This window comes from Onychomys torridus, chromosome 1, assembly GCF_903995425.1.
Source record: "Onychomys torridus chromosome 1, mOncTor1.1, whole genome shotgun sequence".
In the NCBI taxonomy this organism is placed as follows: domain Eukaryota; kingdom Metazoa; phylum Chordata; class Mammalia; order Rodentia; family Cricetidae; genus Onychomys; species Onychomys torridus.
In genome coordinates, this window is record NC_050443.1 from 89,070,316 (window position 1) to 89,141,008 (window position 70,693).

Below are 70,693 nucleotides of genomic sequence, written 5' to 3' on the forward strand. Positions count from 1 at the left end.
ACTGTGTGTGTGTGTCTGTGTGTGTGTCTAAATGCCTTTGGAAGCCAGAAAAGGGCATGCAATCCCCTGGGCTGGAGTTAGATAGTTTCGAGCCACCATGTGGATGCTGAGAACCAAACTCAGGTCCTCAGGTTCTCTGCAAGAGCAGCCAATGCTTTCACTATACTTAACTTTTATACCCACAGGCCAGACTGTCACCTATATTGGTGGGATTTTTTTTTTCAGCTTTTCCTTTCCCTTTTCCTTCAGCTTACTCCTTTTTAAGGATTGTAGCATGGGTCTGAGGCCCTAAGTCTGTGTCCTTACAAATGTCAAACACAAGTCCCTGGAATATGAAAACAATACCCTGCTCTCACCTGTCACTCTATGGGAGACTTAGCAAAGGCTTAAAATGTCAAATTATTAGGTAACTTAGCCAAGCATTTCTGAGGATGTTCATTCTTTTTTTAATTCAGCAAATGTAGGCATTCTTAGCAAGAAAGTGTAATGGGTTATTTGTACACTGTGTGAAGGTGTTTTGCTATGATTGGTAAAATAAAAAGCTTAATGGCCAATAGCTAGGCAGGAGGTATAGATGGGATTTCTGGGCAAAGAGGAAGGAGGAGGTGGAATCTAGGCAGAGTGGGGAGGAGACAGAGAGGAATCAGGATGGGTGGTACATGACAAGAGCATAGATGAATAGAAATGGGTGAATTTAAGTTATAAGAGCTAGTTAAAAACAAGCCTAGGATTGAGGATTTAGCTCAGTGGTAGAGTGCTTGCCTAGCAAGCGAATGGCCCTGGGTTCGAACCGTCAGAGAGAGAGAGAGAGAGAGAGAGAGAGAGAGAGAGAGAGAGAGAATGAGAGAGAGAGAGAGAAACAAGCCTTAGCTAAGGCCAAGCTTTGATAATAAGTCTCTGTATCATTCTTTGGGAGCTAGCAGGATAGAGAAAGACTCATTACATGTGGCATCCAATGTAGCAACATGTATTTCCACACAGAACCTGAGAAAGCTTTAAAAAAAAATTTGCAAACACACAAAGAGCTGGATACGGATTCCTTGTCCTGCAGTCTTTCAGGCCAGCTGGTGCCCAGTGGTATAGAGACATGGCTCCCTGCTCGTGCCTGTGGGCTGGAGGCAGCTGTCAGAGCAGCACAGCAGCTGGTGTGGCCATCAAGGTTTGTCTTGTGGTCAGAGATTTCTGCAGGCTTGAAGTACAGATCAAGAAAACCTTTAAACAGATACAGTAAAAAATGGGTATAGACAGTCATAGAAAAAACAAATAGCTTAAAAATAACTAAGTAAAGTCTTTAAAGAGAGAGTAAAGTAATATAAAAAGAATAAGCCACATAAAGATAGAAAATACATGGGGTGTCTGGATCATATAGTGCTTTGCTGACTTTGAATTTTTTAAATACTAATGAACAAAACACCATAGCTGCTAAGAGCACTGGATTATGGAAACTGCTAAATTACACCAAACTTAACTTCAAAATGGAAGTCAGAAAATATGTGGCATTGGGGGAGAGGTTGTGCCTTTGTTTCCACAGGAAACAAAAAGTTATGGTTCTCTTCAAAATTAATGAAGATCAGAATTGATCAGGGGAGACTTCCTGAAAATCTTGGCTACAAACATAAAAAAAGAAACCAAGAAAGACTACAGGACAGGTGACATATATGCTGATCCCTCTACATGGGAACAGCTCTGGAGACTGGATGAGACCTGATAAATCTTGTTGCCGACAGAGTCCTCATGACCTCTTCTTACATGTCATCCTTTCATAGGGCATGGATAGAGGTTTGGTTATACAGTACAAATGGACTTATAAAGTTGACAGATGCCTTTTACCTGCTCAAACACAGAGCAAAAAAAATCATCTTTAACTGACTTGTGCACACTGCACATTCCATACTTGTGTTAACGTAGATATGTATGTTACCTTTAAAAGTTTGTGTGTATTTTCAGAAAGAAAAAAGGACCAAACTGTAGTAGGAATTTTAATAGGTCTTATTAATAAGATCAAACCCGAGGCCGGTTATTGGGGTGAACGCTGGAAGATCAGAGAAGCAGAACAAGCAAGCCAGTTTCCTCACCTTGCCAGTTCCTCAGCTGGTCTTGTTTCCTCAGACTGCAAGCTTCTGTGTCCTCGTCCCAATGGCTCTCAGCTGAACTGTGCTGCTCCAAAGCCTGAATGCTTAACCAGCCAAATGCTTAATTAACTTAGTTCCCGGTCCTCACTCCTTATATACCTTTCTGCTGTCTGCTATCACTCCCTGGGATTAAAGGCTGGATTTCTGGGATTAAAGGCAATGTCGCCATGCCTAGCTGTTTCTAAAGTGGCCTTGAACTCAGAGATCCGCTAGCTCTGCCTCCCAAGTGCTGGGAGGCTTAAAGGCATGCACCACCACCGCCCAACTTCTGCTATGGCTTGTTCTGACCCATTTTCTAGCCACCATTTCTGGCTCTGTTCTAGTGGCTGTCTGTTCTCTGACCCCAGATAAGTTTATTTTGGGGAACACACAATATTTGGGGGGAACACAATACCACACCAAACACCAATAAAGAAGATAAGTAACCCAGATGATCCAGTCTCTCAGAATGCCTCTGTTTCAGTTTCCTCAAAAATCTATATCCAGGGCTGGGCGATGGTGGCAAACACCTTTAATTCTAGCACTCAGGAGGCAGAGGCAGGTGGATCTATGTGAGTTCAAGGCCAGCCTGGGCTACAGAGTGAGTTCCAGAAAAGGTGCCAAAGCTACACAGAGAAACCCTGTCTCGGGGGAAAAAAATCTATATCCAGAACAACTTCAAAGCTGCTAGCTGAGATGGTCCAGCCTCACAAACTACTCTAGTCAGGACTTCAGATAACCCTGCACTTTCCCATCACACAGAGACTGGACAACAAACGAAGCAGCCAGCTCTCCAGGATTTGACCATTATCCCAATTTTCTCAGGGTTCCCTAGAGATGCCAGTGGAAGCAGTCTAGAGAACATGAAGCCCACATTCCCAAGAGGTAGAGTGGGTGGGGTTTGGTTATTTGGTGGGTTATAAATGTTTATCATTGTTTAGGGGGTTTGGTTACAAGTTGTTATTATTGGTAATGGTCAAGAAAAAAGCTGAACAAAGCTTAGAATCAGGGATCTCTTTCTGAAGGGAAAGGGGGCAAATATAATACAGAAATGATGGGATAAAAGGGTGGATTGTTGAGCCTACTTTTGAACAACCACTGGTCTCAGATATTTTACATTGGTATAGATTTTTGTATATTCATACAAATTTAAGGTTATTTTTGTTATGCTGTATATATGTTGCTATTCTTGTTTAAGGTATTGTACCAATGCAGCTTATTTTAAAATGTAATATAAATTTCTAGTCCTTCAAAGTTATTACTACAAACTATTTAGGATAATTAAGAAATACATGAGCTGGGCAGTGGTGGCGCACACCTTTAATCCCAGCACTCTGGAGGCAGAGCCAGGCGGATCTCTGTGAGTTCAAGGACAGCCTGGGCTACCAAGTGAGTTCCAGGAAAGGTGCAAAGCTACACAGAGAAACCCTGTCTCCAAAAACAAAAACAAAAAAAAAAAAAAGAAAGAAAGAAAAGAAAAGAAATACAGGTTACAGGTTAGTAGTTAGTCATCTAACAATCAAATTTGTGGTCATGTTAGGTATGCTTTCAAGGTCAAACAGAGATATATTTTAGATAGACTGATAGTCTTCAAACACTTCAGAGGCCTACAGAATATGGCATTTAAGATATTTTAATAACCTAAGGCTTTTTATGACAGTAAGACACATCTTCTCCTGGCAGTACCAATTTACTTCAAAAAAAGATGATGGGCATCGAAGAACCTCCATATGGAGCTTGCTTTTATTGTGGAAAAGTTAGCCACTGGGCAAGAAACTGCCCTTGCCTCAACTGCTGTCAGAATGCTGTCCAAATTGAATGAGCAGGGCACAAAAGAAAGTGACTGCCAAACATTACCAAGACAAGTTAGAACAGTCCTTCAAAATTTCTGCTTTACAAAAAAGTGTGTCATGAGCTGGGGATTTAGCTCAGTGGTAGAGCACTTGCCTAGCAAGCACAAGGCCCTGGTTTTGATCCTCAGCTCGAAAAGAAAAAGTGTGTTGATATTCCAGGACTATAGGCCAAAGATGGATGCCCCAATGTTGCAGAGGAACCTTGGGTGACTGTCCAGGTAGCCATGTCTTTGTCATTTCTATTGTTTTGGAAGTTGCTTATTCTGTACTTCCTGTTTACTCAGGTAATACTGTGTCCTTCTTGGGTCTTTGATGGGATTGAAAACTAGAAAGTTATAGTAACAGTTTTCAAATGTGTTACTAAATTCAGAAAAGAAATTCACAAAATATTTATAAAATACATATGGTTGAGAGACATAAAAACTTAAGTTGTTTATTTAAGAAAATGTTTTAATGTCTAAAAAGAGTTTTAGACTGCCAATACAAGTTAGGATAAAAAGTAAATTAGGGCAGAACTTTGGACTCAACAAGATAGGATAGATAATGGAATATTTTCTCTAAATTTGCCAAATATAGACTGAACATTGTAAATGTAATACTTGATAATTGTTCTTATTGTATATAGTTTTACTATGTTAGAGTTAAACATTTCCTTTTTATTTAGACAAAAAGGGGGGAAATGTGGGATATTTGTACACTGTATGAAGATATGTTGCTATGATTGGTGTAATAAAAAGCTGCATGGCCAATAGCTAGGCAGGAGGTAGGTGGGGACTTCCGGGTAGAGGGAGGAGGTAAGAGGAGGAATCTAGGCATGAAAGAGAGAGAGTGAGGGGGGTGGGTGAGGAGACACAGAGGAAGCAGGATGGGCAGTACATGACAAAGCATAGATGAATAAAAATGGGCTAAGGGGCTGGAGAGATGGCTCAGAGGTTAAGAGCACCGACTGTTCTTCCAGAGGTCCCAGCACCCACATGGTGGCTCACAACCATCTGTAATAAGATCTGGCACCCTCTTCTGTGTACATAATAAATAAATAAATCTTTAAAAAAATGAGTTAAGTTATAAGAGCTAGTTAAAAATAAGCCTAAACTGTACATGATAAGATAAAATGGTAGATTATTGAATCTACTTTTAAAAAGCAACTACTAGTTTTAAATAATTTACATTAGATTGGATTTTTGTATATTGTGTACAAATTGTGTATATTGATTCAAAGTTGAGATTATTGTTGTTGGAATATACTGTACATACACTTCTAATCTTGTTCAAGGTATTGTACCTATACAATTCATTTAACAATGTAATGCAAATTTCTAGTCCTTGAAAGTTATTATTACCAACTAATTAGGATATAAAGAAATGTAGGTTAGTAGCTAATCACCTATTACAATTAAACTTGTAGTCAGGTTAGGTATGTTTTCAAGGTCAAACAGATATATTTTAGATAGACAGGTCATCTTCAAACTTCAGAGATCTACAGAATACGGCATTTAAAATGCTTTGATAACATAGATTCTTTTTTTTTTTTTTTTTTAAGACAATGAGACATATCTGCTCCTGGCAGTACTAATCTACTTCAGAGAAGATGATGGATATCAAAGAAACTCCATATGGAGTTTATTTTCTTTGTGGCAAAAGTTAGCCACTGGGCAAGAAAATGCCCTTGATTGAACTGCTGACAGTGTGCTATACAAAGAGACAAGCAGGACACAAAACAAAGGACTGCCAAACATTGCCAAACAAAGTAGAAAGGTCCTTTAGAATATCCGCTTTACATATAAATCTGTCAGATCTGCTAGACCTGTAGGCTGAAGATGGATGCCCCAACATTGCAGAGGAAATTGAGTGTGTCCAGGCAGCCAGCTGTTTCTGACATTTCTCACATTTTTGGAAGTTGCTTGTTTGCACTTTCTTTTTACTTAGGTAACATTATTTCCTTCTTGGGTCTCTGAGGGAGTTGAAGACTAGGCAGTTATAGTTATAGTTTTCCTTGTAAACAAATTCAGAAAAGAAATTCACTAAAGAGACGTAAAGTTTGAAAGAATCAAAAGATAGTTTTCAGTTGGTAATACAAGTTAGGATAGAGAGTGAATTAGGTACATCAGTTTGGATTCACTAAAATATGATAAATAATGGAGTATTTTCTCTGATAAACTGTCAAATGTTAATGGACTGGACATTGCTAATGTAATTATTGACAATATATTATATATACTTATTGTACTTACTGTATATAGTTTTTCTTATATTAGTTATAACCTTCTTTTATTATTTTAGACAAAAAAGGGGAAATGTGGTGATATATTGTGTATCAAATAAAGCTTGCCTGAGGATCAGAAGACAGAGCCAGCCACTAGATTAAACACAGAGACCAGGCAGTGGTGATACACACCTTTAATCCTAGCACTCAGAAGGCAGAGATCTGCTGGATCTCTTTGAGTTCAAAGCCACCCTGGACTACATGAGATTGATTCAGTCTATGGGAGAAACAGAGCCAGGCAGTGGTGGCACACACCTTTAATCCCAGTACTTGAGATCTCATGCCTTTGCTAACAGTGTTTGAGAAGCACACACGCCTTTAATCCCAGCACTAGGAAGGAAGTGATATAGCTGGGCAGAGAAAGGCATATAAGGCTTGAAGAGACAAGAACTAAACCCCTTTCAGCTGAGGACTCTGAAGCCCCTTTTCGGCTGAGGACTCAGAGGCTGTCAGTCTGAGGATTTGTGGAGATAGGATCTCTCTCACCTTCCATTCCGCCTAAGGATTCTGTAGTGGTGAGAAAATTCTCTAGTGGCTTGTTCCTTTGTCTCTCTGATCTTTCAGTATTTACCCCAATATTTTAAGACCATTTTAGATTTCATACAACACTAAGCTAAGGCCAAGCTTTCATAATTAATAAATCTCTGTGTCATAATTTGAGAGCTGGGAGCTGGCTGGTGGAACAGAGAAAGACTCCTTACAGGAAAAATTTCTGGTTATTGTAATCTGCTGATACAAAATTCCCATGTTAAAGTCTTAAGTTCCAATATGTAGAATATATTTAGAGACAGAATCATTGACAATGTATTTATATTAAAATAAGGTCATTAAGGTGACTCCTAGTCCGCCTTGAGTGATATCCTAATAAGCAGTTGCAGGAAGAACTTTGACCCACAGAGGGAATGACTGTATGAACACACAGGGAGAAAACATACACACACAGGCCAAGAAAAGACACCTCAGGGGAAAAATAACCAGCCCCAACAACATCTTGGTCTTTAACTCTCAGCCTCTCAGATCTGTGAGAAAATGAATTTCTGTCTCCCAGCCTGAAGTACCTTATTATTTATTACTTAAGCCATATGAACTATTTACAGCTTCTTAAACCTTCTTAACGATGTGTACAAAGTGCTCAAAATATTTCCTTTTGTGTACTGATACTTAAAGGATATCTAATTGAAGAACTAAAATATTCTTTGTTAAGATGAAATATTCCTTACAACTTTTAATATTTAGCTATTGCACCAACATATGAAGTAGCTTGTTTTCCAGGTTGGCTCATTGTGTTTAACACAGCCACCGACCAGCAGAGAGCAGCCCTGAATGTCTGTTCTGAATGTCTACTTCACATCCTCACAGTCACCAAGCATGCTCATGCTTCACCCTGACCCAATGTGAGGCTCAGAATTCTTGGTGCTGCCATTGTTTATTTGTTTGGTTTTGATTTAGTTGAGTTCTCAATATTTAGCCCTGGCTGATCTAGAACTCTCCATGTAGACCAGGCTAGCTGCTGACTCACAGAGATCCACCTCTCTGCTTCCTGGGGGTCAGGACTGAAGACATGTGACACCACATCCAGTGGAGCTCAGCATTTTGTGACTAGACATTGCAAAATCAAGCTAACTGAAATAATCTTTGAAATCACTCTGAAACTGTACCTACAGCTTTAAAACCTCTGATCTAATCAGTGTCAGCCACAGTCAGGGAAGACAAAAGGCGGGCTGCACTATGTCAGGAGTCGTACCTTAGGTCGCTCCTCTCAGGACTGGGGCCTTTGCCTACCATTAGACACTGTCCTATATGGTTTATTTCAGAGCACAAAGTATTTTGCATTTCCTGCTGTGGGACATCAGCACAGACTGATACCATAGCCTTTGCTCTATATGGCTTCACCTCCTCTCCATTCATGTATTATGTTGCAGTCTCATGGCTTTCTTCTGGATTCATGAAGCTCTTCTTTCTAGTACACACCCACCCAAATCATACTAATTTTCCCATTAAGTATCACTTCTTCCAAATCCCAGTCTAAATCAAGTTCCCCTCTTGGCCAACCATTGAGCTCTACATTATCAGTTAGGATATCCTTGGTTACCAGTAAAGAAAGACCAAACAGCTAACAGGGACTTTCATATTCTGGAGGCTTTGGGACATGCAGGATAACAGCTACCATCTATCACCCATTATGGTGTGTATTTTATGTGATTTGTCATGTAATGAACAGAATTTACTGTAGTGTCCAAAACAGTATTCATTAACTGCATATGAGGACACTTGAAATATGGCTAATCCAAGTGGAAGGTTGAATATTAGTTAATTCATTGAAATTATGGAAAAATGAGGTATATGACTTCTTTTCCAACTATAAATGTTAGGAAATATAAATATTGACCCAAATAAAGTTAAACAACTAAGTTAAGTATATATGCTTAAAATACATGCTGGATTTCCAAGAACTAATAGAAAAAATGTAACTTGTAACTCAACTTTAATATTGACCATTAGTTGAAATAATAGTATCCTGGATTTATTGAGTTTAAATAAAATGTATTACTAAAATTAATTTCATCTGGCTTTTATGTTTTAATATAGCAGCTAAATTTTTTTTTAAGTTATGATGGGCATGATGGCACACCCCTTTAATCCTAGCATTGGGAAGTCAGAGCTAGATGGATCTTTGTGAGTTTGAGACCAACCTAATCTACTTAGTGAGCTACAGGCCATTCAAGGCTACATAGCAAGACCTGGCCTTAAAAAAAAAAACAAAAAACAAACAAACAAACAAACAAAAACTTTTAAAATTACATATGTAGACAGAGCTCAGACCCCCCTCAGGGAAGAACATGGGAGTCCTGGGAGAACTCGCCTCCTTCCAAGGTATCTGGCAGTGTGGCTCTGAGTTTTTCCTCTCGGATGGGCTATGAACACACCAGTGAAAGAAGTATGCCAAGGTCTTTTCACACCCTCTCTGGAACGAGGCTGCAGTGACTAAAGGGAAAATGGAACACCTGTATATTTCATGCTTAAAAATTCTTTAAAGAAATCCTTGTTCTCTTGGTATTTGTGATTCTATAAATAATAGGGAAGAAACATCTCAAATTTTAAAAATACAGAGGTGATGTCACATGAGCCACTAATCTCTGTTCCAAGGAGACAATGATAAAGATTATAATCCTTCTTTCTCAGCTGGAGGTGGGAAAACTACTGTGTTCGCCCCTTTTCTAATGAGCTGCACCTCCCCTGGGGCACAAACCTGGCAATGTCGTCCACTGTAGGCAGAGGGTGGAAATCCATGTGACTGATGTGTAAATATTTGGTATTTAACTTGATAAACAATAAAACGAGCCAAAAAAATACATATGTAGTTAGCATTATATTTATATTGGCAAGCGCTGATCTAAACATTTAAATAGTTGCGCAACCATTAAGTCAAAACATAAATTTAATACAGTTTCTCATCAGGGGTTTTAAGGGAGTTGAGAGGAAAATCATGAAGGAATTTTTTTAAACCAAAGTGTAATATGGCTGAAACTGGGTTGGAGCTTGGAAGCAAAGTAGTTAAGAGTCAAGAAAGATGACAAAAAGATGACAAAAGCTGGGCGGTGGCTCGCCTTTAATCCCAGCACTCCGGAGGCTGAGGCTGGCGTATCTCTGTGAGTTCGAGGCCAGCCTGGTCTACAGAGCGGTGAGCTCCAGGACAGGCGCAAAGCTACAGAGAAACCCTGTCTCGAAAAGCCAAATAATAATAATAAAAAATTCGTGCAGTATCACCATAACTTCAGAATTCACTGAGCATGTCTATTTAAACTAGTCACAAAGATATCACCAGTGTGACTTGCACAAACAGGCTGCAGAGAGACGAAACCACTGCGGCACTGATAAATGACTGAGTTGGCCCCAAGAAACTCAGAGGGCCCGGCGAGGGCCCGCCCATAGTATCCGTCATCAGAGGCCCCTCCCACCGGAGGGGCGTGCTTTCGCCTTACACGCTTTTCTCCCCTGGGCGCGGGCCTGTGCTGACCTCCGTTCGGACAATTTAGGGGCAGACGCAGGCCTTCGGGTCACCTGCGGCCGACACACCGACAACCTCGGAAAGATCTGTCTATCCAGAGACGGACGCGCCGGAGCCGCAGGGCGGAGCTCGCGTGGGACACGCCCTCTGGATAGTGCTTCCGGGACAGGGGGCGGGGCCTCCGGAAGTGGCTTGTCGCAGTCGGAGACTCGTTGTTTCAGCGGCCGACCAGGAGAGAGAAGCTGGAGTTGAGGCAGCTCCGTGGAGTGTGAGGTGCGGTAACCTCTACACGGCTAGAAGCCAGGACAGCGAGCTGCCGAGCGGCGGGGTGAGAAGGGCCCGCTTTCCGAGCTCGCCATGTCTCGGGGCTCCATCGAGATTCCCCTCCGGGATACTGACGAGGTGGGTGCCGAGTGTGGAACGGGGGAGGGCAGTGAACTTGGACGATCCCAGCGCCGACTTCGCTCCCCTTGGTTTCTGAGCGGAGAGCCGCGGTCCAGCTCCACGACCGAGGCTCCGCTTGCCTGCTCGCCTTTCTAGCTGCAAGGACTTCGGGAAAGTTCGCCTGCAGCTCTCCTTGTTGACAGCCCTCGGCTCGGCTGTCTTCCTAATTCCGGGGCGCAGGGGTGTGAGCGCCTGGTAAACCTCACAGATTGCAGAGGGCGCTCGATGACCCCCACCCCGCGTCTACCTGCTGCTCAAACTCGCAGTCGTATTTTCTTAAAAAACCTCCCTGGGGATCTCAGAGGTCGCTCTTAGTGCCTTCGAAGAAGAGTCTGTCAAGGCACACTCTTACACAGCTCCCTCGCGGACACAAGGGGCCCTAGATTTAGCCGCTCTGGTGTGCTGGGTGGCAATGACCCTCTCTCCTCCATGGGTGATGAGCGGTTTGTCTGAAAAAGCTCCAGCTTTGCTTCAGTCTTACTGGATATTTCACACTTTAATTTTTGAACGAGGTAGAATTTATTTCTAAAATCCGGTAGTCTTGGGTATATTCCAGAACACTTTTCTTCTTATTTTTGGTGTCCATATTTCAGGCATGTATGTGACGCGAAATGCTGCCCCCATGATTTATGTTTACGTTAGCACTCAACTTTGCCTGGCCTCTGGGGTCGTGTTTCTCAAGATCTCAGACCTATGGCATCAGTACTTTATTGGATTATAAGATATACAAGGTTTCATTTTGTTTTTAAGTAAACAAGTCGTTGGGAATTTTATAGTTTTAGTGATGTGAAGACAACTAACAGGATTTGTCTGCTTCACTATGCTTTGATCAAATCAGACTACAACCTATTTGCCATGTGTTCCCTAAATATGAACATGTATTAGTTCGCCCCATTCAAAGTGAGTACACACCCTTTGTATATACATATTGATGAGCATTCAAAAAACGCAGAAAAGAGAAATTGTGAATTTAAAAAAGGAGATGAAACATTTATTTTGTGTTTTAGGTCATTGAACTTGACTTCGACCAGTTACCGGAGGGAGATGAAGTTATCAGTATTCTGAAGCAGGAACACACACAACTGCACATATGGATTGCTCTGGCGGTCAGTATTCATATAGCAGATTATTTGTTGACTGGAAAAATATGATTTTGGTTTTCAAGTACAGTAATAGCCCACATGATTAAACCAGATCAGTTGTACAACTGTGTATGAAATCATCTGTATGAAAATCAGTTTTGCCAGGCATGGTGGCTCATACCTTTAATCCCAGCACTGGAGAAGCAGAGGCAGGTAGATCTTTGTGAGTTTGAGGCCAGCCTGGGCTACCAAGCGAGATCCAGGAAAGGTGCAAAGCTACACAGAGAAACACTGTCTCGGAAAAAAAAACACAAAAAAACAAAACAGTGAGGGCTATACAGCCTGTCTTGAAAAACCAAAAAAAAAAAAAGGAGAGAGAGACAATTATATTATTGTTTATGGAACAAACAATAAGGGCAGGTTCCTAAGAACAACTCCACTGGTAAATTAATGATTGTTGATAAAGGCAAGATTCATTTAAGGTAAATAGTTCTTTATATCGAGGTTTTAATTAGTTAGTGGTAATTCAATGAAGCTTAGCTTATGTATAGATTGTATAAATATTGCTTTCTATAACTTTTTTTTTTAAAACATCTAGAAGGTGATTAGTCTCCAAGCTAACACATAAAAAAGCCCTTTGGGGTAAAATTTATTTCAGCTTTATGCTTTTTTGTCTTATTTGTTGCTACTTCCATAATATGGATGTTACTGGGAACTCTTAGCAAAATCTGAGAGCGTAAAACTTTGGACTCTCTACTGCCTGGCACCATGTTTCCTTTTTATGAGAAATGGTAAGATAAACTCTATACTCTATCCTGAACTGGTATGCCACAAGTGGCTTTCATATGGATACATAAAAAGTTCCTACTATTACCTTGATGGTCAGAAAAATAGATTTGGAATTGGGCCTATCTTTTGCTCAAGTATCCTGTGGATCAAACCTAGGTCCTTGCAAATGCTAGGCAAACACTCGTCTACTAAGCTATATCCCCAGCCTTGTTTTTACCTTTTATTTTGAGACAGTCTCACTAAGTTGCCCAGGCTGGCCTTGAACTTTTAGTCTTCCTGCTCAGTCTTCCAAGTATGCATTTTAAAAAATATATACTTATTACTGCACGGTATACATATTAATGGATTTCTCTGAGATGTTTCCATATATGCGTATGTTGTATGTTGATCATATCTACTTTCCTAACGACCCGCTTGCCTCCCTCACCCCCCTGCCCTTCTAGTAATCCATCTACTTTGAGGTTATCCTTTCTTTCTCTTCTCAATCCCAGCTTCACACACACAAAAAAAATCTGTATAATGACCTTTTATATGTGTCCACTAGTTCCATTCATTTTCCTGAATATAACATGATTCATTCTGTCTGGCTAGATGAAGCTCTCTTATATGGGTAGTATTTTTACCATTCATCTGTTGATAGGCACCTAGGCTGATTCCATAGGTTGGCTATTGTGAATAGTGCCGCACTAAAAGTGGATGTACAAGGGGCTGGAGAGATGGCTCCGTGGTTAAGAGCACTGGCTGCTCTTCCAGAGGGTCTGGGTTCATTTTCCAACACCCACATGACAGCTCACAATTGGTTCCAGGGGATCTGGTGTGTCCTCATGCAAATGTACATGCAGGCAAAACACCAATGCACATGAAAATAAAAATAAATAATTTTTAAGTGGATATACAAGTAGTGTTTATATATGTTGACTTTATTACCTTTGGGTATGAGACTAGAAGTGGTGTAGGTGGGTCATATGGTCCTAGCCAATGTTTGTTATTGTTGTATTGAATATAGCCATTTTAACTAGGGTGAGGTAGAATCTCTGTATAATTTTTAAATTTTAATTTGTTTTTGTTTTTTTTTTTTTTTGAGTTTTTGTTTTTAAAGATTTATTCTATTTGTGTGTATGAGTGCTTTGGCTGCATGTATGTTTGTATACTACATGTATGTCTGCTGCCTTCAGAGGCCAAAGGGGGTGTTGGACCCCCTAGAACTGGGTGTATGGACAGTTGTTGCCATTCAATTTGCTGGGAACTAAACCCAGGTCCCCTGTAAGAGCAACAAATGCTCTTAACTGCTGAGCCATCTTTCCATCCCCTGGTTTGTTGTTGTTGTTTGGGGTGATATTATTGTTTGAGACAGAATCTCACGTAGCCAGGCTGGCCTCAAACCTGCTATTTGGCTGAGGCTGGCCTTGAACTCCTGATCTTCCTGCCTTCACCTCCTGAGTGCTGGGCTTGTGGGTTTGTGCCACCGTGCCCAGCTCCCAGTGTACTTTTCATATCCACTTGCTGATGGCTAAAGATGCTGAGCATTTTTATGTCCTTAGTAGTTTGTACTTGCCCTTTTGGAAAGTATCTGTCATATTATTAGTTTGTTTGTTACTTGGCTTACTCATTCTTGTGTTTGTTTGCATATTGTTTTCTGAGTTCTTCATGTATTCTAGAGATGAATTCTCTGTTAGGCTAGCTTTTCTCCATTCTGTAAGCTGTCTCCTTCACTCTGTTGACCCCTTTGCTGTGCAGACCTTCAGTTTATCATAGTTCTGTATGTTGGCGTGTGCTTTTGTTTCCTGAGATGTCTACACAAAGATTATCTTCCCAGCTGGGTGCCGTGGCATACTTCTAAAAGCCAGCATTTCAGGATGTGAGGCAGGAGGATTACATTTTTTTTCTCCTTTTTTTAATTTTTATTATTACTATATTTGTGTTTTAATTTTGCACATCAGCCATGGGTTCCCCTGTCCTCCCCCCTCCCGCCCCCACCCCTGCCTTCCCCCCATTCCTCCCCTCCATTCCCATCTCCTCCAGGGACAAGACTCCCCTGGGGATTCATTTAAACCTGGTGGATTTGGTACAGGCAGGTCCTGTCCCCTCCTTCCAGGCTGAGCAAAGTGTCCTTGTGTAAGCCCCAAGGTTCCAAACAGCCAGCTCATGCACTAAGGAAGGAGGATTACATTTTTGAAGCTACTCTAGGCTACATATTGAGACTGTTTCCAAATAAAACAACAAAAAGTGTATTCCATTCACATAGGAAATTCAAAGAAGTAGTATTGCTGACAGACATTGCCCTTTTAGCTAAGAGTCCAGTGTTCCTATTCCTAGAGAGTAAGCCATTAATCTTGTTATTAATTGGTAGAATTTGTATTAATGGCATGTAGCTCCATGAAACAGATGCCTAGGGAAGTTACTCATCTGTCCAAAGTCACTGGTAATTTTTGGTAGAACCAAAGCCAGAGCCCAAGTTGGTTTGTTGGTTTGGAAACAGTATCTCTTGTAGTATGCTAGGATTCTATTTATTCTTCACTGTGGGGTGACTATAGCAGGAATCTTAAAGGTACCTGTTAATAAAATCAAACCTGAGGCCAGTTATTGGGGTGAATGCTGAAAGATCAGAGAAGCAGAACAAGCCACAGCTACCTCACCTCACCAGTTCCTCAGCTGGTCTTATTTCCTCAGACTGCAAGCTTCTGAGTCCTCGTCCCAATGACTCTCAGTTGAACTGTGTTGCTCCAAAGCCTAAAAGCTTAACCAGCCAAATGCTTAACTAACTCTGGTGCCTGGTTTTCACGCCTTATATATCTTTCTACTTTCTGCTATCACTCCCTGGGATTAAAGGCTGGATTTCTGGGATTAAAGGCATGGGTCACCATGCTTAGCTGTTTTTAAAGTGGCCTTGAACACACAGACATTCACCTGCCTCTGCCTCCCAAGTGCTGGGATTAAAGGCGTGCACCACCACTGCCCAACTTCTGCTATGGCTTGCTCTGACCCGTTTTCTAGCCACCATTTCTGGCTCTGTTCTAGTGGCTGTCTGTTCTCTGACCCCAGATATGTTTATTTCGGGGAACATACAATATTTCAGAGGACACAATACCACCACAGGTGACAGTAGTATGTATGGGTATATGCATGTGTTTGCATGTGGGGAGTGTGTACATGCCCTTGTGTATGCATGTGGAGGCCAGAGGTCAACATCGGCTGTCCACTTTTTTTTTTTTTTTTTTGAGACAGTGTTTCACTATGTAGCCCTGGCTGGTCCAGATCTTATAGACCAGGCTGGCCTCAAACTCATAGAGATCCATCTGCCTCTGTCTCCCAGATGCTGGGATTAAATATGTGAACCACCGCACCTAGCTTCACATTGTTTTTTGAGACAAGGTCTCTCACTAAACATAGAACTCCCCACTTCATTTAGAGTGACTGACCAAAAAGCTCCCAGGATCCACTTGTCTCTGTCTCCTCAGTACTGGGATTAAATTATTACTAGGTGAGAAAAAGGAGTATCTTTGGTGATTCCAGTTTTTATGGCGTTATTCAAGTCCAGCTGGCCTGTGATAAACCATTTATGTGTGAACTATACCATTTGATGTTGAGTCTGGGTGTACCTGTGAAGTCAGTGAATGTATCCATCCCTCAGAGTTCTTTCCACTGTTCTTTCCCAGCCCTTCTCTCTCCAGCACGACTGATCTGCTCTAGTTGCATTTTTTAAAAGATTTATTTTGTTTGTTCGTTTATTTGTATGAGTGCTCTATCTGCATGTACGACTCTGTGCCAAAAGAGGGCATCAGATCCAACTGTAGATGGTTGTGAGTCACCATGTGGTTGCTGGGAATTGAACTCAGGACCTCTGGAAGAGCAGCCAGTGCTCTTAACCACTGAGCCATCTCTGCAGCCCTCTAGTTGCATTTTTGTTGTTAAGTATTTTTCAGAGTCTTAAAAAAAGTAGAATCACACAGTATGTATTCTTTTGATTGACAGGCTTCTTTGAGTGTAATTATTTTGAGATTTATTCATGTTGTGGTAGCTGTCAATGGTTCACTCCTTTCATCACAGAGATATACAACAGCTGGTTTATCGATTTACTTGTTAATCAATAGTTGGCTTCCATTTTTTTGCTATTCCAGATAAAGGTTCTATAAACATTTCTGTAGTTTTTGTATGTGGACACATGTTTAGTGATATTAATTCCATCCTTTCCCTTTAGCTGGAGTATTACAAGCAAGGGAAGACAGAAGAGTTTGTCAAATTGCTGGAAGCTGCACGGATAGATGGCAATTTGGACTATCGAGACCATGAGAAAGACCAGATGACTTGCTTGGATACATTGGCAGCCTACTATGTGCAACAAGCTCGGAAAGAAAAGAACAAAGACAATAAGAAGGACCTTATTACACAGGCAACCTTGTTGTATACGATGGCTGATAAAATTATTATGTACGATCAGGTAAGTCAAATTTGTCTGAATTTATAAGAGCACAAAATACTACGTGAAAAGGAAAATATGTGCATAGCAGATTCTTTGTGAAAGAATTTTTACTAAAATAACTGTTGATATAGTCAAAAAGAAGGGTTTGGGGCTGGAGAAATGGCTTAGTGGTTAAGAGTATTGGTCAGACATCCTGAGTTCAATTCCCAGCATCCACATGCTGGCTCACAACCATCTGTTATAGGGTCTGATTCCCTCTTCCAGTGTGCATGAAGACAGGTCACTCATATACACAAAATAAATTTAAAAAAAAAAAAAGAGAAGGGTTTATTAAAATCAGAATTGTATTAGTCCTTATACTTTTAAATTTGGGCAGATTTAGTAAATATGTACATGTTGAGTCCATAATCCCTGCGTTCTCAGGCGAACTTCAAGCAGATTTTAAGAATTGTGACCTTTGTTTTTTTGTTGTTACCAGCACAGATTTACATTTCTGGGGAAGCTTTCCATCTGTGCTTAGAGATTCTCATTGGGAACCACACGGGTCGCTTACAGAAGAATGCTGTGCTTCTACCCTCTGTGCTTGCTTGGCATCATTTGGCATGCTTTTGGTAAACTGTCTCTAGTCTTAGTAAAGTCTGTATATTACAGAACCATTTGTTGGGAAGAGCCTGCTTCTGCCTGCTCGAAGGTGACAAAATGGATCAAGCTGATGCACAGTTTCATTTTGTACTTAACCAGTCTCCAAACAATATTCCAGCCCTTCTTGGTGAGTGCTCTTCAGCAAGAACCTTAGGAATCTCGTTGATCAGCGTTATTGGAAGCTTTTATGTATAAATATATATATTATACAATATATACATGTGTGTGTTATATATATTGTATTATAATATGTAGTGATATAGATGAATATAATAAGCTAATTGTGTATGTGTGTGTATATGTCTATATAGAGAGTCCTGGTTAGTTTTTTATCAATTTGACACAAGGTAGAGTCAAATGGGAAAAGGAACCTCTATCAGGTTGCCTGTAGGTAAGTCTGTATGGCTTTTTCTTGATTGATAATTGATAGAGAAGAGTCTAGGCCACTGGAGCAGTGCCACCCTTTGACAGGTGGTTTTGGGTGGTATAAAGAAAGCAGGCTGAGCAAGTCAGGAGCAAGCCAGTAAGCAGCATTCCTCCATGGCCCCTGCTTTATTTTCTGCCTCCAGGTTTCTGCTTGATGTTCACATCCTAAGTTCCTTCATGATAGACTAAACTGTAAGCTAAAATAAGCCCTTTCCCCGCAAGTTGTTTGGGTCCTAATATTTATCACAGCAAGTGAAAGCAAAGTAGAATAAGTTATTGTTTGCTTCCAAGGAGTCAACAAATAATCTTTTCATAGGTAACTACAAGCTAGCTATTTATATTGTTATTTTACATAAAGACTTTTAGAACTAAATTAATGCACAACCTTTGCAAAACACATTTTTAATATGTTAGTTCACTATTTTCAAGTATTTCTTACTGAGATATAAATTAGTGTAAAGCAGTAGATTCGTGTTCTTTAATCGACAGAAAATGTTGTTTGTTTAAATCACCACAGGGAAAGCTTGCATTTCATTTAACAAGAAGGATTATAGAGGAGCTCTTGCTTACTATAAAAAAGCATTGCGTACTAACCCAGGATGTCCAGGTAAGGGACAATTTTAATTCTAAGCTGTTTGTGATCCAAATTAAAATGTTGAAAATTAATTATAAAAAGATACTTTAGGAATAATGAAATGACACTATCAAAGTTATTTTGTTCTGGGGTTGGAGAAATGGTTCAGTGCATAAAGTACTTGCTGCCTAAGAGTAAGGCCTGGAATTTAGATCTCCTGCTCCCATAGAAAAGCCAGCTGGGTGTGGTAGCCATCTGTAATCCCAGCACTCAGAAGGCAAGATGGGATGCTGGCACAAGCCAGCTAACGACACTCACCAGAATTGGTGAGCTCTGTTTTCATTGAGAGACTCTGCATAGATAAATAGAGAAGAATAGAGGAAGATACCCAATACCAACCTTAGCCGCTCCCTCCCTCCCTACAACACACACACACACACACACACACACACACACACACACACACACACACGATATTTTTTTCTTGGTGTTTTATTTGATTTAAAACCTTGCTGGGCAGTGGTGGTGCACGCCTTTAATCTCAGCACTAAAGAGTCAGAGGCAGTGGATCTCTGCAAGTTCAAGACCAGCTTGGTCTATGAATTGAGTTCCAGGATAGCTAGGACTATTACAAAGAGAAACCCTATCTTGAAAAACCGAAACAAACAAACAGAAAAACCTGGATGGCAGATTGTATCATATTTTTGAACTATGCTACTTTTCTTCCCAAATATTTTTCATTCAGTATATTTTTGTTGTACATCAACTATGTGCCAGGCACTGTTCTATGCAGAAAATGCAGCAATGAACCAAAAGACAAAAAAGTTCCTGTCATGTAATTCATCTTCTAGTGAATTAAATGAGAAAAATAGATACTGTAAAAGGTATTGGTAAAACTTGAGAACTTGAAGCAAAATAGGGCTATGAGAAGCATTGGCAGTTACTTAGGGTGGCCAGGGAAACTCAGGGCTGGAAAGTGCTAGAGTGACCAAGTATCATACAGATAGATGGAAGGGTGTCATTTCCGAAGGAGCACAGCAGGTATGAAGTCCTCAGAAACTGCTGGGCAGGTTTGAGAAGTACTGTGGAGGCCAGTGTGTCCACAGTGGAGATGGATGGGAGAAAGGAGATCAGCTGTGCTGCCCGATGCTTCTCATGTTGAACGTCTGAGACTGTGTTAGAGACTTCATGCTTTTGACGGAGAAGCCTTGGAGGGCTTGGGCAGCAGGAGGGTGTGGTCTGACTTAGGTTTAAGAGCACTGTTGAGCTAGATGCAGACTGGAGTGGGAGGTGGGTGAGTGGACAAGCACAGAGGTAGTGTGAACTGGGGAGAAGGCTCCTGCAAGTGCTAGGTCACAGACTACAAGCTCACAGCTAGGGTGGCAGCAGTGGTGACACACCACTAGTGTTTTGAAAGAGAGCTGATTGAAACAAAAAGAGCAAGAATCAAAGCCCAAAGAAACAGTTTTAAGAGTGGAGTTACATTTTACTACCTTTGTCAAACAGTTCAAGAGAAACGAGTTTTAGACATGAAAGGTTGAAATGCCCATCTGAGGCACAAGAGGGCAGACTTGTGTCCCATGGTCATCAAAGAGGTCACCAGTATATGCATGGTACAAAAGCCTGGAGAGTGCGTGAAGACACAAGGGGAGGAAGTGTGCACAGGAAAGAGGGCCCTGCATCCCTGTGCGCAGTGGTTCTCAGCCTTCATAATTCTGCCACCTTTAATGCAGTTCCTCATGTAGTGACCCAACCATAAAGTTATTTTCCTTGCCACTTCAGAACTGTCACTTTGCTACTGTTGTGAATATCTGTTTTCTGATGGTCTTAGGCAAACCCTTTGAAAGGGTCAGTTAACTCCCAAAGGAATTGAGAACAGCTGCTCTAAAGTGTAAAGATTAGGAATGTGGAAGACTCAGAAAAGCAGACTAAGGAGTGACCGGAGATAAGAAAAACTCAAAGTAATGTCCTTGAAGCCAAATGTGAAACATTTCCCAAGGGGAAGGTGATAGACTGTTGAATTCTATGGTTAGGCCAGTGAACCGGGCAGAGTTGATGGTTGGATTTAGCACAGTGCAAATCACTGGTGACCTTATAAAACAGTTTTAGTGGGATGGTGGGCCTAGTACCTCACTAGAGTGGATGCCAGAGGAAATGGAAGAAAGGAATTAGAGGCAGCACATTGAGGAGTCTGTTGTCAGGAAGAACAGGAGTGGGCTGGCAACCAGAAAGGAAATGGGAGCAAGAAGTACTTCTGTAAGATGGTAGAGTGTTTGAATATGGCTGAGGGTGGTCCAGAGAAGAAGATATTAGAGCAGGAAAAATGACAGGCAGCACTGTCTGCTGTCTTCACACAGGTGAGAATGGGTCCCATGACCAGTAGAGTGTAGCCTTAGGAAGGGACATGTGTGCTCTGACATGACCTTGAAATGGGGTAGATGTATCAGCATAGCTCAGAAGTGAACAACGACAGCTATATGTACTCAGACACAGTCTGAAGGTCTTGATGGGGTTTTTAGTCTCTATCTAAATACTAGGGTTATTCATGCATGCACCAGTGTATATGAGTGCTCACTGCATGTGTGTGCACACACATATACATAATAATTTTTAAATAGAAATGAAGCCAGTGGTGGTGGTTTACTGCAATGGGTGCTACAAGATAAGAAAGTGCCAGTATTATGGTTATTCTGTTGTATAGTAAGAGTGGTACCCATAAGAGGAGAGAAGGATTGGAATGAATGGTCTAACTACTAGTGAAGTCAAGTTTGTGGTAGGCCAACAGGTTTTAAGGAGTCCAGATACTGGGAGTTGAACTCTTATTTAAGGTGTCCTAGGTTGACAGGACAAATGACTTGATTTTACTTATTTTTTAGCGGAAGTTCGTTTAGGAATGGGCCATTGCTTTGTCAAACTTAACAAGCTGGAGAAAGCTCGACTAGCATTCAGCAGAGCCCTGGAACTCAACTCTAAGTGTGTGGGAGCACTGGTTGGTCTGGCTGTTCTGGAACTCAACAATAAAGAGGTATGGGAGGAAGACAGTCTCTAGCTTCTGGTTTGCTGGGCCGGCTGCCCCTTATCTAGGGCTGCTAGAACAAGTTATGCTTTAGAAATCAAGATTTCAGGTTATAGATAAAAAGTGTGGTGCCTGTGCTACAGGCACCATCCCCAAAGCAAACACATTTTTGTAGTATAGCCATATGAAGATGGCCTCACAGCTTAGGTAAAGGTGTCCCCACCACATGAGTTTGCTTTTAAGACCAGCACTTGTGTGAATGTGGCACACACACCTCAAAAACGGCTTTAGAACTTTCTGAGGTTTAGAATTTCAGATAAAAGATTGCAGGCGCATAAATCTGTCTGGAATGCATTTGGCAAAGTAGGAAACCCACACTCAACCAACTTAAACATTAACATTTTTTATAGTTTACTAAACAAGTGTCTAAGGTCTCAAATTTGATACCACAATGTCATCAAACTCAGGGATTTTCAGTAACTTTATGTCAACCCCTCCTTAGTGTGTGACTTTTCCCTGTATCTGTCACTTCGTATACCTAAGATGGTGTGCAGCCCCAGGTGTCTGCTTGTTCCATTAGTCTCACAGGAGGGAAGGGAACAAGAAGCTTCCCTCTAGGACTTTCTCCCGGAAATTCTGGCCTATACATGAAGACAGTTCCTGTCCCACTTGTTTATTTGATTGTCCAAATGGTTGCAGGTGTTTCTCAGTGTCAGCACTGTTGACAGTGAGCTGCATAATTCTTTATGTGAGTAACTGTCCTCTCTCTCGTGGAATGTTTACCAGCCTCTCTGGCCTTTACCACTGAATGACAGTACCATTTCCACAGTAGTGATGACAAAAACAGATATTGTCCCCAGTGAGAATTTCTGCCTTAGGCCAATCTTTAGAGAAGGAGAATAGATTATCTTGACGAGTTTGGTTCAGTCATGATTTGTCACCTGGGATTGGAAAAGGGGAAGGGAGCTTTCCTTCCAGAAATCAAAAAGTCTCACAGATTACGAAACCTATTCTGAGGCCAGGCATGGTGAGTCATACTTTCAATCCTAGCACTCAGGAGACAGAGGTAGGCAGATGTGTGAGTTTCAGGCCAGTTTGATATACATAGAGGGTTCCAGTCTGGCCAGAGATATGTGGTGAGATCCTGTGTCAGAAAGAAAGGAATGAAGGAAGCTGTGTTTTGTTAGCAAGGTAAAATGGTTGCCACACCAAGAAGACAGCTGAGGTATAGACTAATAAGTAGGCAACCTCAAGCAAGAACTGAGTGACAGACATACCCCATACTCACACACAAAATCAAATACTGAGATTCAAATGGGGATTGCATTACAAATGAACATTCAAAAATCGTAAGAGGGACCTGGAGAGATGGCTCAGCAGTTAAGAACACTTGCTGTTCCTGCAGAGGACTTAAGTTCAGTTCCCAGCACCCACATTGTAGCTCACAACTACTATAGTTGCAGTTCCTCTGGCCTCCACAGTCACTGTACACACAAGTTATTCACATACACAGGCGAAATGCTCATATTTATCAATAAAAAATGTCCTAAAAATATGTTTTCCCTTCTTTGTCCTCGGAGTGAGCATAAGTTATTAAGACTGGTACCAAAAATATGTTGTTAACAAAAAAGGAAATTGCAGCAGTTCAGTACTTCCTTATTGGGAACTTTATAACCTTGATGAAGAACAGCAGCCTGTCCTATGGTATTGAACTACAGGCATGGGACCTTATTTCTTGAAACTAAAAAAAAACGGGACGTGCTAGTAAAGGGATGGTTCCACTCCACTCTGTTACATTTTTCTCTTTCAGGCTGATTCCATCAAAAATGGTGTGCAGCTTCTTTCCAGAGCCTACACTATTGATCCTAGCAACCCTATGGTACTGAACCACTTGGCAAACCACTTTTTCTTCAAGAAGGTAAAAAAAAAAATCTGATTTTTCTGAATATAGTTAGTACATGATTTTTGTTTAACTTCTTTACCTAAATTGTTACACAAGTATTTTAAAGTATAGTTTAGTCCCTGGTTCCAAGAAGGCAGGTTAATTTGAAATTTGAAAATGTTATTTTGTTTTTGTTTTATTCCCAAATTAGAGCTTGTATTAGTTGCCCAGGGATGAGTACCTATTGATTCGTTCTCTGACTTAATATGTATTGGCACTTTGTGCTGAGTGCAACCTGTGATCAGATGTAAGAGAAGTAAGACTGCTTTCTGCACTCAGAGAAGCAGGCATGTAAGCACATTTGAATGTGAACGTAAAGGCCTCTGCTCACAGAGAAATAAGGACATGATCAAGTGGGAAGGGGAGGCTTCCCCTCAGTGCAGAAGCTTTTAACTTGTGTTAGACTGGCTGTCTCTAGGCAGTTGGAGAGGAAAGGCAGGGGTTGAAGAGACCCTTTGGAGGCCTTTGGAGAAGCCAGGACATCACATGGATAGACTACAACAGGTGCTGTGTTAGGCCCAGATAGATAGGGGCTTCATAGAATTTGGCTGTAGTAGTATAGGACCAGAGTCAGTGGGGGTTCTCTTTATTTCTAGGGCTTCATAGAATTTGGCTGTAGTAGTATAGGACCAGAGTCAGTGGGGGTTCTCTTTATTTCTACCTGTTGATCTTGCCTATTAATTCCAACAATTTTGTGGAAGCAATGGTATTTTATATTTCTTAGCATACCAAATCCAAGATACTGCTGATAAGATTTTTCATTTTTAAAGTTTTTATTAGCATATATTAATCATACATAATGGGTTTCACTGTGTCATTTTCATATATATATAATGTGCCTTGCTCATATACCTCCATTTCCCTCTCATCCTCCTCCTGCTGATCCCTTCCTCTTTTCAATTAGTCCCTCTGTTTTTTTGTCTTTTATTTGGTGACCCCACGGTCTAATTAGGATTGCTTGTAGCAACTTGGGTGAGGGGTTGTCTATAAGCTTATGAGCAGCTTACCAGAGGCTACACCACTGAAGAAAATGTCTATCTCACTCACCAATGACAAAGTTTTCACACAATAAACAGAAAAGTTTAACCTGCCTTCTTGGAACCAGGGACTAAACTATACTTTAAAATACTTGTGTAACAATTTAGGTAAAACTTGACAAAAATGTATCAACCTTACTAATATGAGCTGTCACCGGTGTATGTGCTCGGTGCTTACTAAATCCCAAGCATTGATAAAGGTGCATTCCCAGTCCTTACTTCTGTAATGGTCACCTCTACCCATGAGGTAAGTAGTCTGGTCCTTCTATGCTCCCTCCCTCCCTCCTTTTCCCTTCCTCCCCCTTCTCTCCTTGAGTGTGTGTGCACACGTGCATATGAGTGCACAGTTTTGTGGAGGCAAGAGGTTAGTGTTAGGTATCTTCCTCAATCACCCTTTACCTTTTTTTTTTTTTTTTTTTTTTTTAATCTTTTGTGTTTATGAGTGTTTTGCCTGCATGTATGTATGTATACCATATGGTGTTTGGTACCTATGGACGTTAGAAGAGGGCATTGGATCCCCTGGAACTGGAGTTACAGAAGGTTGTAAGCCACTATGTCAGGGCTGAAAACCTAACCTGGGTCCTCTGCAAGAGCAGCAGAGTCATTTCTTTAGTCCCTGTCACCTCATTTTTTGAGATGGACCTGCACTCATGCCCCGTGACTGCATAGCTCTTACCAACTGAGCTATCTCTAGCCTGTGCCCATTTTCTTGATGAATAAATTGAGGCTGAGTTAATAGCTTAGCACTTAATAATGCCACATCAATCCTATTTGATGTTTTACTTCTTGAAGTTATGCTATTTAGGGAGAAAATGAAAATATACCTTATAGCTAAATGAAATGTTACCAATTAAAATAAACCACTATTCAAGCAATCTTCTGACATCACTCAATTGATTTTTCTGGTTCTCCAATTCAGGATTATAGTAAAGTGCAACACCTGGCTCTCCATGCATTCCACAACACAGAGGTGGAGGCTATGCAAGCAGAAAGCTGTTACCAGCTGGCTCGATCATTCCACGTTCAGGTAAGACCATCCACCTTTCTAAATAGTTAGTCCTTCTAATTACAGGACTTCAGTTTTCTAAACACTTGTGTATCTGTTACTTGTCTTGTTTTATTCTCATTTATTAGGAAGATTATGACCAAGCCTTTCAGTACTACTACCAAGCCACACAGTTTGCTTCATCCTCCTTTGTACTGCCATTTTTTGGTTTGGGACAAATGTATATTTATCGAGGTGACAAAGAGAATGCGTCTCAGTGCTTCGAGAAAGTTTTGAAAGCTTATCCCAATAATTATGAAACTATGAAAATTCTTGGCTCTCTCTATGCTGCTTCAGAAGATCAGGAGAAACGAGACATAGCAAAGGTATGTTGTCAATCTTTACTACCCGAAGACTCTGAGAAGTGGGAACACGTTACAGAAGATGTGGGTTTGTTTTGTTTTGTTTTGTTTTTTACTGACAGCATTATTTTAATGATCTCATTTATCCCAGGGCCATTTGAAGAAGGTCACAGAACAGTATCCTGATGATGTGGAAGCTTGGATTGAATTGGCCCAGATCTTAGAACAGACTGACATACAGGTATTGACGTCTGTTTTTCATATCCTAAATGATGTGTTTCTCTTTGATCTGTGAGTGAACCTTACTCTATCTGCCGTAAAAATGCAGGGTGCCCTTTCAGCCTATGGAACAGCCACCCGCATCCTGCAGGAGAAGGTGCAGGCTGATGTCCCTCCTGAGATTCTGAATAACGTTGGGGCCCTCCATTTTAGACTTGGAAACCTAGGCGAAGCAAAGGTGGGGAAACAGAAACTTTCCTTTTTGTCTATGCTTGACCAAGCTGCAGGCACTTTGGTCAGCTATCTCCAATAACAATGTGCTTTCTTCCTCACAGAAATACTTCTTGGCATCACTGGACCGTGCAAAGGCAGAAGCTGAGCATGATGAACACTATTACAACGCCATCTCTGTTACCACCTCCTACAACTTAGCTAGGCTCTACGAGGCCATGTGTGAATTCCATGAAGCAGAGAAACTGTACAAAAACATTTTACGAGAGCATCCTAACTATGTCGACTGTAAGAATTCCAGATTTCTTTTGTGTGATAAAGTTCCTAAATTCTCACAATAACAGAAAACTTACTTAGAAAAGAAAGTCCTGCTGGGCGATGGTGGTGCACGCCTTTAATCCCAGCACTTGGGAGGCAGAGGCAGGCGGATCTCTGTGAGTTCGAGCCCAGCCTGGTCTACAGAATGAGTTCCAGGAAAGGCTCAAAGCTACACAGAGAAACCCTGTCTCAAAAAAACAAAAAAGAAAAAAAAGAAAAAGAAAAGAAAGTCTTTGTTAGAACCAGTAATAATTTTTTTTTTTTTTTAAAAAGGGTCTAATATTCCCTTTTCTCCGAGGCAAATTTGTCTCCTTAAAAAAAAGATGCAGCTTGGTTTGGTAGTTCTCACCTGTAATCCTGGCACTCAGGAGGCAGAGGCAGGAGCATCAGGGATTCAAGGCCAGCCTCCCTATCTAGAAGTGCCGCACCCACCCCCCCACTCCACCCCCTACCCCCGTGTGGAATAAAACAAGTGCAGTTTCATGTACTTATACTGGAAAATGTGAGGATCAGCAAAAGCCAATTGAGGCATGTTCAGTGGCAGGTTGTGCCTCTGCCTAGTGAGTCAGCTGCAGCTCCCTGGCGTGTTTCATAATGGGTATAGTTTGTGAGTTACCTTCTTTGACTTTGCACCAACGTTTTTACATTGTGTGATAGTAAGACTTTTTTTTTTTTTTCTTGAAACAAGTATTACTAAAATATTCTGGTTTAAATTTTTACAACAGGCACTGTAAATCATTGACATTTAAAATTAGCCTATATGCTTTGTAGCAGTTCTTCCTTTTCTAAGGTTTTACACGCCATAGTTTCATTTGCCTATACTCAATTCTGCTGTCAAAATACTATATGAAAAATTCCATAAGTAACCCATAAGTTCAAATTGTGGACCATTCTAAGTGTTGTGATGAAATCTTACATTGCTCTGCTCCACCTGGCCCAGAATGTGAATCATCCCACCACTTGATGCTCATACTGTTGGTGACTAAGCAGTCATTTCAGAGAGCAGCTTGAGAGGGCATCAGTATCTGGGTTCATAGTGGTCCCAGCCAGGTGTGGTGCACACATCTTTAATCCCAGAACTCCTGAGGCAAAGGCAGGTGGATCTCTCTGAGTTCAAGGCCAGCCAGAGGTACATAGTAAGGCCTTGTCTCAAAAAAGAAAAAAAAAGAAAGATTGATCTAGTGATGCAGTTTCTCTTTTGCCTAGTTAGAGTGATGTGTCATGTGTCTTCATATATGAGGCTCTTCTCTGACTGAAAGTATTAACAAAACATGTTAATTCATTCAAAAGTAAGACTTCGGGGTTAGGCCCCTTTAGAGAGGAGATAGTGAAAATGAATTAAATGTGCACTTTCAGGCTATCTGCGCCTAGGAGCCATGGCCAGAGATAAAGGAAACTTCTATGAAGCTTCAGATTGGTTTAAGGAAGCCCTTCAGATCAATCAGGTTGGTGGTGTCACCTTTTACCTTTCAAGATCAGTCTGACCATTTAAATGGCTGTGATGTCCCCAATAGCCATGGCATCTGTTTTTAGTGGCTTGTTTTGGTTTTGTTTGTTCCACTTGTTGGAGACTGTAAGGAGTGTAATTGTGTGAGGAGTCACACCAGAATCAGCATCCGTTTTTTGAGTGTATAGAACTATTGCCTTCCTAGCCTTCCCTTCCGTGTCTGTGTCCTGTCCTTTGCCCTGCCTCAGCCCAGAGTCCGTGTCTCAGCATTCCGTAGGTGATTGGAGCTCCTGATTGTGGCTCACATGAAGAGGAGACTGCACACTGCAGCCCGGAGCCCTGAAAGACAGGTTTACAAGTTGTTATCTGCTCCAACTGCTGGCCAGTACACTGTTGTTTACTTCATTCCATTCTGTTGACTTTGTGTGCTGATAAGTTGACTTCTAACTCACTAATGGGTCTCAACTGGCAGTCTGAAAACCACCATTGTAATGTAGCTGTAAACCTCTTCAGTTATTAGCCATTGTAAGATGACTGGTTTCTCAGATCCCAGATTGGAAAATTTGCTTCTTTATATTTACATAGGATCACCCAGATGCCTGGTCTTTGATTGGTAACCTCCATCTGGCAAAACAAGAATGGGGCCCAGGCCAGAAGAAGTTTGAGAGGATATTAAAACAGCCAGCCACCCAGAGTGACACTTACTCTATGCTGGCCCTTGGCAACGTGTGGCTCCAGACTTTACACCAGCCAACCCGAGACCGAGAAAAGGTAATCCCCTGTCTCCTTCAGCAAGATTGGTGTCCCTATCCTTGTTGAGTTTTCCAGTAATTCTTCTTTCCTATAGGAAAAGCGTCATCAAGACCGTGCCCTGGCCATCTACAAACAAGTCCTCAGAAATGATGCCAAGAACCTGTATGCTGCCAATGGCATAGGTAACTAGAAGCCTTGGTGAAAGTAGTGCTTTTGTTTTTCCTGATCGGTGCAGCTGTTTTAATAGTGGACTTTTAGTTGTTTTGACAGAGGTTAGGACATTCTCAGTGTCAGCCTTTGTGTAACTTTAGGAGCAGTATTGGCCCACAAAGGATACTTCCGGGAAGCCCGTGATGTGTTTGCCCAAGTGAGAGAAGCAACAGCAGATATCAGTGATGTGTGGCTGAACTTAGCACACATCTACGTGGAGCAGAAGCAGTACATCAGCGCCGTTCAGATGGTAACGTCTTTGCCTCTCCAGATATCTGCATGTCGTGGGGAGCCAATGCTTCCTTAACCCTTCTGACCTCACCATGGACTTTTGAGATCTCCTCTGATACTGTCTGTTCAGAGGTTTGTAACCATGTAATGACAAGGCCAGGTAGATGTGAGTCCCAGTTCCAGGAATGCATGCCATAGGCAGAAACTATCCTCTTTGACCTCTCTGTAAAGTGGAAGTCTCTTAACCTCAGAGAACTTTGTGAGGATCTGGAATGAAAAGAACTGGGCACTAACATGAAGAACAAGTGTCCACTAAACAGCAGGGTTTAGTATTTATTCCTTCAGTTTCTGAAGTGAGTCAAGTTCCAGAAATGTTAAGTGATTTTATCGTTAATTTGTTTTGTTGTGTTGTTTATTTTTAACAGTCTCTTTATTGCCCTGGCTGATCTTAAGTGCCTGTGTTTAAGTGTCCTCCCACTTCAGCCTCCCAAGTACTTGGGATTACAATCTCATGTTTGTTTTGTTAGTGGGTTTCTCTATGTATCCCTGGCTGTCCTGCATCACTCTGTAGACCAGGCTGGCCTTAAACTCAGTGATCCACCTGTCTCTGCCTCCCGAGTGCTAGGATTAAAGGGGTGCACCACAACTACCCAGCTTAAATGGCTTATCTTTTAGTTTTTGGGTTTTTTTTTTTTTTTTTTTTACTTTTATGTGGGCATGTGTTGTATGAAAGTATGCCATGGTGCCTGAGGAGGCCAGAGAAAGCTTTGATTTGGAGTTGGAGGCTACAGGCTGCAGTGAACCACCTGACCATGGGTGCTAGGAGATAAACCATCCCAATCTGTAGAATAACAGCACTGCCTTCTAGAAATGCAAATTAGTCATTAGGGATAGTCCTAGAAAAACTGTCTTACCATTTCCCATGAAATTACTTTGTCAGTTACCTGTGGTTAAAAAGTGTCGCATTTAAATAAACCTTAACTCTGGGGGCTGGGGAGGTGACTCAGTGGGTAGGAGCACTTGTTACATGGTCGTGAGGACCTAAAAGTTGAGATTCCTAGCACCCATGTCAAATCTGACCATGCCTGTTTGTAATCTCGGTGCTGTCAGAGTAGAGATAGGAGGGTCACTGGGGTAGCAGACCAAGGGGCAGTGTGTGTGTGTGTGTGTGTGTGCGTGTGTGTGCGTGTGCGCGCATGCGTGTGTGTGTGGGGGGCAAGCTCTAGGTTCCATGAGAAGTCCTGTCTCAAGGGGATAAGGTGGCAAGTGATAGATTAGAGCACCTGACATCCTCTTTTGGCCTCTGCATCTACACATCTCGCCATTCGTGTGAAGTACACGTCACACATATTAGAGTAAAAAGTGAGAAAAAAATTAAGTCAAATATTCATTTGTTAGTCTGACCAACAAATTAACTGAAGTTAACAAATTAACTTCCTAGGCTCATTCCACAGATCCCAAGAGGACAATGCTAAAGTATGTCACCCACAGGATCCAGGGTGTAATCTGTCATGGTGGTTAGCAAAGTGATTCTAGATAGTGTTCTAAAGATAAAAGCTAAATGGGAGGCAGACAGACAGACTTCAATTTCTTTACCCTTCCATTCAGCATCCATCCAAATTTCAAGTGAGAAGATACTTTGCGCCTAATTTTTCTGTGGTCAGATTTTTATGTTGTAAAAGTGTATGCTGGCAAATGTCAGAAGTCAACTCCAGATATTCTCTGAAATTAACCAGAGTGGAGTGTCTTCAGAGCTCTAAAACTGCTTTGAGATCCTGACATAGCATGAAAGTACACTTCATGCCCACTGTGCCTCTGACTAACATCTCCTTTTTGTAGTATGAGAACTGTCTCAGAAAGTTCTATAAGCACCAGAACACTGAAGTCGTGCTCTACCTGGCCCGGGCCCTCTTCAAGTGTGGCAAGTTACAGGAGTGTAAGCAAACTCTGCTGAAGGTAAAGGACTCCTGTGCCCACCCACTGCTCCTGAACCGCTCGCCTCCTGCTTTTTCCTTGCCAAAATCCCTTCTGTGGCATTAAATCATAAGAAGTTATTTGCTTTCCTTTCTGTTTACAGGCCAGACATGTGGCACCCAGTGATACAGTTCTGATGTTTAATGTGGCCTTGGTCTTGCAAAGATTAGCTACCTCTGTCCTGAAGGATGAAAAGAGTAATCTGAAGGAAGTCCTTAATGCTGTGAAAGAGCTGGAGCTTGCACACAGGTAATAATTCCGAAGAAGAAAGGCTTTTCGATGGTGTGCTTCCTTGAAAGTGTCTCAAAAGATGTCACAAAAGAATGACTCCCTCAGACAACACCATTGGAGGTCTAGTACAGGTGTTACCATGTGGTGGCGCCAAACTCCAGGCAGCTCTGCCACACTGGGCTCTTGAAGCCTGACCTCGGAACCCTGCCGCAGGCCTGCCCTACGGTTTTCGTTAATCTCTCAGGCGTACGAGCTAGCACGTTACACGTGTGAATTGTTTAGTCTCCACGTGTGTGGGTTCCTGTTTTGTACCAGTATGTCTTTATGGGATGTTGATTTTCATCAAGTTAGGATTAAGATTTTATCACTCACTGCTTAACAGATGGATTCAGCTCAGTTCAAATGTGTTTATCCTTATAGGACTTAGCAATTCAATGTGTGTGGTAAAATGAAAAGCTCACATCTCTGAGTGATCAGGTGAAGTGTTAGTGCTAAACCCCACCCACCATGCTGATACAGTTACTTAGTCAGTCTACTGTTTACTACCTGTTGTTAGTTATCTCTTAGTTTATTGACAGTATTATTTACTGACATTTTTGCCTTTCTTGATGAAATTCTTTTTATTAAACATACTGAGGCTGTTAATGATGCAGATTAAGTGAAATGTCTTCTCCTTTCATTTAGATACTTCAGTTACTTGAGTAAAGTGGGAGATAAAATGAGATTTGATTTGGCCCTTGCTGCCTCTGAAGCCAGGTAATGCCTGTTTACAGAGGTGCCTTTGGGGGAAGTGGCTGTATTGGTGTGGATCAGGAAAGTGGCCATAACACAGTGGTTCCTGACCTTCTCAGGGTTACTTACTCCCTCTCCTACAGCATCTTCTCAGACTTTGAGGAAATTGATGGACTGTTAGCACTTAGGTTGTGGAGAAATCGTTTCTCTTACTTTCTGTTGTCTTTTTAAAGCAGGGTCTTGCTCTGCAGCCAGGCTAGAACTCAGGATCCTCCGAGGGATGGGAGTGCTGGCCTGAGCCACCTGTGATTGAATCAAGACAGGAATCCTGAGTTGGGGAACTTAGCACAGTTGATAGCATTGGCCTGGGTTTAAGGAGCGCAGGTATCCTAAGTAATGCGTTTCTCTGCATCTGAAATGTCAGGCAGTGCTCCGACTTACTGAGCCAGGCCCAGTACCATGTGGCCCGGGCACGCAAGCAGGATGAGGAAGAACGGGAGCTGCGGGCCAAGCAGGAGCAGGAGAAGGAGCTCCTAAGACAGAAGCTTCTCAAAGAGCAGGTGCGTGCACACACTGTAGGTTAGGAGCTAGTCCTCTGTTTACTCTATGGTTGTTTTGTTCATTTTAAGAACATTTTGATGAGTCCCCATACTGCCTCTTAGGAAGAGAAACGTCTCAGAGAAAAGGAAGAGCAAAAGAAACTTTTGGAGCAGCGGGCTCAGTACGTGGAGAAGACCAAAAATATCCTCATGTTCACTGGCGAGACTGAAGCAACAAAGGAGAAGAAAAGAGGTGGAGGTGGAGGACGGGTAAGAACCGGCCCCATGTCTGCAGAGACCTCAGTGTCTGCCTTTGGGCTTTACGAAATGAAGAGCAGAGTTTAGTTGGCTCTGTTCTTAGTTCTTAGCCTTGACTTCTACCAAAGTGGCTCCTGCCTTTGTGGTGTGCGTGGTGCTGTGGATGAACACAGGTCTTGACACATACGTGCTCTGCAGTTCTACTGCTGACCTCGCCAACCAGATGATTCCCATTTTCGTGATGGCTCAATCTACACTTCCTTGACCTCACATAGTGTCAAAATGAGCATTTGGTAGAACTGTACTTTGAATCTTGGTCTTTTGCCAAGCTGAGGTATTTGGTGTGAAGTTCTTTTGTGATGTTGGGTGGCTGCAGAGACCCACAGCTCCCAGTCAGCCACATGATCATGAGGGCAAACAACAGATACTTTTCTACATTCTGTGGGGCTAAATGGGTTCAATGCATTTCTGATTGAAGATGTGTTTACTTTGTGGTGACTTCTCAGGTAGTTGATGATATTTGCCAAATTGGAAACAATGGGCTTCTCTTGACAAGTGCTGGAAATTCGGGCCTATCCAAGCCCCTCTTCCATGTGACTTAGTAGAAGGTCTTCAGTTGTCAGAGATCTTCAAAGGCACTGTACAGCTTTCCACACTGGAGGTGCCGTCACTGTAAGTAGCTGACTGTGGTCTCCTTGGGCCGTAGCGTTCTAAGAAAGGAGGCGAGTTTGATGAATTTGTCAATGACGACACCGATGACGACCTCCCTGTATCCAAAAAGAAGAAAAGAAGGAAGGGCAGTGGCAGTGAACCAGAAGGCGAAGAGGAGGAAGGTGGAGAGAGGAAGAGGAAGAGGAGGAGAAGGTAGTGTTGTCTTCATTAATGTTCTAAGTGTCTATAAAGCCAGGAGACATTTCTTTTCTGAATTATGCATCTCCATCTTCCCAAACTGACTCCCTGCTTCAACCTGTTTCAGTATCCAGAGCACTTAGTTTGCATATATCTCTACATTGTCCCCTAAAAACAGCTGACAGCCACCATTGTCTTTCTTGTCATTCTGTTTCTTAAAATAGGGTCTTGTGTACCTCATACTAGCTTTGAATTTACTATGTAGCCCAAGTTGACCTTGAACTCAGAGATCTGCTTGTCTCTGGCGTGGGAGCACTGGGATTATTGGTATACGACACCACACCAGTTTTCTTTTCTCATAATGTATTTTGGACACAAATGTGAAGTGAGCAGCCTGGGTGGCAGCTGTACCAACTGTGCCAGTGCAGCACACTGGCAGTCGCTGAGCCCGTTCCTCTCTGGAATGTGGGTGGACGGTGATGAAAGTGCCCTGTAACCACCCACTGCCATCTGCACAGGGTGCCCCAAGCTTTCCTGCCCAGAGTCTCCTTTCAGCTCTTTCACCCAGGCCTGCCTGCCCTTCCTGTCTCTTGGCCAGTTATCCTTGAGAAAGAACCTGTGAATCCATTCAGACTGTCCCTAGTGTAGCTGTGGTGAGGATCGTGGTAGCAGTGTGAAGGAAGGAAGGAAGGAACAAACGAACGAACGAACGGCAGGAGAGAGGGAGGGAGAGGAGGGGAAGATTAGGAGATCCAAACCCAGGGTGTTCCTCACTCAGTCCCTGCACCAGCACAGACTGCAGTGGAGATGGCGGAGGGAGCTGCACAGTGACAAGTTAGTAGCAAGCAGATGTCATGCAGACCAGTGATGTGCAGACTCTTGCACTGTGCCCTTGAGCCCACAGTGTAGCTGAGGTCAGATCCACACAGATAGGTTCTCCTGGGATGGCAAAGTAGCCTCAGGCCTGGCAGGAGTGAACCTCCTGACAAGTTCTTGATGTTCACTGTTTAAGACCTCAGAAGGGAGAAGAAGGGTCTGACGATGATGATACAGAAAATGGCCCCAAACCAAAGAAACGCCGTCCACCAAGAGCAGAGAAGAAGAAGGCTGTAAGTTCCAGAGCTGTCTTCCTGCTCTCCCCACCCCACCCCTGGGAGGAGGGGCGTATAAGGCTGACAGTGTAAGCATGCTGCAGTGTACTTCGGCACCTTCTTCCAGCACAGATGCTTGCTTTCACTGGTGGCTGTTGATCTGTTGTTACAATAAAACCTGGTCTACTAAGATGGCCCAGTAACATGAGAACCTCAACTAATGGGCCATGCTTGACATTCTCTAGCCCAAGCCAGAACGCCTGCCTCCTTCAATGAAGGGAAAAATAAAATCCAAAGCCATTATATCATCGAGCGACGATTCTTCAGATGAGGATAAACTGAAGATTGCTGATGAAGGGTAAGACTCACTCTCTCCCCGATAAGTTCTAATGGTGGTAAGTCCCAGTCTGGGCAAGAATTTCCCCAGGGTAAATTCTAACAGCTCGAAGCCACAGTGGCTACTAAGCAGCTGTCTGTGTCCTCTTCTTTGTCTCTGTTGCCCTATGAGGGAAAACAAAGTTGGAGAACAGATGACTGGGAGTGGTCAGTGTGCCATGCTGTCTTCTCACCAGCTTCAGGCTGGCATTGTATATCTTGGCCTCTTGTAGCTAAAGGAAACCATAACAGACATCTCATCTCATTCAGAACCTTGGCTGATGTTTCCTGGGGGCATAACCACTCCTAAGCAAAGTGTCATTCTGCCGCCCAGTACTGACTGACTAGTAGTACAAGGAGTAGCCTGGCCCTGGCCTTGAGATGAGGAATTTGGTGTCCATTTCTTCCCCGATGGGTAGATGACACACCTCGGCCTTCCTTGGTGGATTTATCCGAGACAGCCTATCTAGAGTTTACCTTGAGCTCCTAGCCTTGGTGAAGTGACACCTGGCTGTGCTAGCCTCTGGAGCTCACAGGCCCACCCCTAGACTCCTGGAATAGAGCTTTCTCTACCAGACTCCCAGGATTCCTCTGTTTCATCATTCATCCTGTTTATGTCCCTCCTGAGAAACTGACAGGTGAAGAGGATGCAGAAGTAAAGACAGGCTCAGGAGTTCCCCAAGGAACCTCTTTAGCAGCAGTGGAGAGTAACAGACCCAAACCACCTTGCAGTGGACTGTGTGTGTCCACCTCACATTCCATTTTGTGATCTGGGGAGCACACCCACCCTGGAGGTGGTAGAGGTAGCTCCTGGTTTTGGCAAGTGCCGCAGTGGGGGAGAGGGAGTGTGGTTGGTCAGAGGAGACACCATCTGTGAGCCTGCCTGTGGTCTCTGCTCTGGTGATACTGGCTGACACAAAGCTGGATTGCTTTTCCCTGAAGGGTTGCTTTGCCCCTGTCCTCACAGTGTTCCCCCAGGGCTGTTGGTTAGAGGTCTGAGGCCAGTGGAAGAGATGCAGAATTATCAAAAAATAAGTCTGTGAGACTGAGCTGCTGCCAGGCTTGTGCCTATGGTCAAACTAAATTTATTTGTGCCATTTACATCAGTTCAACTTTGTCCCAGCCGTCATGAAAGATCTGAGCACTGGGGCAGCTAAATGAAGTGACCCATTGACCTTGAGTGGATCTGCAGAGTGAACGTCAATGCCATCGCTTGGTCATAGCTCCATGTTCTCAGAGTGACCTGGGCTAGCTCATGCATGTATGGTTCCTTCTTTCAGACCTCGGCGCAAGGAGCCTCTCTTGAGTCTGTAGGGGTGTTTTCCCTTCTGAGAGAGGAACACTCTCCGCCTCCCTCACCCTTCCTAGTCTGAGGCATGCCAGAAGGTATCATGGACACCAAAGCTGTGGAAGATGCCAGGGTAGCACATGGCTGAGGCAGCCTCCCAGTGGTTAAGGGCGTGCTTCTAACCTATGGAAGATCCAGGTGGCCTCACTTTCCCTGACACATGTCAACTGACAGTGGGGGAACTTGGGAACAAAAGTTAGTAAGCTTAGCCCCTTAGCCCCCCCCCCCCCCAGCTTCCTGTCTGATAAAGCTCATCTTGTGAATCCCAGAACAGCAGTAGGTAACTGACTCTTCAAGTATCTGTTGACAAGGATGTTCTAGAACAGGAAATGGCCTGCTGTTCCAATCTTAGGACTCCTGAGTCTCAGCCACCATCAGAGGTCCAGCATTTCACCTTTGTGCCTAGAATTTATTGATGTGATCAACTGAGGACTTCCCACCCTGTGCCCTTTTGAGAAGCCCAGATTTACAGTGTCCCAGGGGCCCCTGTGTAAGGCACCAGGCATGACCCAGAACAGGAAGTGCTGTTGGCAGCCTGGTTTTTCACCTATGCCTCTCTCCTCAGACATCCCAGGAACAGCAACAGTGATTCCGATGATGACGAGCGACCCAATAGACGGGCCTCCTCTGAGAGCGAGTCAGATGACAACCAGAACAAGTCTGGCAGCGAGGCCGGCAGCCCTCCGCGGTCCGGAAGACAGGAGTCGGATGAGGATTCCGACAGTGACCAGCCATCCAGAAAGAGAAGGCGCTCGGGCTCTGAGCAGTCGGACAATGAGTCTGCGCAGTCTGGGAGAAGCCCCTCCGGAGGTTCAGAAAACGATTCTCGCCCGGCTTCTCCAAGTGCAGAGTCGGACCGTGAATCGGAGCAGGGATCTGATAACGAGGGTTCTGGCCAAGGCTCTGGAAATGAATCGGAACCAGAGGGCTCAAACAATGAGGCCTCAGACCGAGGCTCAGAACGTGGATCAGATGATAGTGACTAGGTTTTATTTCATCAAAGACTCCGTGGGGGTGGGGGGAGCTTTATAATATATAAAAGCTGTGATAAAAACATTTCAGATGGTTAGTCATTTGTGAAACTTTTCTTAAGGCATTTTTTTTTTTCTATTTGTATATTTACTAAACTCCAAGAGACATTTCCTGTGCTAGAGTCCAGTGTCTGGAACTGGAGCAATGGGACTCCTGCATTGTGGTGCAGCTCCACCTGTCATATGTGAAAACTGCAGTATCATGTGCTAAAGCATTCCTGCAAGGCTTGCCCAGGCTAGCCTGGTCTCCGGTAGGCAGCATGCTGCTATGTTCGGTTTTTGTGGCAAACTTTTACCAAATGTTGCAGAAACCGGGATGTATTTGTTACCTTTTGAGTTGAAATGTACGTTTCATTTCTAGAGGAAGAGGTGTCCCTGTATGGAACTCTGAAAGGAAGGTGGAAAGCTGCAGCCGTGGGTCAGAGCTGCAAACACTGGGTGGGGAAGGTGTGGGAAGTGCTTTTCTGTTGTTGGAATGGGAAGACCTCCCCCAGCCACTTAATAAATCCTTCTACCAACCATAGGGGGTAGCCTTGTGTCCTTTCTTCTTGTTCAGTAACATATATTCAATACAAATATATTAAGCAAAAATTTGGAAAACCGTCCAAACCAAAGGCCATTTCCTCAAGGCTTTTGTAACTCATGGCAGATTCCTGGAGGCTTTTTTAAATACACAAGAAGACTATGAATATTTATTTATTTATTTTGGTTTTTCGAGACAGGGTTTCTCTGTGTAGCTTTGTGCCTTTCCTGGAACTCACTTGGTAGCCCAGGCTGGCCTCAAATTCACAGAGATCTGCCTTCCTCTGCCTCCCGAGTGCTGGGATTAAAGGCGTATGCCACCACTGCCCAGCGAATATTTATTTTTGTTTCATGTTTTTTGTTTGTTTGAGGCAAGGTCTCTACATAGCCCCGTCTGTTCAGGAATTCAGTATGCATACTAGGCTGACCTTCAACTCACAGAGATCCACCTCCCTCTGCCTCCCAAGTACTGGGATTAAAACCACTCCAGGCTGAATTTTTATTTTTAATAATTAAATAATATATTTTGGTAAGCATTGTAAGGAAGCTTTAATGGCCTGGCAGTGGTGGTGCACGCCTTTAATCCCAGCACTCGGGAGGCAGAGGCAGGTGGATCTCTGAGTTTCAGGCCAGCCTGGTCTATTGAGTGAGATCCAGAACAGGCTCCAAAACTACACAGAGAAGCCCTGTCTAAAAAAATAAAAATAAAAAAAAAAGAAAGAAAGCAAGCTTTAATGAGTGTGTGAAGTGTACCTAAAGTCAGTGAACTGAGAATGCAGAGGCAAAATGCCCTCTTGCAAAAAAACCCATGAATGTTTGTCCCTGTGGTATGCAGTGGAGTGCTAGTGTCTGCACAGAGTGTGGAGAAACCAAGGAGAAAGCAGACCAGGCAAGATTTCCTGAAAGACAGACGGCAGGCCCTGGGCAGCCATGCTTCATGGAGGGCCTCTGGGGTGCTGCGGGCAGAGGCAAGTGCAGTGATGGAGAGTGGCAATAAGTCCTGGGAAGCTGAGGATTTGGGTTTGCTGAATGTGTGCAGGTTCTATGATGTGCAGATGAGAAGGCATGTGGTGATATCTGCACTTTTTCAGAACACCAGTAGCACTCAAATCTGTCCCCAAGTGACAAGAATCCATTTAAAAAAATTTTTTTTCCCTATTTGGAAGTTCTCATGACTGCAGGTAGTAAATAGCCCACCAGAAGGCAGGCCTTGGGAAAGCCAGACATACCATGTAGAGTGGTTTCTGTTGTGGTCAGGCCATGTCCTGCTCTCAGTTACTCCATATGGTATAAAACTAGCATTCCAGGCTGTGCCTTGCTCTAGGAGACTTCATTTTATACGCTACTTTAAAAGCGAATGTGTGCCTGTGTGTATATATGTGCACCACATGCATGAAGAGATTCTGAAGGCCAGAAGATCAGATTGCCCTAAGCTGCCTGATGTGGGTGTTAGGAACTGACCTCTAGTCCTGGGAAAGCAGCAAACACTTGTAAGCACTGAGCCATCTCTCTAGTTCCCTATAAAGTTGTTTTTTTTGTTTTTTTTTTCCATTTTGAGGGAGAAAGATGACCATGGTCTCTGGGTGGACCTAGAAATACCATCTGCCACACACCACTAATTCAGTGCAGATTAATAAGTGACTTACTCCTGGGAATAGGAAGTGTGCCACCCTGTAAGCTGACTGGAGTGAATTAAGACTGGGGGTGGGGGAGGCACATGGAAGTGTTAAAATCACATCAGGAGGCAGAAGCAGGTGGATGAAATCCTGCCTCAAAAGGAAGAAAACCAGGGGAACCAGGTCCAAGACTTTATTGGACACGTCAACCAAGGGTGGAACTCTCTTCCCTGGATCCTATGGGTGATGGGCACCTACCACTGAGATAGCAGTCTCACATCAACCTCCTGTCTGGTACCTGGTATGTAGGTCGAAGACTGAGGACCCTCGGCATCCCTAGAGCTTCAGCTACGTTCAGCCCCTGGCTGTTGACAAGGCCTACTTGACTGCCTGACTATCCTCCTTGTCTGGTCCCTCTGGACCTGGTCCTGGTCACCTGTTTCCTGCTCCTGACCATATCCTGCTTCAGAAAGGTTTAGTCTTTCACCTAGCAGCTGTGCTCTGCAGCTTTGCTCTCAGACCTGATTCCAGCAGCTCCCTCCAGGCACTCTTTGGTTCATCATCACTACAGACTCTCATTCCTCCTCTGAAGCCTCTCAAACTGCAGCTTCTTTAACTTGTATTCATTCTGTAACCCTCATATAAGAATGGCCCCCATAGCCTATGTTTGAATGCTTGGTCCACACACAGTCAGTGGAACTGTTTGGGAAGGATTAGGAGGCTGGGCATTGTTGGGGAAGGTGTGTCACTGGCTTTGAGTTGAAAGCCCACACTATTCCCAGTTCTCTCTCTCTCTCTCTCTCTCTCTCTCTCTCTCTCTCTCTCTCTGTGTGTGTGTGTGTGTGTGTGTGTGTGTGTGTGTGTGTGTGTCATGTGCTTATGGATCAGATATAAGCTCTCAGCTACTGCTCCAGCACCATGCTTGCCTGCCTGCTGCCATGCTCCCCACCATGATGGTCATGGACTCATCCTCTGGAACCGTGAGTCCCCAAATTAGGTGCTTTCTTTTATAAGTTGCCTAGGTCATGATGTCTTATCACAACAATAGGAAAGTAACCAAGACTACAGATATGTAGAAACATTTACTGTGCTGTGTGTGATGTGAGCATTAATAGTAATTCGACTGGGAAGAGAGGAGAGAGGGGAAACTGTCAGGATGTGATATATTAGAGAAGAATTAAAAAAAAAAAGAATCTGCATTTGCCTCAGCCAACCTACCAAGGCAGACAAACTATATGACAAGTTGCTCTCCCTGAAAACACGAAACTTTGTGAATGTATTGTCCCTCAATAAATCCTGACATTGTCTTCCTATGTGTCTAGCATAGTACATTCACATGTCTGTGGTGATTTGGCCTCAGAAGTGCCTCTGGGTAACACCCCATCTGCTGTTGAATCAAGCTGGTTCTGTGTGCCCAGACTACCAGAACAGCAATATTCTCATCACCCTAGCCTGCTTCAGAAGACACTGAGGTCCCCTACATCTTAGAGCCTGGATGCTCACCACAGGAGTGGTCCCGAGAGGCAAAGCCCTCTGGGACCCACAGAAACTGCTCTCCATTGTCCTGGAGCTGGGATTCTATGTCATCAGCTCCATTCCCTTAGTGGGCTGGTGCCAGCAGAAGGCTGTAGAGAAGAACCCATCAGGGAAGGGCCCAGACCCTGTGGCTGAGGATGTAACTTGGTTGGTTGGGTATCAGGAATGCATGAAGGCCAAGTTTGAGTTTTTCCTGAGCTACACGAGACCCTGGAGTTCAGCAGTCTTGGATCAGAATCTCACTCCTCGGTGTGCAGAAGCTGTGTGACCTTGGACCCCTTTGTCTTCCCAGCTGGCTTCTTGGCCCATCTGAATCAGACCATTTCTCCTACAGTAAGGTTTAAAACCTCGTTTGAGAAAATGATTTTCATTGTCTTTGTCGATAAGTCAGCATTAGACCAGGCACCACCATAAAACCAGAACTACTGAACTGAAAACTAAGTTTTGTTGCCAATTATGCAAGAAAAACCATTTTATTCTAAACCCAAAGCCTTAACCACTCCCCCAAGTTACTGTTGTCAGATTCGGTAAGCACACAGCTCTTCCCTAACAGCAAGAATGCACTGAGCTCTCAGGATGCAACCGAGGATTATAAACAGATTAAGAGCAAGCTGTAAATTCCCAGAAAAATCACCCTGTGGATGTATAGTCCTATTCCTCATGCCCAACTAGTCTGGACGAACGGGGCGAGGTCAGACATTCCTTCCTGGGTTATTCGTCTATAATGTTCTCTTCCTCCTAACTCTTTGTGCCACCCGGTCCTCGGAGCAAAACATCCACCGTCAGCCGGGCAGTGGTGGCACACGCCTTTAATCCCAGCACTTGGGAGGCAGAGGCAAACGTACCTCTGTGAGTTCGAGGCCAGCCTGGACTACAAAGCGAGTTCCAGGCAGGCTCCAAAACTACACAGAGAAACCCTGTCTCGGAAGGAAAACAAAAACAAAACACCGTCTTTCAGATCAGCTGTTTGCAGTAGCCTGACACTGGCGGGCCTGTAAACTGTTAACATTCCCTCACAGAAAGAGGCAGAGGAGAGGGTCATTGGACCCTCGTCTGGGATTCCCTCGGCACCTCCGGTCCATCTGGAGGCAGTTCTGCTCTAATTCCACATAGCTTCAGGGGCTCGGGAGCCACTGGTGTGAACAGGCTGTGGAAAGCCGCCTGAAGGGGGCACCCATGCTACGAGGAAACCACCAAACCATGCTGATGAAGACTTTTGGGTGAGGTTGCTTTGGGGACCCCACACTCCTACGCTAGCACCGCCCCCAGCCCCCGGCATCCCCCCCCCCCCTCCCTGCTCCATAAGCAAGCTCAGAGAACTCATTGCTTCCGGGTTGATCTTTGTTCTTAGGGCTGGAGGAGGAGGGTAGATGTTGTTGACGACTCTCGAGAGAAGGAATTCTCAAAACGCCAGTGTTCTTTGAGGAAAATATTTTAATCTAATGCAGTTGAAGTGCTTGAGTGTTTCTAAATAATTGAAAATGGTATTTACTATTTCAGGCCTAAAATTTCATAGATATAGACAGATAGTTTTGCCTATAAATCTGTGCAATTGGCTCTAGTTTCTTGCTTTTTCACTGCTTTGTAGAAGAAATGTTTCTGGTAATATTTTTCCCTTTTTTTTTTTTTTTTTTGGTTTTTCGAGACAGGGTTTCTCCGTGTAGCTTTGCGCCTTTCCTGGAACTCACTCTGTAGACCAGGCTGGCCTTGAACTCACAAAGATCCGCCTGGCTCTATCTTAGGAGTGCTGGAATTAAAGGCGTGTGCCACCACCGCCCTGCCCTTTATATATTTTTTTTTCCATTTTTAAATATTAATTCCTAGAAAAGACTTCAACTTTGAGTTAATAAAAATATTTTATGTTAATTACATATTTATTTTGGGTGCATGTGTGTAGCTGATCCAATCTTGCCACTGTCGTCTCTCCAAAGGGACTAGCAGGTATTTGGTCATGAAAGCCACAATTAGTGACTGAACACTGAGTAGGTGTGAGGCTTCTAGAGATCAGATTTTCAGATGTCTTACTGCTGAGTTTGAGTTCACATTTTCATCCACCTTGTCTTTCAAATAGAGCTTTAAGCCCAAGAGTCTTTTCTAGGACACACAGTCTCCTTTAAGAAGTCCAGCGACTATGCCAGGCGGTGGTAGCACACACCTTTAGTCCCAGCACTAAGGAGGCAAAGACAGGAGGATCTCTGTGAGTTCAAACCCAGCCTGGTCTACAGAGTGAGTTCCAGGAAGCCAGGGCTGTGCAGAGAAGCCCTGTTTTGAAAAAAGCAAACAAACAAACAAACAAACAAAGAGAGGAGGGGGAGGGGGAGCCCGTGGACCAGCTGTGAAAATGCTGCTCTCGACAATTAGCAAAATGTTCAATGTCAAATCACAGAAACCCGGTTTTAACTTAACTTAACAGGAGCTTGGACAGCTTGGATTGATTGTACCTGGAGTGACGCCGCACTTAGGGGAGATTGGTGACAGGAATGTGTGGCCCAATTCGAAGATTCAGTGTCCCCAGGTTTTGTGGCAGAGATCAGTAAACCCTGTACTCCAGAGGCTGGGGCAGAAGGATCTCTGTCAGTTTGAGACCAGCTTGGGCTACATAGTGAGGTTCAGTTGAGGTTGGGATACATAATGAGACCCTGTGTAAAAAAAAAAAAACCACTAACAAAACAAAAACAACCCCCCCCCTTGAATAAGCAAGAAGACCTGATGTCCAAAAAAACTCAGCTTCATCCTTTTAATCATGGGTACCAGATGTATGATACAAAATGCAAAACTGATCCAGTGGCCCTGCCATTGTTTTTAGGATTCATTTGATTCTAATCTTGTGTCTGTGTCTCTGTGAGGGTGTGTGGTACCTATGAGTGCAAGTGTCTGTAGAGGACAGAGACATTGGCTACCCTGGAGCTGGAGTTACAGGCTCTTGCAAGCCACCCAATATTGGTGAGTATTGGGAACCAAACTCAGCTCCTCTGGAAAATTAGCAATTGCTCTTCATCACTGAACTATGTCTTCAGTCCCTGTACTGTCTTAAAAAATTTTTTTTTACATTATTTATTTGTGGGGAAGGAGAGAGAGTTGATGTGTATGCCACAGTGCACATGTGGGGGCCAGAGGAAAACTTGTGGAAGTTGGTTCTCTCCATCCACCAAGTGGGGCCTGGGAATTGAATTCCCATCAACAGGCTTGATGGTAGGCGAGTTTCCCTGTTGAACCATCTCATGCATGTGCGTGCCCACGCATGTGCGCGCACACAACCATGTGGTCTCTTAATTGCACTGCTTTCGTTTCTCACAGAATTGGAGGTAGGGGATACATACGTGGTGCCACAGTAAGTACATGTATAGAGGTCAGAGGACAACATGCAGGAGTTGGTTCTCTCTTCCCCTGTGAGTCCCTGAGATGAGATTTAGGTCATCTTGGTGGCAAGCACCTTTACCCACTGCCCATCTTGCCCACCTCCCCAGCAGACTTCTGTGTGATAGAAACTGAAGCTGACTCTTTTTGGCCTGCATGGGGCTATAACTTGGACATTGGTCATTGTCATGTGCTGATGAAAAAACTATAGTATGTAGGGCTCTCTGGTATGGCCCTGTAGATTCTCACACTGCTAGTTGAAATGATCTGTTGAAAAGTCGCCACCAGACAGAAAATTCAAGAACTGTGGGGAGTGAGTGTACCCCTGTGTGTCTGAGTGTTCATGACCTACCATGTCAAGGACATCAGTGCCTCAGAACTATGGGAATGGCAAGACATTCCCCTGGTCCAAGTGTGGACAAGGGATGACCTTTAGGTGAAAACAGTATGTGAAGAAAGTACCCACTGCAGCCTCCTTGTCCTGGATGACTATGAGATCACACCCTGTGGGATGCAATATTCTGAAAAAAAAATCTCTTACGTTTTAAGAGAACGAAACTTTTGCTGGACCTCACAGCCAGAGTTAATACACCTTGAAGGCATATAAGACTGCCATGATACTGTGTATTCAGTGTGTTTGTTTAGCCTTTAAGAGAACTCTGTAACAACCTTACTTGCTTTGGATTTCTCGTGTAATCAGCTTTTACATCAAAACTAATGCTGAGCTGCAATCTTAAATTAAATAACTTCCACCGGGTGGTGGTGGCGGCGGCACACGCCTGTAATCCCAGCACTCGGGAGGCAGAGGCAGGTGAATCTCTGTGAGTTCGAGGCCAGCCTGGTCTACAGAGCTAGTCCAGGCCAGGCTCCAAAGCTACAGAGAAACCCTGTCTCAAAAAACAAACAAACAAAAAAGATATATAACTTCCATGACCCTGACCCAAGAGTAATACATGTGTGTTTGTGGTTTTTGATAGTTGTTTGTTGGAAATAGACTGAAGGCAAGTCTTAAAAAATGAATATTGGGCTGGAGAGATGGCTCAGAGGTTAAGAGCACCGACTGCTCTTCCAGAGGTCCTGAGTTCAATTCCCAGCACCCACATGGTGGCTCACAACCATCTGTAATGAGATCTGGTGCCCTCTTCTGTATACATAATAAATAAATAAATCTAAAAAAAATATATATATATATATATCCACAGAAGTGCTGAATGCAGCTTTTGGACATTGTTTGATAGTGTTCACTTGTCTGAGTCAGTGGGAGTTGATGACTTCATCCTTGTAAAATGGTTAAGAATTTCTGTAAAGTACTCCTCACTCCTTTCCCCACTGACGCTTCCTATGCTGTTCAATTCAAAGAAAGAGATCAAAGCCCTTTGTTAGGGACAGACACAGTCAGACACACGGCCAGGGACAGACAGATTCTGAAGACCGCGCTAGGCAGGCACACATTCTGATTCCTGCCATGGACGGCTGGGAATGATGGAAGGCACGGGAAAGCTGAGGAGAGTTGTCAAATGGGGTCACTCCTGGTGAAATGCCACCAGGAAGTGCTTTGATTTCTGTTCTTAGTGTGACACCAATCAATGCCTTATTGGAGACTCTGAGTTGATTATCAGTGTGTTCTAACCGATGAAATCTCCCTCTCACTCCTCCCCTCCAGAGATACCCTACTGCGATTAGCTTACCCTCCTGCTGACTCATGCTGCTGAGTAATTCAGGCTGCTGGTTCTTCTGTGTCTGAGGGCACCTGATCCCAGCTCTATGTTACTTGTGTCTTTCTTTCTTTCTTTGTTTCTTTGTTTGTTTCTTTGTTTCTCTCTCTTTGTTTCTTTGTGACAGGGTTTCTCTATGTAGTTTTGCGCCTTTCCTGGAACTCGCTTTGGAGACCAGGCTGGCCTCAAACTCACAGAGATCTGCCTGGCTCTGCCTCCCGAGTGCTGGGATTAAAGGTGTGCACCTCCACAGTCTGGCTTTGTCTGTCTTTCTTAATCAGCTGTTGCTCCCCCCCCCAGGTTTCCAGGGTCCAGCCACAGCAAAAAATAAACCTTACATCTTTTATTTCTGTTTCCCAAGGTCCCCCGGTCATTAAGACTTAGCAAGAAGTATTCATTTATTTTTATTTTTTTTTTGTTCTTTGCATTTCTTGACAGAAATGGTGGCTAACCATTTATCAGCAGAAGGTAGGAGGAACAAAGCCTGAGGACAGCCTGGACTATATGGTGAGACTCGGCTGAAACAAAACAAACACATTTATCTAAAGAGAGGAGCTTGGGCCAGTAATTTAACCCTCGGCTCTTTGACGTGCCTTGCTCCTCTCTCTTCTACCATGAATTCTAGCAAGTTTGGCTGATATGAGTCAGGTTGGCACATGAGCTGGAAAGCAGCAGCCATGTGTCCTGAGGCAACACTATGAAGGTTCTGTCTCTGCTCAAAGTGTTTCGAGGGCCAGAGAGGTGGCTTAGCAGGTAAAGGTGCTTACCAACAAGCTTTACTCTGGCACCCAAATGGTGGAAGGAGAGAACCCTCAAGTTGTCTTCTGGTCTCCACATGCACACCATGGCTTGCACATGCTCATACATATGTACACACTTGCACACAAAATAAATATTAACATAAATTTTTTATTAACTAAAATGTATAAGCCTTTGGGAGGTGTGTAAAATAGTTCAGTTACTAATATTTCATTCACTGTTACATTAAAATGTGCATTTAGAAGCACATATTATATTAGTATGTATTAATAACTAGTGTTTTCTTCTGCCCACATTTTATAAAATAATTTCATTCAACTCTACATAAAATCTTTGGCCAGTGACTTGACTCCATGTTTTTTCGTTTGTTTGTTTGTTTGTTTTTTCAGACCATGTTTCTCTGTGTAATTTTGGCTGTCCTAGATCTCGCTCTGTAGACTAGTGCTGGGATTAAAGGCATGTGCCACCACTGCCTGGCAACCTCATGGTTTTTGAGAGAGCATCACCACTGTGTTGCTTGAAGTCCAGGCTTTGGGAATCTGTGTCCCTGATCAGCCGGAAACATTATCCTGAACTCCAGGGGAATGAGTGCCTGTCCTCACATTAGGACAGCTGGCCTTCCCATTTGACCAGTAGTAGGTGGGGACTCCCTTTAGTGTACTGCTTTAAAAACTAATTAGAGCTGGAGAGATGGCTCAGTGGGTAAGACCTCACACTGCTTCCTCTTCCAGAGGACCCAAGTTCAGTTCCCAGCACCCACGTTGGGCAGCTCACAATTTCCTGTAACTTAAGCTCTAGGGAGATCTGATACCTCTTGCTTCCATGGACACCTTCATCCATGTGCCCAGTCCCACACAAATATATACTCAGAAACACAAGTAAAAGTAAGAAAAGTAGCTGGGCAGTGGTGGTGCACACCTTTAATCCCAGCACCTGGGAGGCAGAGGCAGGCGATCTCTGGGTTTGAGACCAGCCAGGTCTACAGAGCAAGTTCTAGGACAGACAGAGCTGTACACAGAGAAACCTGTCTCAAAAAAAAAAAAAAGTAATAAAAATAAACCTTAAAGAAACATATGCCCTGGGCTGAAGAGATGGCTCAATGGTGAAGGGACCATGAATTCAATTCCTGGTACCCATCTAACAGCTCACAAACACCTGTAACTCCAGTTCCAGGGGATGATGTCCTCTTCTGGCCCCCACAGGTACAAGCAAATGGTGCACATACATACACCATATACACATACACAATATTAAGTTTAAAGTTGTCTTTAAAAATGCTTGTTTTGGCTTCTGATGACTCTTGAGACTGTACAGTCAGGTCCCCCAGAACAGTGCTTAAAGCTTTCAGTTTCTTTCAAGGACCTTTGTGAATGTCACAAAACCCAGCAGTGGTGGGGACAATTTCAAACACATGTGTCATTCCTAAACAGAACAATGTTGTGCAGAACAAGTAACTGCAAAGGCCTTGTGTGGCTGGAGAGAATTGACGAGAGCTGGATTTGTGTTTTTTTCTGAAGAGTAATTTGGAAATTAAAATTTGCAAGTCTGAGGAGGGGGTTGTAGCTTAGTGGTAAAATTCTTGCCTAGCATGCATGAGGCCCTGAGTTTCATCTTCAGTATTGCAAACAAACAAATACCACAAAATGGTCGCCGTAGATGCTGTACCTGGAGTTTCCCCATTGTATTTGGAAATAAACTCCAATTTGAACTGCTGCATTTGAAGAAAATATGAGCTTTAGAGTTATTCAAACTCTTAGTTCCCAGGCTCCTGACAGTTGTGCCTCCCTACTGTCTGAATTGGGATATATGATGTCTCCATCTCAGGGCTTTGAAACGTCTTTTTCCTGTCTGATTTTTGAAGAGCTGTTTGTGGTCAACTCCTGAGGTGTATATGACAGATTCTTTTCTTAGCTTGCCATTAATTTATCTGTATTTTGAATCAGACATATTGGCAACCCCCTTGTGCCCCATGCTCTCATTTACCTTTATGGTTTAAGTATTTTCACACAATTATGATTTTCACTCAGGCATCCTTGAAGGCCCTGCATTGACTTTATAATTTTATATTATAAATTATATAAGTTAAGCTCCTCAAAATCGGAAACTTTCTCAAAAGGTCATTCCCTGCCATACAGAAATTGTTAGTATAATTACCTTTTCTATTTCCCTTTTTAATTTTTTTTTAACTTTTCACTCCTAAAGCAGATGACTCCTGGAAGTTTCTTCAGAGAATTATTCTGAGTAACTAAATAGAGGACCATCATTCATTCATTCACTTGCAACATCATGCTTGGCTTGGCTACTCCAGTGGTTCTCAACTTGTGGATCACTAGCCCTTTGGCAAACTTCTGTCTACAAAAATATTTACATTATGATTCATAACAGTAACAGAATTACAGCTATGAAGCAGCAATGAAAATAATTTTATGGTTGGGGGGTCACCACAATATAAGGAATTATATTAAAAGGTCGTGGCATTGAATGAAGCAGCTTTGGAGTTCTAGGGAGCTGGAAGGCATGGTAGTCCTTGAGTGAGGGGTGGCTCTGGGGAAGAGTGGACGTAGTAGGCTCCCAGGGATACAGTGATTGGGGTGTCTTAAATGCAAAGTTTGTTCTCTAGGGGAGGGAGAAGCACTGCTGTGCCTTTTCCTTCTAGGGTCGCCTGCACTCTTGGGCATCCCTCCACGTCTAGAGGTCATCCCTCCCATCTCTTCCTCTGTCATCAATGATAGTGTCTGTGTCTCTTCTCTTTTTGTAAGGACATTATCCTACAGGATTAGGGACCATCCTCAGGACTTCATCTTCACTTGGTCACATTGGCAAAGACCTTTCCCAAGTGAGGCCACATTTAGGCCTTTTAAGTTGGATACAATCCAGTCCATCACAGGGGCGTTGAAAGCTGAGTGTCCTGTACTTCAGGTCTTCTGGTCCAACCTCATGATGACTGCGGCTCCCAAGGCTCTCCCAGCTCTGGTCACACAAGTCCAGTGTATAAGTTACTGTCTTTCTTACTTTTCTGTTGCTGTGTGTGACAAAACACCACTGACCATGCCAATGGCTAAGAGTTTATTTTGGCTTATGGTTCCAAAGGAGTCCATATGGTGAGGAAGGCATGGCAGCAAGTGGCCAGAGCAACGGGTGCTGGATGTTATTTCTGCTCTACATTGGAAACAGAAAGCAAGAACTGGAAGTTGGGTGAGGCAATAAACCTTCAAACCCTGTTCCCAGTGACATAACTGCCTCCAGCAAGGCTCCAGTTCCTAAAGATTTCATAACCTCCCCAAATAGTGCAACCACATGGGCGAACAAGTTACATGCTCCCACAGGGGACATTTCCCATTCAAACCACCAGTAACTTCTCTTGTTAATGAGACCAAAATAGCTAACAAGCAATTTATGGAGGGAAGGATTTATTTTGAGCTACAGTTCAAGAGATAAAGTCCACAGTGGCAGGGAAGGCATGGTGGTGGTAACATGAGGTCACTGGTCACATTGTACCCACAATCAGGAAGCAAAGAAAGGTGAGTGCTGGTACCCTCTTCATCCATGCTTCTGTAAACTCATTGGCTCCCCAAAGTAGACTTGGCTTATTTATTTTTATTTATTTATTTTTTGTCTGTCATCCATGCTCTATCTAGTGTGACTAGACATTTGTTTACATCATTTCCACTCTAGGAATTCACACAGGAGTACTTAATCAGTCACATTATAGGAAGGAGTGCAGAAAAAGGGAAAAGAAAGGGGACTGGTGACATGGCATTTGCTGCACAAGTCACGTGATCTGAACTGAATTCCAAGAATCTACATTAAAGCCAGCTGAAGTGGCTCATGTCTGTAATTCTAGCACTCCAATGGGATGGAAAGTGGAAACAGAAGTGGATGGAAACTCACTTATTGTTGTGCTGTGGCAGTAACTCTTCCTCACAAACAAGGTACGAGAATGAACTTCTGAAAAGCTGTCCTCTGTCCCCATGCAAGTGCTGTTTTACTACACACAGATACACACACATACACATGTATGTATGTATGTATGTATGTATGTATGTATGTATGTATGTATGTATGTATGTATGAAGGGCCCATCCCATAGGCATGAAGCGTCTTACTGGATGTAATGGTTAACTTTCCTTGCTAACTTTATTATAAGTAGACCTTTGGGTGTGTCTATTCCCAGAAAGTTTTAAATATTTTGTATTATTATTATTGTTGTTGTTGTTTTTATTGAGACAGAGTTTCTCTGTGTAATTTTGGTGCCTGTCCTGGATCTCGTTTTGTAGACCAGGCTGGCCTCAAACTTACAGAAATCCTCCTGGCTCTGCCTCCCGAGTGCTGGGATTAAAGGTGTGTGCCAGCCACCGACACCTGGCCTATTTATGTATGCATTTTAAAAAAAATGTATGAATTCTGTCTGTCTGTATGCCTGCATGCCAGAAGAGGGCATCAGATCCCATTATAGATGGTTGTGAGCCACCATGTGGTTGCTGTATATTGAACTCAGGACCTCTGGAGAGCTGAGCCATCTCTCCAGCCCTATTCTTTTTACTTATTTTTACTTAATTTATTCATTCATTTATCATTCGTTCATTCACTTATTTATTTATTGTATGTGGAGCTGGGGATCGAACCCAGGACCTTGCACTTGCCAGCCCTATTTTAAACTGAAGAGAGATCTACCTGAATGTGGGTAGTATCATCGAGCTGGGGTCCCAGACGGAATAAAAAGAAATGAGCAATAACTTGAACCACAATGCAACGTTGGGGTTGGAACCATTTAAAGCTTTTGGTCAAGGTGTTATGACTTATTCAATTGTTTCCCCATCAGTAAATTAGAGATAGCATAGTACTTGGGAAAGCTAGGAAAATTAGAAGGGAAGAATCACAGTGTCTACTCCAATTTGACGTACTAAATGCTCAGTGAATCAACCAAATGTCCTAACACAATGCAGACACTGGGTAGTTTAGTGAATTATCACTGCTTGATAATATGATCCTCAGAGGACAGCCCATTCCATTTTGAATAAAGGCTAGTCTTTATTCTGTTGGACTGATTCTACCAATCACCCCATCCAGCCTCAGGCAACCTTACTTTGCTCAACTACCCTGACCTCGAGATTCTCAGTGAGCATCCATCCTCACCTCAGGTCCATGGATTTGCTTGTCTGAATGTCCTTCCTCTAGACAGTGGCTTGATTCTCTCCTGAGCTTTGATCTTTATCTCCCCCACAAGTGGTATTCTTTAAACACCATTTCAGGTAGCACTGACATCACTCCCTTCCCCTTGTCTCCCCTCCCTCGGTGGAATACTACCCTAAATATTTGTCTCTCCTACCAACCAGAGTATGTTCCAGATCAGTGTTCAGCTAACCTGAACAGCCCTAAGGAGTTCACTGCTGAGTCACATCATTGTCACTGATGGGAACCCAGATTCTCATTTGAGTATGTCCACCAGGTTGTTTTAGATGCAGGACAAAGATCCTTGCCACCCAAGTACCATCCTGGAGCCTGGCAAAGGGCTCTGAGAACACTCTTGGTGGATGGATGGCTTTCTGGCCTGTTTTCCAGACCCAGGTTCCAAGTGATGTAGGGGTCTGGAGAAGCCATGTGATTCCAAGTTCAGTTTCAGCTATTCTGCTCACCCACCCCAAGGACTTGGGAGGGTAACCTTCACTTGGGGGTATATGAAAGGACTGTCCACCCACCACAGCAGGAGCAGTTCCAGAGCCTGCTTTTAAGGAACTCACTTTTGAGAGTGCCTTAAAAAATTTCACACGCACACACACACACTTCACATAACCATTGCATTTGTGAAGGCTGAGTGTTTAAAACTGGGTTACAAGCACTGTGAAGTATTAGGATCAAGGGGTGTATGTAACAAATGAGAAAAACCCAGGTCACTATCCAAACATTTATTTACTAGTTTTTCTAGTGGGTGGGGCAATACACAGATCATTTCAGTTAGTGTGTTAGCCCTAACTCAGTTACCATGCAGTCAATCAATCTTCAGTTCAAAGACAATCTTTTATCCAGGACATTTTGGATCCTAAACCTAATTCTGAATTGCCCTGTAATTCCTAATTCCCAAAATTCACTAAGATTGAAGCTCACAAAATCCCATTTAGCAGTGATGAGACACACCTACATTGTCCCTTTGGTGTTGCTCATCTTTCGCCAAGGGGTGGATGAGTAGTAGACCACAGGCTAGGCTGTGGGATGAGCCTCAATCCCACAATTATCCTTGTCTGTCCACTTAAACTACTCTTTCCCAGTTTCTTTTACTCCACTGAGAGGTGATGAGAGCCCCCAAAGCAGACCAGGGCTCTGGGTCTATCTGTCCCTACTCATTCCACTGTAGGCTTTTGGAGCTGGTGACACCTGAGAACAGATATTGGCAGGGATGCCGGGGACACAATGGGACTTGACCCAGCTAGGCTATTTCTGCGTTCTCTGGGTTCCCTGTGGACCTTCTAGTGACATCTCAAAAAAACCTTGACTGACACAAACTCCTCACTGTCCTGGCAGAGGAAGAAGGCAAGTTCTTTGAGTGAAATCACACCAGCATCTGAGGGCTAACAGCGCAAGGAGAGCACTGTGCCAGGGAGAGGAACTGCACATTGCAAGGGCTGGACAGAATCAAAAGCAGTGAGGAGGAGCCAACTTCATGATGACTCAAAGTCTAGCACTTGCTGGGTTCTAAACCCTATGGCAGTTTTATTTTTCCATTTCTTGCTCTGGTTGTTTTGAAGAGTAAATGGAGATTAAGGGCTAAGCAGGTACCTCAGCAAAGAGGAAGCAGAGCAAAGAGTCGATACAAAGTCTCTAACAGTAAAGGCAGCTCCAGACTAAGTTGACAGTTTGTATTAGAACGAGACTGACAGAACAGTCATAGGGTGGAAAACTGAATACTTGAAAACATATGATAATGAATGATGCTTACAGGGTGAATCACTACTGAACAGCACTGGTGGTAAGACTATGTAGCTAAAAATTTCCCAAGTTCTTAAACTGAGATAAGTCCATACCTCAAAACAAAATGAGTAATTCTCCATAACTTTGCAGGTACTATTTGAAGTCATGTACAACTACATCAAGTATCACAATGTTTATTGATAGATACAAGTATATAAAATCAGGGCATGAACATGACTTGATAAATTAAGTAGACTTAATTTCAATACTATAATAAGAGGGACCAATTCAAATTCTCACCATTTGTTTCACACCCACAAAAACCACTTCAAGGGCATTAAAGATCTCTCAAAACTGATCAGTTTTGTGCAAGTAAACCATGTTTCTTTTAAAAAGACTTGTGCACTTGCCCAGGCTCAAGGATATTAAAATCTAGCACATAAAGCCCATTACTAGAGGTAGAAATACAGGCAATATACTATTACGGCAACAACCATCAATTACAGTTAAGAATTTTTCTGTAACAACCAAATGGATAATCAAATATTGCAACAACTCAAGTATTACTGAGCAAAGTGCATCTCTACAGTATTCAGTGTTGCTATTCAGTTTTCTAACTTAAAACAGCCTATGGTAACTGGCAGCAAAGAAGGTCCTTGCAATAGACTGCCTCTGCTTGAGAACTTAGGATGTAATTATTGCATGCTGCTAATATTCTATCTAAACATTAAGATACTCCTAAAGTATTTGATGGTAGACTATGATTAAGACATCACACTACAAAAACCTTATGCAGAAGGAAACCTTACTGACGTGCTTCTGCTTTAAATATTGTGAAAAACGTTACAGCGGAATGAATTTTCGCAGTGGTTAGGTCAAATGCAGTTACATCATAGCAACAGTATGTTTTGCACAATTTAAGGCTTTGGCTGGTTCTTTAGTCAGCTTCTTCCTCTGATTCTTCTTCTTCAGCAGTTTCTAGCCAGGTTAGCCACTGATTTACCTGTAAATTAAATTTGTAGTTTAATAAAACTTAGAGTAGTATAGTATATAAAAATTAAGTTTTGGGGGCTGGAGAGATGGCTTGGTGGTTAATTAAGAACACTGACCTTCCAGAGGACCTGGGTTCAATACCTAGCATTTACTTGGCAGCTCACAACTGTCTATGGCTCCAATTCCAGGGGATCTGGCACTTTCACAGATATACATGTAGGCAAAACACCAATGCACATAAAATAAAAATGTATCTTTAGGGCTGGAGAGATGGTTTAGAGGTTAAGAGCACTGACTGCTCTTCCAGAGGTCCTGAGTTCAATTCCCAGCACCCACATGGTGGCTCACAACCATCTGTAATGAGATCTGGTGCCTTCTTCTGTATACATAATAAATCTTAAAAACATATCTTTAAAAAAAAAAAAAAAAAGAAGTTCTGATTCAGGACATGTAACCAGAAATTAACCCAAAGAGATTAAGCGGATCCTGGGATCTGAATTTTGGTCTTCATGCGCTTTACATACTGAGCCATTTCTAGCCTTCCTCCCTTTCATTATGGGTGATTGACTGGTATAGGACTGTGTATCATGTATGCACAGGGCTCACAGCAGCCAGGAGGGGGCACTGGGCCTTTGGCAACTGGACATAAGACAGCTACAAGTTTCTGAGCTGCCCACCAGAAAACAGGATCTCATACTAGTGTCCAGGCTTGCCTTGAACTTGTAGCTGAGGGTTCCTGAACATCTAACTCCAAAGTGCTAGGCGGCTTCAAGGCACCTAGCTTCAATGAACTAGCCTTACACTTCAGCTTGTCCAGGACAGCAACTCTTCCAAACCAAATTTTATTAGCATACAGATAGGGAAGTAGGGTATGCCAAGATGCACTCTGGAATTACTGTGTCAGATTCTCAAAAACAGGAGTAGGAATAAATTCTTAAGAATGATCCTCACAAGTAGTCTAACAAACCCTAGAAAAATTAGTAGAGTACTACTTCAATTGTGCTAAATAACCTTTAGCAATCAAGTTAATTTATGTACACTATGTATGAGTAGTTTCGTGAGAAGTTCTATTATTCCCAGGGCTCCAATTCCACTTGGTAACAGAAAATAAAACTAGATCAAACTAAAAAAATATGCTTTTAAGTTTAAACCCAGCCAGGGGATGGTGGCACACGCCTTTAATCCCAGCACTCGGGAGGCAGAGGCAGGCAGATCTGAGTTAGTTTGAGGCCAGCCTGGTCTACAGAGCGAGATTCAGGAAAGGCGCAAATCTACAGAGAAAACCTGTCTCGAAAAAAAAACCAACCCCCACAACCAAAGAAAAGTTTATTTAAAGTCAAACTTAATCCTTTAACCATGTAAGCAGCTTTGCCAAAATTGTTACCTACCTCCAACTGAACACCTTTACATCCCACTTCGATTGATTTTAAGCATGATTTCATCCTATCTCTTTATCACATTTGCTAGCTGCCTAGTTAACTACATCTTGTATATAACAGTGTAGACTGACATACCACCAAAGACAGACAGAACAACAAAACCCAAGCCAAGCCAATAGCAAAAATTCTTAACAAAGCACTTACCTGGAACAAAGCCTTGCCCTTCCCTGGAAACTCTTGAGTTATATCTTCCTTCCAAGCCAAAAAAGCTTCCTCCTCAATAATTTCCATGTCATAGAAATGAACAAAAAATCGAAGTAACATGCCTTAAAACGGAACAAGAACACAGAATGTGATTCCAATATTCCGAGTGGTATTTCAGACTGCCCTCCCCTCACTCCGGCCCCAGTCACCTCACCTTTTGGGAAGCTGCTGTTGTAACAGTGCACCTGCAGAGCATACAGGGCACTGACCTGGAGATCCACATGGTCATGAAGGAATTTCTGCATCACTGGCTTGAAAGAGAGCAGCAGTTGTTTTTCCTGCTCTAACTGTTCTTTGGAAGGAGCAGAGGAAGAATCTGTTTCATCGCTAGGTGGGCTTACTTCACTAGAAATGTACTGTAAGAAGCTGAACAGCAGAATCATGTTAGAAACCCCACAGTTGTCTAGATTAACACTAATTCTCGGGCCTCTGCCCTGTGCAGACTGTTTTTCTTCTAGCAAAAGAAACTATTCAGCTTACCTGGTCATTAAGATGTTCACAAATCCTTTATCTACATGAAGTTTGGGAGAGATGTTATCTTTAATCCATTTATATATAGTTTGAGGGGATGGATCCAGCTTAATTTGCTTCAATAGCTCCTTCTCCAATTTAAGGAGCGGGAATAAGAAACTCAGTCCCTTTCCTTCCAAAATCTCCAACATTCGATCCTTATTCTGATCAATTTCTGTAAAGACATTTCTCATTTTACCAGGTTAGCCTAAGACAAGTTTTACAAATAATTGCCTAATGCACAAAAATCTCCACTTAGTATTCAATCAGCTAGCTCTTACCTGGCAGCATTTTCTGCATATTGACCTTGCTTTGTTGAAAAAGTTCAGTTAACCATTCTCGATCTTGTAATTTAGCTAATTGTTGAAGACAAAGTAAGAAGAGAGGGAAGTGGGTGCCACTCTCTAGCGGTTGAGCTAGTTCTGAAATGCTCACCAACTCTGAAATTATAGCACGAGCTGCAAACTGTGCCAAATAAGATTTCACCAAGGGGATGTCAACCTCCAGTTTGGGGCACTGCTCCAATACGTTCAGGAAAGCCTGGGGAAGAATATAAAAACTTTTAGTTTCCAACCATAACTTGAAAGCAGCATTATCACACCATCAGTACAATGTTCTACCTGCATGAAGTTGTCACTTGTGGCTATCCCTTCCTGTTTGAGTAAACTGATCAAAGAGCTTGCTTTTTCTTTATCTTCATCACTTCTATCTAGTGACAGGATGATCACTTTGCTTAACATCTCAGGAAGAAAGTGTTTCGGGGCTCTCATTTCTCTCACACCACTGACGGCCTCGTTTGCATTTCCACTGTTCAGATATTCAGTCACAACGGCTTCCTGAGAAGAACACAGTCAATTCCCATCAGTGGTCCCTGTCCTCAAGTATTTTCTAAGGGTAGAGATAATGATCTAGAGAGCTATTTGAAACTTACAGTCAGTTTAAGTAGTTCTTCCTTTGACGGTGGTGGCTTTTTGCTTGTCTTGGCAGGCTTTTCCTGGATAAGTGGTGGATTAGTTTTGAGACCAAGCTGAGGTGTCTAAAGACAAGCAGTACAACACATGTTTAATCAAAATGTAACAAACTAAAAAGAACAGTACCAGCATGAAGCAGAGGGAAGGAAAACACTGAGAAGTGAGGACACATCTTCAGGGAGCAGATACTTTGGGGCCCATACCTGTCCCAGAGGTGGTGTTTGAGTGCGCGGTGGCTGTGCACTGGGAGGAATCATAGTTATCTGGGGCTGAAGCTTTGGCACCTGATTTTTATTCATTAGGAACGACTGAGCAGGCCTCAAACTAATCTAAAATCGAAAATAAATCAACACATAACCAAGTTAAAAGAGCTAACAAACATTAAATATTAATTTTTAATACCTAGCATTAATTCTACAAAACTAAAAGTTAGTTCATATCATGTAATAAATTTAATTTCTGGGAAAAGTAATCTGTGGAAGATACTGGGTAAAGGGTAAGACACTGTTTAAAAACCTTAGTTTGTACCACAATTTGCCCAATATCAGCAAGACAGATACTTTTTTCTACTTACAGAGAAACCACCAACATCTTAACCATTTCTCATGCTAACTAGTAAAAATTACTTAGAAACTTGCCCTCATATCTCATAATCTTCGCTCATAGGACGCTGGACATCCAAAGAGAGAAAAAGTAGAGAACAAGAAGGGGAAAGGTAGATAAAGAGTCAAAGAAAGAGAAGAGAAAAAAGGAAAGAATCCAGCTTAAGTCCTCTTTCGCGTCTTTTTATAATCATCGGGCAAGAGACGTCTGCACTGACAAACTACTGCATAGAAGTAATGTAGGCAAATGTACCTCATCTGCATTAAGCTGTCCTTTCTTAGAAAACCGAGGTGGCATATCCTTCGACTGTCCTTGCAGCTGGGATAAGAGTCCCTGACTCTGGTTATGGTAGAGCTGGCTTAGCCCCTATTTCAGAAAGGGAGAGAGAAAGTCTAGATAAAAATTATGGTAATCGAGTACCAAGGGAATGAGCCAAGCCATTGCCTTGCCCAGAGATTAACTACATTTACCCAGAAAAGATGAAACAGGGAAGAATATCTAACCTATCTGTTGAATAAAGTGATGTGATTTTACTAATTTTAAGGATACACATTTTACTCAATTTGAAACAACTGTCTGATGGAGATTTAGTTAAGAAAAAAAGCATCAAAAGTAAAATTCCACTTCTTTTAAAAATAAAGGGCAAAATGTATTGGACCTAAGACCAGCCCTGACACTATAAACACTGTCAATGTCTTACCTGGCTTTTCATAAATTTGCCCCCCATCTCTCCAAATTGCGACTGTGTAGGAGGCATGATGTGTCCCCCATGGCCATTGAAGAGCTGATTTGAACGATGACGTCCCATCGTGGGTGAAAATCTATCCTGGATAACTCCTGGACCAGTACCAATTCCACTACCTTAAAGTACAGACAATTCTTAGAACTCCACTATAAAACATTAACTTTTAGTTTAACCAAAACACTGCTTTATTTAAAAATTACCTGGCATTTGTCCAAACATATCAGCAAGTCCTCCAAGTGGGTCCCTATCCATTTTCATCCTTGGCGGCATGAACGGTCCCTCCAGGAAGAAGTCATTCCTCCCTTGAGCCATAGGAGCAGGAATAAACACTCCTAGATCCTTTGTGAAGAAAGTGGGTTAAGTACTGTTGTCCGTAGACCCCGTATTACTTATTTACAGTTCTGTAACTTCCCTCCAAAATGGTATGGATACTAGGAAACCTCACTACCAGTAAGACAATTCTAGTTTTCAGAAGAGTTAAGCAGAGGACAACACTATAAAAAGGAACCAAAACTCCTTACTTTCACTGCATCTTGACGGATTTGATTGATCGTCTTTGGTCCATTGTCAAGAAAAGCCTTGCGAGGAACCCAATGGTGTTCTCGCAACTCTACAGTATCCTGTCATTTTAGAAAGTATAAATTTTATTTTACTATTACAAAGGAAAAACTCAATCTTATTGGACATTGTTAAAAAATCTTACCTGCAGTAGGAAACGAATCCTTGCTGGTAATTCCTTACTTAACATTAAGGAACACATTCTGGCAAAGTACTGATCCATTAAGGACTGATAAAAAGACAAAACAAAACAAAATTAGAATGAAGATAAATGTGTATACTATTTAAGGTATTTTGGATTATCACACCCCAACCCACAAGACACACTATCTTCCCGCTGTTCTCATACCTTGGCTCGTTCATGGTCTAAGCGAGGTCCTACTGTCCTCATTATCTGACAGAGGCACTCCAAATCCTCTCCCATATCTTTGAGTTGGACTCTCTTCTTCTTTTCCAAAAGCTACCAAAAAAACAAACAAAAAACACGTTTAAAACATTAGTTATTCTGGCTTATGTTGTATTACCTTCTTAGATTTGGACTGATAATGCTTTCCTATTGGACTGTGTTGAAGCAATCCCTCTGGGAAATTTTAACACAAAGCAATCCAATCTATCTCTACTTTATAATGCACACTACAAATACAGTTTTCTTTGGTTACCACAACTATGTTAGTAGCCACCCATCTTTCAGATGATACAGTTGACTAATTTCCCCCCAGATAAGGACATTCTCACTGACTACCTCACCCTAAGCTACTCCAGTCATACTCACTGTTTTGATGCACTTATGAAGGATAGATTCATGAATAAGATCAAGCTTGCCAAGTTCTCCAATGAATTTGATGTTCCCCAACATCTTGATCTTAGCAATGGCTCTCTGTTCCTCCTCCTCAGGGAGGAGGGGATTTTCACGCTTATCATAGACTGAGGGAGGGGAGGCAAACAGAAGAACACTTAGAACCATTCTTGCAAGTGTTCTGATCTAGTTTACACCTAGGCCACAGAGTGCATAAATCTAATAAAAAGACACAAGTACTAGACTAGTTAATAGTAAATTTAAATTCTTACCATCAACATTTCTGGTTCGGTTTTCAAATTCATCTTGCAATTTGGAAATCAAGAGGCGTCTGAATGTCTATTTGCAAACAAAAAGTATTATACTTTGCTAATAAGGAATGTTCCAAATTAATTTTAAAACAAAATAAACAAAAACCTGCCACTCACTGTGCTTTGCTTCTGTCCTGGTTGACCCTCTGCTGCTGGGCCATCAAAGTTTGGTGCATCTTCTGCCAATCGCAGACATAGCTGAGCATACAGCGAGCTATACTTTGGCTCTTCTAGGGCTTTGTCCACAATCTACAGAAGTCATTACAAAACAAACTACCATGAATCAGAGGCCGAAGAGAGTCCCCCTTTAAATAGCCTTAATCTTAAAACTCACAACAAACTACAGTCTCAATTCATTTGGACTTGAACACCTCAGAAAAATAAAACCATTTTAGAAGTCTTTTTAACATCATCTGTGGTACAATCTATCACCACTTGCTGGGCAGTGGAGGCACACACCTTGAATCCCAGAGGCAGGCGGATCTCTATGAGTTCCAGGAAAGGTGCAAAGCTACACAAGAGAAACCCTGCCTCGAAACACCCCCCCCCCCCAAAAAAACTATAAACTGGAACTATAACCCACAAAGACACTGTTGAGTGGTGGATCTAATTCTGTGGTTGGTAGTCATGCAAAACAAGATGCCAGAATCCTATAAATTATCAAATTTTCAAAACAACTTTCACAAAAGGAAAAAACCCAATAGCTGTTTCCAGACAGCTTGGTAAACCAAGGCAAATGAGGATTCAAGATTCACCTTTTGAATCTTGATGTCATTAAAAGTGGTTCTGTTTTTATTAATATCATTACTCAGACACACATATCTATTCTCATGATTTAATGCAATAATCAAGTGTAAGAAACTTGGGCCAGGCATTGGTGGTGCATGCCTTTAATCCCAGCACTGGGGAGGCAGGGCCAGGCGGATCTCTGTGAGTTCGAGGCCAGCCTGGACTACCAAGTGAGTTCCAGGAAAGGTGCAAAGCTACACAGAGAAACCCTGTCTCGAAAAACAAAAAAGGAATTTGGGTCTGTTAATTTATTTTCTCCCCCTCTTTTAAACTAACATTTTAAACTTACCAGCAGTATGACCCCTTTAAGGATGAGTTTAGACTCTACACCCACATTGAGGAGCTCAAGGCATAGCTTGTCAAACTTCTCAGGAGTAAGCTTATTTAGTATGCTGTGTGGAAAAAAAGCACATTTCAAGTGTGGGTTAACAATTATTTTCTGAGCTGAAAAAGAGCATTTAAATTTGAGTTTCCCTTTATTAGCTTCCCTAAACAGGGAAAAATGTTCCCTTTTCTCCCCAATTTATTCTTTGATAATTCCATTCAGTGTATTTTTATTATACTCTTTTCTGACCTCCAAATCCTCCCCTATCCCACTTCATCTTTTTTCTCTAAAAAATCATCACTGACAACGTAATTTGTGTTGGCCATTTGTTCTTGGGCATAGGGCCTTGCTCTGGAATGAGGCTGAGGCTAACATGTCCAGCATCACTCCATGGGACAAAATAACCCCCCCCCCCCCCAGCAGCTCTGAATGAATTGCCAATAGCTTCTTGGCTAAGAGTGGGACTTTGTGGACACACTCCCCACCTTTGTGCTGGGATTTTTCTCTGGCTTGAGCTTATGCAAATCTTGTACATGCTGTTACAGAAGTGTTCATTTTTCATCTAACCAGACATGCTTGAATACACTTCTTACAGATATATACTATGACATCTGAATTATATCTGGGCTTTTCTGCTGTTTTATCAAGAAACCTTTCTCAAAACTCAGAGCACAAGGTTCTCATTATCTGGACTTGACTGTAAGTTAAGATGGTTGTATTTTCCCACATCACTGATGTTACACACCAAACCAACAATGGATATAACAGCATAAGCTTATGGGTAAAATAAGCAAATGACTCCTGATGCCAAATACCTATGGGCAATGGACTACTCTTCAAAAGTCCTTTAATGCCACCCTTCCCTTTCAACTGTGACCCACACACCCTACAACAGTAAACACAACAGCTAATCTCTACTCCCTCATAACAGACCCAAACACTCACCCTCTTACTTTCCTGAAGATTGCATCATGTCGTTCTTTTTCATTTGCGGAGTTGTTTGCTGCGGAGTTGTCATCTCGTCTAGTGCTTCGTGCAGGAATCCATTTCTGAGCGTTTTGCCCTGGGGTTTTCCCCAGGAACTCGCTAGTTTGATAAAACATCAACCACGTAGCTTACCATTAGGAAAGTCTCACACAGCATGCACTCATATAACCCTAAAACTTTGCTAAACAGAAACAAAACCTTAGGCTTTACATTCCCCCCACAACAAAGCAATCCTGGAAATCTTTATTTCTCAAAGAGCACCAGAATCATCTGGAAGGCCCATTCCCAATTTCTGCTGTAGTAGATTTTGGGTAGTACCAGAGAATTTTCATTCTTGGTTTAATATATTCCCAGGTAATGTCAAAAGTGCTGACCCAGGAACCAAACCTCGAGACTTAATACTAAAATGCTTAACAAGCATATTGCACACTGGCCACATCTCAAAAACCACATAGCAGGCATAGTAATTTTGGAATACCAGCAAATATGAACCAAGAGAATGAAAAACAGTTTGAATTTATGAATTCACATCAGAATTACTAATGATTTCCCAAGAATTATCCTGTTAGGCACTGAGAAGTCTTCAATCAATCACAATGACAATTTATGAAAGTCACCGTCTTTCAAGTTACCATACCTGTTGCCAGCAGTCTTGGGATAGTGCTGAGGTGCACCCCTACTTCCTCCTCCGCCCGAAGAAGCACTATTCAAAAGAAAATTTTCACTAAACCAATTATGTCTCATTCAAAAGGGAACCTATTTATATTTTAGAAATTGCACCACACCGAGACTGAACTTTGGCCTAAAAGAAAACGAACCAGAGGCTAGAGATGTCTCAGCTGTTTGACAGCGCTGGCTGCTCTTCCAAAGGACAAGGGTTCAATTCCCAGCACCCACATGGCAGCTCACAACTGTCTGTAACTCCAGTCCCAGGAGATCTGATGCCCTCTTCTGACACTGCACGCTGAGATGCAGACATACACACAGGCAACACCCTTGCCCCCACCACCAAAAATTAACCCATTTACTCTTTAGAAACAATTCTAAAACCACAATACCATTAAGTGGGACTTGGTAGTGGTTTCTATGAGTTGCCATTTCAAAACACCCCTTCCCCTGTATCTACCCATACCCGAAACCACACCTGAAACGAGAAGCACCCCCTTCTGCAATCGCACTCTCCACTTTGGCGGCTTGACAACGAAGAATCTTCAAAAGAATAATATTAATGGATGGGGTGGGGAGGGGAGGGGATGGTACAAATGAAAAGCCTGGAACAAGAGAGAATACCAAAATTAGGTACTGCCAACATACAGATCTATAAATCTTCAGTCTATTATTATTTATTTCGGCGCTCATACTGCAGCTGATTAACTTTCACTGCATTGCAGCCCTCAGAAGACTAAAATAGAACTAAGTCAAAACCACAAATAGAAAGTAAAATCTTGTTTAGGACTACCTTAGTGTTCAAGGATGCAAAGAATAGCCTTTGTGGGGGGGGGTGTAAAATTTTTTGTCATTTTACCTAGAACGCAGCCATATTCTGGGGCCTTAATTTCACAGAAATGCTCTCAACACCGGCAGTGCTACAGGGGAAATGTCTGCTGTACTGTATGTGCGGCTGGGCACTGACAGGCAGGCCAGGGTCTCACTACCCGCTGTTGGACAGCTTTCTCCTCTGCTCGTCCTTTCACCCCTTCCTACGGGCGCGTGTGGAAAGCCGCCGGAAGACCGTGAGCAACAACATGGCAGCAGGAACCTCCGCCCCACTCCGCGCGAACAAAAGAGCAGCGGGTTCCTCCCCTAAGCCCCGTCTGGCCCGGCTTCCGACCGGCGCCCAGGAAGGACCCGGGTCTGGGCGGGAGGCGCCCCCTCCGGGCCGGCCCTTTGTTCTCCCGCAGGAAGGCGGCCTCCTGCCCACCCGCCGCCTCCACCATAAATCCCCCGGCTGACAGCGCCTGGGCCGCCGCAGCCCACAAAGGGAACAGAGACCCGCTCTCGGCCTCCCCCAAGCGGGGCAGCCCGCGACAGGACCCACACACCTCCTCCCCACCGGGAGGCCGGGCTCCGGACTCGTCCGCCTCGCTGGTCCCGCGCCAACGGCCGGGCCCTGCCGCTGGCCGCGTCCCGCCCGCCGAGGCGCGAGGCCCGCCACGCTCGCACGCTGTCCTCGCACCCCGCGTCAGGGTTCCGGCCGAGCCCGCCACTCTGCCGCACGCCGGCCTAGCCCAGACCGCAGATTCTCTCTCCGTGGTCGGCACGGGAAGGAAAGCGGAGGCCAGAGACTTCTAGGTGGCCCAGAGGGAGAGGAAAGGCGCCCCGCCCGGCTCCGCCTGCGGCCGCCATTTTGTACCACTCGACAAGAAGCGGCCAGGGGCGGCGGCCATCTTAGAGGGCTCCGCTCAGCGGCGGCTCCACTCACCTTCACCGAGAACTCAGCAGCTGCCGCCGCAGCTGCCTCCTCTGGATCCGGTCGTCGGGGACGGGGAAGGGAGGGGGAAGGGGAACGGAAAACAAAAAAGGGGGAGGGAAGGGGGAGGAAGGACTCGGGGACGGCCTGAAACTCTCAGCTCAGAGGACTCGCTGCTGCAGCCACCACCTGGTACACGCCGCCACCTCCATAGAGCTCCGGCTCGCTGCTGGCGCTGAGGCGTGTCTGAAGCCGAACTTATCACTCTGGGGCGGCCGACCCACCAGAGCCTCCCCGAGTGGCTCCTTCGCTATCCAATCAGCAGCCGGGCTTCCGTCCGCCACCAATCCGCGCAGACCGGCGGGGAGGAGCCACCGGGCAAGCTAGGTTGCGGCGCAGCTCCGCCGCAGTGCGCAAAGCCATATTCGCGAAGGCTATGGGGCCAAGCCAGTGGCGTAAGGATGGCGGGCCCGCGCGCTGCGGGACTTTTGCGTAGCGCTGGGAGCCCAGTGAGTGTGCGTCGCGGGGCCGGCGTGTCTTTCTGGGCCGGCGCTTTGTTCCGGAGTCCGAGCCCCACGCTTCCCTAGAAGAACCTCTTCCTTGCCTCTCCTCCTTGACCTGCTCGGGCCTGGCGCCCCGAGAACTCCGCGTGGCCTCGTGGCCTGGCCTCGGGCGGGTCTGCGGACTGAGAGGGACGTGTGCCCATCGAAAGGAGAGCGTTCTGTTTGTTGGTCCTCCATCTGCAGAGTAACGAGAAAAGCATCAAAGGGAGGGACTGCCTTTGTACCCTAGGCTGGAGGCTTCGCATTTCCTCAGTGTTCGGCCTGCTGTGTCCAAGCTTGACCCAGAATATGTTAGGCTGGCTGGAGAAATGTTTGTAGAGAGCAGGCATTTGGAGGATTTAGAATTGCAAGCTCGTTTTTAAAAAAAACTTCATATTTCAAGTGTTAAAGATGGGCTGCACACTGTTTTCTCTTTTACTTGGGGTCCTAAAGGAAAACGAGGCATTACAAAGGTGGTATGTTAAACCACTTGCAGGTGTGGGGTGGGGGGGTGCGTGTCAAGACATGATTATTCTGTGTAAGCCCTCGTTGTCCAGGAACTCGCTTTGTAGACCAGGCTGGCCTCGAACTCATTTAGTTCCGCCTTCTGCCTTCCAAGTGCTGGGATTAAAGGCGTGTGCCACCACCACCCAGATGTTTTCACATTTTTAGCTTTACAAAAATGCAGGTATGTAAACAACAGAAATGCCCATCTCCGTGTTTGAGCTTTGTAGTTTTTTGATACGTGTGACACCCCCCCCCCTTCCAAAAAAGCACGTGTGTTTTTAAGTCATGATTTGGAATGCCCAAGAACTGGATTTTCAAAGATCCAAACTTAATTTGGCATGTCTTGATTATGAAAGACCTAGTCCTTAAATAGAATTGTACTCTCATTAACATTTAGGTCTGATAATAGTACAGTGTGGCATTGACAGTATCTAATGCAATTCTACTACTTAGATCTTTGCTATAGAATTAATGCTATTAAATAAAATTCATTTAAACTAAAGACTGTAAAAAGCATTTTTTTTCCAGTTTTGGAGTTATGTATAAAAAAGAAAAACATTTTTGGGGAAGGGCAGGTTCTTTTTTGGTTTTTTTTGCCAGAGCTGAGGACTGAACCCAGGGCCTTGCGCTTGCTAGGCAAGTGCTCTACCACCGAGCTAAATCCCCAACCCCTAAAGGGCAGTTTTTAAAATACAAGAGATTTCACTCTGTATAACTTCTATAAAAGTTTATAACTTGTAGAAATATATAATGTGATATTTTAATTTTATACAAATGATTTATGTGCCTCATGATATACTGAAGACATCTGTGTGATAGAAACAGTGATTAAAAAACTCCATACTCATGATAATGTTGATGTGAAAGAATAGTCACTTGGTCCTAAAACATGGATGTCCTAAAAAATAAGGCATTTGACTTCAATTAAATTTTTTTTAAGGGGCCTGCAAGATGGTACTGCTGGTAAAGGTACTTGTTGCCAAGCCTGATGACTGAGTTCAATCTCCAGGACCCACATGATAGAAAGACTAGGTTGACTTCTTACCTCCATGTGTATGCTGAGGCACCATGCACATGTAATATCTTTAATTTAAAGAGTCTTTTCTTGATTTGCTAATTGGAAAACTCTGCTATGAGTTTTGTAGACAGGCAAGCATGTGAAGTGCTGAGCTCACAGGGAGTAAACCAAAGTAGAACAAATAAAAACAGACAAAAATGAAAAATAAATAAATATAGATTTTTAAAAAATCTACTTTTTCAGCTGGGTGGTGGTGGCACACACCTTTAACCCCAGCACTTGAGGCAAAGGCAGGCAGATCTCTGTGAGTTCAAGGCCAGCCTGGTCTACAGAGTGAGTTCAAGGACAGCCAAGGCTACTACACAGAGAAACCCTGTCTTGAAAAAAACAAACAGAAAAACTTTTCAGTCATACAAATTTGAAGTTTACATATTTTGGATGTATAAAATTTCAAATACTTGGATTCTAAATGTAACCAAATAGCTTTACATGTCCATTTTATTCATTTCTAGTAAGTCTGGGAAACTGCTAAGAGTCTTTAATTGTTAACACATTTTTTTACTTTTTTTTTTTTCAGACAGGGTTTCACTGTGCAGTCTTTGCTGTCCTGGAACTTGCTCTGCAGAATGGTGGCCTCAAACTCATAGTTCCTCTTGCTGGCCAGGCAGCGGTGGTGGTACATGCCTTTGATCCCAGCACTCGGATCTCTGTGAATTCAAGGCCAGCCTAGTCTACAGATCGAGATCCAGGACAGGCACCAAAACTATACAGAGAAACCCTGTTTTGGAGGGAAGTTCCTCCTACCTCTGCTGGAGGTAAGGATGTGCCCCACCACTGCCTGACTTTTCATATTGTTTTTAACTAATCATGTCAAGAATTATTTTTGTTTTTTTGAGCCTCTCACTATGTAGCTCAGGATGGCCTCATACTTAGTATCTTGCTGCCTCAGCTTCCTAAACGTTTTTGTTGTCTGTGCCTGGGATTCCTGCACCCCCCACCCCCCTCTTTTTGGTTATTATTCCAGCACACACTATTCCTGGTGTGTTACTATCATCTCTGCTTATATATCTAGTCATATATTTGAAGTTCAGAGCTCTTCTGAATTTCCAACATCTTATGGATCAGAGAAGCAAACTTGTAGCCTTATTTGGTTTGAACCACATAATATTGTTTCAGCAACTTGACACTGAAATATTAAGAGATTAAATGCAAAGAAAAGATTTCCATTTAAAAAAAATCTTAAAATATGACCCTGAAATTCCCATATGGCAAGAGTGGCTGAGTAGATGTTTTCTCTTGGGATCGGAATGTAATTTAACAGTAGAGCACTTGCCTACCCTTCCTGAGAGGTTTTAGGTTGATTCTCAGCTATGGACAGAGATGGGTGTGGGTATAAAGGACTTCTCTGTAGTTAATCTGACTTGATGCACTCCTTTCGTGGTGTTCTCCAGCCTTTACAGTCAGTTTGCTGTTTTGAATTATTCACAGATTCAGAACATCAGTACTTGATCCTGTGAGTAATTTGTTCTCTTCTGTTTTGAACCTGTAAATAGAATAATGACATGTATAGAGTTGTAATGATTAAATGAGGTTGTATATGCAAGGGACATATCATAGTCGCTGACATGTAATGTTACATACTAAGTTAGGATTTGACTCTGAATTGACCCTTTCGGGCATGTGTTTTGAGCATCTGTTCTCTGGCTAGTGGCACTTGCTGCAGGCTGTGGAGCAGCTGTTTGGAGCTTGAGCAAGACTGGTGAAGTAGGCCACTGGAGCCAAGCCTTTGAGGGTACACTCACTCCTGCTGCTGCTCTCTCTCTCTCCTCTGCTCCCTGATCTGTAGTCCCACCTCACACTCCCATTACCTTAGACAAAGCTGTGTGTGCCTGCCACTGTACCCTCCTTGCTTTGATGGACTGACATCTCTGACATTGTGTGCTAAAATGTTTCTTCCCTTTAGGTGTTACTGTAATTTTTGTCACAGCAATAAGAAAATTAACACAGAGATGACCATGAACCTATTGGGGCCTGCTTATAGCTTCAAAGTGATGTGTCCCCCCCACAGTCTCTTGCACTTGGTCCCAGCTACTGATTCTAGACCAGATAATTCTGGGTTTTGGAATCCAGATATCAGTAGTATTTAAAGTTCTACTTTTATTTCCAGTGTGATCAAGTTTTAACAACCACTACCACAGTGAAGAGGATTCAGAAAATTATATTTGCAGTTCCTAGGAAAGGAAACTGCTCTCTAGAAAATGGAAATTGACTTTTCCCAAGCAGACAAGAGACATTCAAACCCACAGATCTCAGCTTTTAATTCCTATATATTTTGGACAAACCTACCTCTTCTGCTGGCCTTATTTTTCATCACTCCCAGATATCCTCTCATCTCTTAGGGGGCCAGTTAGACAGGTATTGCTGCCCTTAAAAATTTATTTCTGGGTTGGTAAAATGGCCCAGTGAGTAAAGGCGCTTGCCCAAGTCTGAAAATGAGTCTGAGCCCCAGGACCAATTTCTGTAAGTTGTCCTCTGATCTCAACAGGTGCACGGTGGTAGGCACAAGTGACTCACTCATCCCCAAGCGAAAAATAAATATAATGTAATTTTTTAAATGCTCATACCTAATACTCCACTGCATGCATTTATTTCCCCTATTATCTCATGTTTGAAGCACAGATATAAATTAAGTCCTCACTGTTGTATTGCTCTGAAGAGACACCATGACCAAGGCAATTTATATAAAAATAAAGCATTTAATTGTGGCCTTGCTTATAGTTTC

The 70,693-nt window shown here is 43.1% G+C and overlaps 2 protein-coding genes and 1 non-coding gene across 4 annotated transcripts; 1 reads left to right on the top strand and 2 right to left on the bottom strand.

Moving 5' to 3' along the window:
- Positions 1-10,389: 10,389 nt before the first annotated feature.
- On the top strand, positions 10,390-38,315 carry Ctr9 (CTR9 homolog, Paf1/RNA polymerase II complex component). Its single transcript, XM_036190231.1, has 25 exons — positions 10,390-10,638; positions 11,688-11,786; positions 16,750-16,989; positions 17,623-17,740; positions 18,557-18,646; positions 21,490-21,638; positions 23,440-23,547; positions 25,528-25,635; positions 25,743-25,979; positions 26,107-26,196; positions 26,284-26,412; positions 26,510-26,693; positions 28,080-28,168; positions 28,756-28,941; positions 29,018-29,105; positions 29,235-29,383; positions 31,204-31,320; positions 31,442-31,587; positions 32,254-32,325; positions 32,726-32,861; positions 32,964-33,110; positions 33,805-33,962; positions 34,960-35,056; positions 35,284-35,396; positions 37,327-38,315. Exons 1-25 carry the CDS (start codon positions 10,594-10,596, stop codon positions 37,745-37,747), a joined length of 3,516 nt encoding a protein of 1,171 aa, XP_036046124.1. The 5' UTR covers positions 10,390-10,593; the 3' UTR covers positions 37,748-38,315.
- Positions 38,316-54,381: 16,066 nt separating this feature from the next.
- Positions 54,382-66,118, bottom strand: Eif4g2 (eukaryotic translation initiation factor 4 gamma 2). Of its 2 annotated transcripts, XM_036189180.1 has the most exons (22): positions 65,857-66,118; positions 64,579-64,705; positions 64,072-64,137; positions 63,393-63,533; positions 62,412-62,514; positions 61,451-61,582; positions 61,295-61,361; positions 60,999-61,150; positions 60,576-60,686; positions 60,372-60,455; positions 60,190-60,288; positions 59,869-60,007; positions 59,624-59,784; positions 59,176-59,289; positions 58,524-58,649; positions 58,281-58,385; positions 57,970-58,185; positions 57,631-57,889; positions 57,320-57,524; positions 56,994-57,205; positions 56,780-56,901; positions 54,382-55,206 (listed from the first exon to the last, which is right to left on the bottom strand). In XM_036189180.1, exons 8-22 carry the CDS (start codon positions 61,080-61,082, stop codon positions 55,141-55,143), a joined length of 2,103 nt encoding a protein of 700 aa, XP_036045073.1. In that variant the 5' UTR covers positions 61,083-61,150; positions 61,295-61,361; positions 61,451-61,582; positions 62,412-62,514; positions 63,393-63,533; positions 64,072-64,137; positions 64,579-64,705; positions 65,857-66,118; the 3' UTR covers positions 54,382-55,140. The 2 variants fall into 2 exon arrangements, with proteins under 2 accessions (XP_036045073.1, XP_036045082.1); XM_036189189.1 differs by lacking the exon at positions 59,176-59,289.
- LOC118576956 lies at positions 58,955-59,123 on the bottom strand. Its single transcript, XR_004944145.1, has one exon. It is a non-coding gene; the product is annotated as a small nucleolar RNA SNORD97 (small nucleolar RNA).
- Positions 66,119-70,693: the final 4,575 nt, after the last annotated feature.

What these genes read in the sequence shown, in the direction of transcription:
- Ctr9 (XM_036190231.1), top strand. Translation starts at nt 10,594, where the DNA reads ATGTCTCGGGGCTCCATCGAGATTCCCCTCCGGGATACTGACGAG. An exon ending in ACATATGGATTGCTCTGGCG is followed by an intron (nt 11,787 to 16,749) that starts GTCAGTATTCAT and finishes CTTTCCCTTTAG; the next exon opens with CTGGAGTATTACAAGCAAGG. An exon ending in GTAAGCAAACTCTGCTGAAG is followed by an intron (nt 31,321 to 31,441) that starts GTAAAGGACTCC and finishes TTCTGTTTACAG; the next exon opens with GCCAGACATGTGGCACCCAG.
- Eif4g2 (XM_036189180.1), bottom strand. Translation starts at nt 61,082, where the DNA reads ATGTTGGGGAACATCAAATTCATTGGAGAACTTGGCAAGCTTGATCTT. An exon ending in TATGTTTGGACAAATGCCAG is followed by an intron (nt 59,785 to 59,868) that starts GTAATTTTTAAA and finishes CTGTACTTTAAG; the next exon opens with GTAGTGGAATTGGTACTGGT. An exon ending in GACAGCTTAATGCAGATGAG is followed by an intron (nt 58,650 to 59,175) that starts GTACATTTGCCT and finishes TTTCGATTTTAG; the next exon opens with ATTAGTTTGAGGCCTGCTCA.